Here is a 64,950-nt window from a genome sequence, read left to right on the forward strand (position 1 = left end):
CCTCCATCCAATCAACTTGCATCCACGATCCAAAATTTGCACCCAAAATCCACTCACCTCACTATGGCCTTTTGGAGGCCAAAAATGAATACACCTTTGAAAATAGCATTTGAAAGGATTGACTTCTTTCTGTTCAAGACTTTTGAGGCTCTTTTGAGAGACACATGTCAAGCACTTAGAATTGAACAACCTTCAGCCATATGGATACTACGGCCTTTAGCATGCCAAAAAATAGATGCACTTAATGAGTTTCCCTAAAGTATAGTCACCCGTATGCACTTACATTTCAATCGTATCAAGGGGAAAGCTTCCATGAAGCTAGTAGTCCTCTAAATACATATTGCTCCTTTCTTTGTATTAAGGGAAGGAAAGGGAAGTTAATTAACAAAAAACAACGAACGATTTTAAAGGCTTCCTTTTAGAAAGTGCAAAGGATTTTTAATCTTATTCTCTCTCTTTTGAAGTATTGTTCATGATATCTAACTAGGTGTTATGCTTTTTGTTGCTCTCTCCACCAAGCACTCTTGTTATTCTCATTAGGAATCTATTCTAATGAAATGCTCACTATGTTCATGCTGTTTTCCGCTACACACAAGGCCATTAAATGTTACAGATCCAAAGGGGGGGCCATCTACAAAAGAGCAATGTGCAACAATGGGCTTTAAAGACCCTAAGGTTCAGCCCATTAAGTTTCCAAAATGCTAAGGTTCCAAAATTCAAAGGTTGTGTCCAATGATCAAGCTTAGTAAAATTGGATGCTTAGAGAGTGTGCCAAAAGTCTTCAAGGCTCCTATGGAATAGGAGGGGGCGAGCACTGTAAATAGGAGATGAGAGAGAAATACACAGATACACACTCACACAGGATCCCTTTACACAAAGGGAATAAGGGACACATGTCAGGTCCCTTGGCCAATTGCCCACAAGGTGCACTCAAATCCTATTGGATGGCCATAGAGGTGGACTAATGAGAATTAGGCTAGAGTAAATCTAGTTTAATTCATTTAAAAACACTTGATAAAAGAACCAATAAGAATTAAGCTCTCTAGAAGACTATTGGATAGTCTCCCAAGGGATCCAATGAGCATTCAGCAGCCCAATGGCTTGCCTGATTCCTATCGGCCAGAAGACAAAGGGGTCCAATGAGAGTTTAGTTGCATTATTTAATTACCTAAAGCTCTCACAGAAGGGGAAAGGGGGACACATGTCACAAGGCTATCACTTATGCCTCTCAATTTTCATTGGCTAAGCTTGGAGAGGTCCAATGAGGTGCCAGCAAGAGGATTTAGTAAGAGGGAGTCGACCAAGAGAGAGAGGGGTATGATTTTTCAAAAGCATTATTCCACACACACTCACACTAGCTCATGTGTGAAGCAAGAAGACTCTCTCTCTCTTTCTCAAGCTTTAATGGAAAGCTCATCATCTACTCCAAGCTTGTGAGAAGGGAGGCTTACACCAACAACTCTTGGCTTTGTGATGCAAATCCAACCAAGAGCCAAGCTTCAATGCATGCTCATCTCCTCTACCATGCTAATTACTAAGCTATGCTAAGCTATTATGAGTGATATGTGAGGAGATGTACTTCTTTCTTGTAAGACTACTCCTTCTTCTTCTTCTCAATCCACTCTCATACCCCACTAGCTCTCACCATCTTTGAAGGTGTGAGAGGTCTTGGGTCTGAGACCGTGAGGGAATTGATGTTGTGTTTTATAAGTGTTTGCTTAGTGCTTGAAGCTTCCATCTCCATTGCACTAGCTAGTTATTGAAGGAACACAAAGAATTGTATTGTAAAATGTCTCCCTTGATCATGGGGGAAACCTATAATACAAAGCCTTTTGGAGGGGGGACCGGCTCCAACTAATTCCGGTCCTCAATTGTTGTCAATAGCTTAATTTCTCTCTCTTTTGAAGTATTGTTCATGCCTATTTAACTAGGCGTTATGCTTTTTGTTGCTCTCTCCACCCAAGCACTCTTGTTATGCTCATTAGGAATATCCCCTAATGAAATGCTCACTATGTTCATGCTATTTTCCGCTACACACAAGTTACTAGGCCATTAACTGTTACATTGGTATCAGAGCACAAGGTTTCTCTTTTCTTGCGCAAGAAGGGAGGTCCTCAAGCTAGCTATAGATGGTTGGTATTATTAATTGCAATTGAGTAAGTAGAATAGGGATTTTGCAGCCTTGTAGTGGCCTGCCTTCGTGCAAATAACGGCGCATCACCATCGAGAGCTATGGTCTTAATAGTGGAGTCCTACAAGGCTACCACTATTGAGCTATTAGAAGCTTGACAGGAGCCGATGCTGTTTTGGTGAGCAAATTTCCTTTCCCAATTTCATTTTCATATTGCTCACATTGCTCGCAAGCATAATCAAGTAGTCGATGCACTCTCAAGACGGCCGAGAGTGAATGCGGTGTCCATAGCAATTCACAATGATCTATCTTCTATGATATATGAGTATGCTATTGATCCCGATTTTAGAGATGTGATTTCAACCCTTGTACTAGGGAAGAAAGAGGAACCATTCACTTTACAAGATGGTTATCTTCTCTATGGCAATAGACTATGCGTTACTAACTCACTACGTGAGAAAGTATTGTATGAATCTCATGCTCCTCCTTATGTGGGGCATAGAGGGATTCAGTCTACCCTTTAAGGAATTGAAACATATTTATATTGGCCTACCATGAAAGCAAACATATAAGAGTATGTTTCTAAATGTGTGGTATGCCAAAAGAGGAAGTTTGATAGAGGGAAGCAACCTGGATTGCTTCAACCTTTGCAAATCCCTAATTCACCATGGGAGAGCATATCCATGGATTTATCTTTGGATTGCCTAAGTCTATCCATCGGAATACGGGAATATGGATGATAGTAGACAGGTTTAGTAAACAAGCTCAATTTATACCTGTCAAAAAGACTATCAAAGCCCGTCAAATGGCAACCCTCTTCATTTCACAAATCTTCAAGTACCATGGCTTGCCAATGTCAATAGTGTTGGATAGAGATCCTAGAATGACCAGTAATTTCTGGAAGGGTCTCTTTGAGAATTTAGAGACAAGGCTAAACTTCTCTTCGGCCTATCACCCACAAACGGATGGCCAAAGTGAAATAGCTAACCTAACAATTCTTGATCTACTAAAAGCCTACGTAACGGAAGTAGATCAAAGGTCCCAATCGGAGAAGTACTTACCCTTAGTGGAGTATGCCTACAATAACACTGTACATACTTCCGCGGGAAAAGCACATTTCGAGGTAATTGAGGAAAGACCAAAAAGTCCCGTGCTACTTAATGTACACGGGAAGATCTTTGTTGCAGATGAGTATAGCCGAGACCTACAAGAATCTTAAATGATTGGGTCTTACTTAAATTTCCCAAGGCTCGATTAAGGCACACGACGGGCAAGAATCCTACGGGACACCAAAAGTACTATGCTAAGTTAGCAACAAGGTACTATGGTCCCTTCCATATTCTTAGACCAATCAATGAGATGGCCTATCAACTCAAGTTGCCCAAGCATTGGCTCATACACAATGCTTTTCATGTGAGCCTACTAAAGCCTTAAAAAGGAGAGCCACCTCAAGAACCAACTATTGAGACCCACCGGGGATCGAGGACCAAGAAGAGGTGTTGTAGCTCGAGTCCATTCTCCACATGAAGACAAGGTATTAAGAGGCGGTAAGATTATCCGACGGTATCTTATTAAGTTTAAAAATTATCCTTTTGAAGATGCTAGCTGGATGCAAGGCATACAATTAAAGGATAACCTAAACCTTGTCAATGCTTAAAATGCTTCCCTAGAGTAAGTAAATGTACAAATGTTTAAAATGAACAAAGTTTTTGTCTTATAAGACTCTCTTTTTCTTTATTGTGCACAAATGTGAAGTAGTATGCATGCTTAGAATCAAGTTTGCAGAGATGATATCTCCCAAACACCAAGTAGAGCTTGTCACTCTACTATGGAAGATTGATAGGACTAATGTCCAACATGCGGCAGCTTAGGCTCTCAAGCGCCAAATGGATTAGTCATCGATTCTCGAATGATGTCGTAGGGTAAGGTAGGGATCCTCTACCCGCTAGAAAAGGACTAATGAATAGGCTTTATCTTCTCTACCCCATAGTCGAGGACGACTATGATTTCAAGAGAGAGGTAATTTCATAATAACTAATACCTAATTCTCCTAAATGATTTTCTCATGTTAAACTGATCATTTAATATGGGAAAGTGCCAGGGGAGAAAAAGCTAGAATATTGGTTAAGCTGACAGACCGGCCACAGTAAGGATCCAAAGGAGGGAAAATAGGGATCCAAAGGGGGGGCCATCTGCAAAAGAGCAATGTGCAACAATGGGCTTTAAAGACCCTAAGGTTCAGCCCATTAAGACTTCCAAAATGTTAAGGTTCCAAAATTCAAAGGTTGTGTGATCCAATGGTCAAGCTTAGTAAAATTGGATGCTTAGTGAGTGTGCCAAAAAGTCTTCAAGGCTCCTACATAGGACGGGGCGAGCCCTATAAGTAGGAGATGAGAGAGAAACACACACACACACACACAAAGGGAATAAGGGACACATGTCAACTTCCTAAGCCAATTGCCCACAAGGTGCACTCAAATCCTATTTGATGGCCATAGAGGTGGACCATGAGAATTAGGCTAGAGTAAATCTAGTTTAATTCATTTAAAAACACTTGATAAAAGAACCAATAAGAATTAAGCTCTCTAGAAGACTATTGGACAATCTCCCAAGGGGTCCAATGAGCATTCAACAGCCCCAATGGCTTGCCTGATTCCTATTGGCCAGAAGACAAAGGGGTTCAATGAGAGTTTAGTTGCATTATTTAATTACCTAAAGCTCTCACAAAAAAAGAAAGAGGGACACATGCCACAAGGCTATCACTTATGCCTCTCTTTCATTGGCTAAGCTTAGAGAGATCCAATGAGGTGACAGCAAGAGGATTTAGCAAGAGGGGTCGACCAAGAGAGAGAGGGGTCTCATTTTTTAAAAGCATGATTCCATACACACTCACACTAGCTCATGTATGAAGCAAGAAGAATCTCTCTCTCCTTCTCAAGCTTTAATGGAAAGCTCATCATCTACTCCAAACTTGTGAGAAGGGAGGCTTACACAAACAACTCTTGGCTTTGTGATGAAAATCCAACCAAGAGCCAAGCTTCAATGCATGCTCATCTCCTCTACCATGCTAATTACTAAGCTATGCTAAGCTATTATGAGTGATTATGTGAGGAGATGTACTTCTTCCTCTCAATCTACTCTCAAACCCCGCTAGCTCTCACCATCTTCGAAGGTGTGTGAGGTCTTGGGTCTGAGACCGTGAGGGAATTGATGTTGTGTTTTATAAGTGTTGGCTTAGTGCTTGAAGCTTCCATCTTTATTGCACTAGCTAGTTATTGAAGGAACACAAAGAATTGTATTGTGAAATGTCTCCCTTGATCATGGGGGAAACCTATAATACAAAGCCTTTTGGAGGGGGGACCGGCTCCATGTAAGTCCGATCCTAAACTGTTGTCAATAGCTTAATTTCTCTCTCTTTTGAAGTATTGTTCATGCCTATTTAACTAGGTGTTATGCTTTTTGTTGCTCTCTGCACCCAAGCACTCTTGTTATGTTCATTAGGAATCTATTCTAATGAAATCCTCACTATGTTCATGCTATTTTCCGCTACACACAAGTTACTAGGCCATTAAATGTTACATAGGCCCTTGCGAGAGAGTGTTGACATTTGTGTACCTCTCTCTACGTTCTCTGATTGTGTAAGTCAATTGATATCTTGAGGTCATAAGGGCGAGCATGACATTGTGTTTTGTGTCACTGTCATGTGTGTCTTGAAAGGATCCGGATCCCCTCATCATAAATTGCAAGGAATGAATTTCGTTTCGAGCTTCCAACATTGGATTTGTTCTCTTGGAATACACTGATTTCAGGATGCACATAATATAGGGAGGATGAAGAGGCGTTTACCTACTTCAAACAAATGCAGCTCCATGGCTACAACCCAGATGGAGTAGCCTTTGCTTGTGTGTTGAAGGCCTGTGGCAGCAATGGAGCTACATTTCAGGGTCAAGAAACATGGTTGCCCACATGTGGTACGATGGTTTTTGGTACTGTGGTTTTAGTTATGTATGCCAAATGTGGCATGCCGGAAGAATCTTAGTATATGTTTGATAAGTTGCTTGTTTGGGATGTGGTTTCATGGAGTGCATTAATGGAAGGATATGCTATGATTGGAAAAGCACATCACACTTCCAATGAGCTTGTTCACCAGGATATAGTCTCCTGGAATGTGCTGATCGTAGGATACGCTGAACATGGTCTTGGTGAGGAAGCTCTTAACTCTTATGAACAAATGAAGCAAAGGGGCATTTCCCTAAATGCCATGATAGCTGCTTGCATCTTGAAAGCTTGTGGCAGTGTAGGAGCTCTAGGAAATTCATTCTCAGCTTGTGAAAGATTGCAGGCTGGAGAAGGATGCAATCATCTCTTGTGAGCTCATAGATAAGTATGCCAGCTGTGGTGCAGTTCAGAACGCACAAGGAGTGTTTGATAAGATTACCATCCGGGATATAGTCATGTGGAATGTGCTGATCAAAGGGCCTCGCTGTAGTGTCACAGGAAAGGTCTTCTTTTTGCTCTTCTTGGCTATAGCGATGTCGATCCACATGCTGTTGCCATGCGGTCGAGCGAAATGTTTTGCCCCACCCCACTTGATCTCATTTGTGGTATGAGAGAGAACATAATAAAAAATCTTTGGTAATAATCTTTGCTGCAGCCAGTCCACAAACAGCATCACCCAATGAAGCTGCACCAGGATATCCAGCATTTGCAAGGCTACATGTTCTCAAACCTGTAGAGTGTCTATGGACATCAAGAAGCCACTCTGCAAGGTCCTTGATCTGGGCATCTGTGGGAGTTGTTCCAGCTAACCAAAAATTCCTACCATAGTACAAGGCAACTTCATCACATTTCAGAAGGTCCATTATATTGGGTGTCAGATACTATTCCAATAGGTGCACCTTGAAGCAGCATGTCACATAAACGAGTGTGAGTGCGCAATATGTGTTTTCCCCTCATCTGAGCTACAAGCTCTAGCTCCAAGTTCAGCTGAAGACCAGACACCTACATCAAGAACTCGCAAGCTGACCTAATTGCTAATGGTACTGCTCTAGGTTTAGTATGGTGGCAAACAAAAAGTCCCCATAGGCTCCTCGTCTTTGGGTTGTTGAGACTGGTTAATCACATCTTCATCGTTATCATTGAGTCAATCCCCTGTTAGCAATGTACTGACTTTGACATCCATGAGGAGCCTGTATAGTAGATCCCGCTAAACTCAAAGGCTGCCTTAGCTCTTTGTCCTGAATAACTCTTACTGGAAGTTCCCAGCAATCATAAATCATCAAAACCCTGTTCTGCACGAAAAGATAATGCGATGCCTGTGGAATGTCAAATGCAAGATAGTGTAGAATCAAGAAAAAAGCCTGGGACAAGCCAAGACAAAAATGCCGACATGAACAGCAGAGGCGAAAAGTAGCAGCACAACCCTTGGTTCTGCACAAAATCGAGCAAAAGGGCACCCAATAGCAACTTCACACAAATGCTAGTTGCTACCCATGGAAGAATGAACATGAGTGTACTCTTCCCAGTCATCCAGTAGCCCTTTAGGATGAGAACAACTGACAAAGATAGAAATATCATGTGCCTTGCATTGAGACAAAACAAAATGCTCTCTTTCACTAGGCCAGTGCCGGAAAAGATGATCAACTGACTCCCTCTTTTCTAGCACCTGTTCTGTGGAGAGTAGTTTTGCAGGGTGTTCATGTGAAAGTTGCTGAGGAGAGCTGTTCGATTTCACGCTACAATCTGCTGAGAACTTTGCTATTGAGGAAGAATGCTGTCCGAATTTCGAGTTGATGAGAAGGCCATTCATTGTACTGTTAACATTTTGGGTGGCATTTTCAGAGATGACAACATGTGCTCATAAACTGTGAGTGCTACTTGAATTGAAGTATGACTATGAGTGGCCTCGTCCGCTCGTGAGCTCTTACCATCTGTGGTGCATTTTTCAACATCGCACAAAGGAGCATTTTCAAAAGGATCAATGGAGCAAATCTCCCTAGGCTTCAACAACGCTGGCCTGCATAGAGGATTGGAAATCCTGATTCCTATCCTGCACCTATCATCAACATCTTCTTCAACATCACTAAGTGCATTTGAGGGGCTGCCCACATCACATTTAACACGGCGGCGTGAAATTCAGATTTGCATGATGGAGAGTGCATCGGCGCTGACCACTTTGCTGCCGTAACAATGCGCACACTGTTGAGCTCAATTTTTTGAGGAAGTCAGGGTGGGGAGCCTTAACATGATCAATCACTAACATGGGTCGGTTGAGGATATTTGAGACCCACGGTCGAAAGGTGTCTCGGCATGTCGTAGAGCAGGAGGTGTAGTCATTTAGGAGGAGGGAGGGTAAAATTGCGCAGGAACGCCTCTTCTTTCTTCTTGATTTACATGCTGAGGCCACAAATTTAGCCATCTACTTGACCCACAACATGGTCCTCTGCTCTACCATGTGCACTTAGCAAGAAGCTCCTACCAACCAACAGAGAGACACACAGCTCAGAGATGCGAGCACAGAAAGTCGGCGACGAGCAAGAAGCGCACGAGTATTATACACACATGTACGTGCAGAAAACAGGACGCAAAAACGCAGAGAATAGGAGGATTATGACATTAAATGCTAAAAGGTCAGCTCCAATGGCATGGGAACGTCATGACAAAACACACAAGCAAGGCCTGCGCAGTGATTTTTGGGAAAATGCGATGCACCAAGGTGACCCAACTGTGACCCCAACTTGCAAATATCGCTAGTAAGGCTGGGTTCAGACGGGCTGGCGGAAATGCAATTGCTTTTTGCTGCCTCCGCGCGCCTTGTTCACATAGGGCGGAAGTAGTACTGGATCTTTAAAATGGCGCGAAAGCTCAGCATCTCACCAGCAGTAGCCTGGCAGTTTCGCCATTGGCTGCGAGGACTCCGTTCTGAGCTCAAGCTGCACTGCCCGCCTTTTGCGCTGAAAAAGGTAGCGGCAGTTTTTGTCTTCCGAGGGGGGGGGTCGCCCGACTTTGGGTGGGTCCGGAAATGGAATACCTTTTTGTTGCCCAATGTGCGCACGCCAGCAGGGACCCTCACACCTGCCCCTCTCTCTTCCATCGCCCCGTCTGAACCCAGCCTAATTCGTTGTGTGGGGTGTGCGGCATTGTGCGCGAGAGAGAGAGAGAGAGAGAGACTTTACTGTCCTCATCGTGAATTCTCTTGCCCATTGCAATGTCTTGCACAATGCAACGGGGCCCATTTTGGTAGTGTTCACAAAAAACCTGTAAATAGTTACAATGCACGTCCTAGCTTTTGGCTTCTACTTGTAAAATAAAAATTTACAATTTGAAAAAACTGTAAGATTTTTCCTAGTTTAGTTATAATCTTTAGAAAACCTTGCAAAATTTTGGAAAGAAACCCGTAAGTTTCAAAAGGCCAATTTTTTAGAAAAATGTTCTTCGGGAACACTGCCAGAGCTTTGTTGCCACCGCCAAGTTGGGCATAGATTGCAATTAACACATTCCCAAAGATGACTTCCTGGCCTACTTTGTGATGCGCCCCTTGGACTCCTACGCATGTTCTTGATGCATCATCTCATCTGCACGTCAACCACGCACCCCTTGTCTTTGTTCTTCCCTTGGCCGAAAGAGCCACCCCCATGATACTCCTCATATGACCATGATCAGATCTTACTACAAGCCCTACACACGTGCCTGTAAAGTGTTCATCACGCTGTCAGCCAACCCCCATGACCTACTCTAGCCTTTGATCTCAGACAGCCCCTCTTGTCGCACTGAACCTATCTTCTTTTTTTTGTCATAACGATGGGGTAAAACACCAAGCTTGGAGCGTGCAAGAAGAGCAAGTATTTGATACTCTGAAGCCTGGGGTGTGTAAGGAACTAGGCAACTAGGCTCTGATAGATCCTCCTCCCAACCTCCCTTTATAGGAGGGGCTCCTAGCCCCTTGCCCTAGACGGATCCCCTGTCCACACTGCCTAGCACGGCCCGTGGCCGTAGTCCTTGTGCCTAGCCTAGTTCTTAGGGTACAGGACCTGTGTCATGACATTACTTCCCCCTTAAGGAAGAGTTTTCGTCCTCGAAAACACAAGTAGTAACATCTTCTTAAGAATACTGGTGTTCTCTTTATTGACGTCCCATAAGTGAGCCAGTTGTCTGTATGACCGATAATTGGTGCAGTGAGGAGGTTCAATGAAACAAGATGAATATCTTGATTTTCAACATTGTTGTCCGTTTGCAACCACTTGGGTCTAAATGGTAACTCCATTTATAACTCATTTGAGTGCTGTAAAGGAGTAACCACAACTAAGAGTCACTTGGGTTTAAATGGTGACTCCATTTATAACTCACTTGAGTAATGTAAAGGAGTAACCACAACTAAGAGTTGTCCAAAGGCATAACCAGTTTTCAGATCGTCTGAAGGTACTGGAATAATGCAAGGAAACCTTGGCGTAACTTTCCATGCAATTGTGAGCCAGATTTCCTACTGCCTGAGTATCTTGAACAGTCCGTTACATGTTCATCCCTAATGAAGGTTACTTGCCAACATGCTTTGTCAGCACACCTAGTAAGTCCTTGACGTATGAAAGTATTGACACAATCTCCAACCCCACCACAAGAGGTGTTCAAAGTCGAAAATCGTACTTAAGCAAATTCTAGAATAGGGAGAAACTCATCTATTTAGAAATGTGTTGTGTTAACGTATGCTCTTAGCAGATCCTTTAGCACAAGCTTACTCTTTGTAATCTTTGTAATCTTTGTAATCCCCTTGGATAACTGACAGTACTGAGGTGTGTTTTCCTCACGGTTTACAGACAGTCGTCACGAATGACTAGTGAACGGGAAATCACAGTAGTGTTTGTAGTGTTTAACATTGGTGAAGAATCAACAATGTCTGAAATAACCATCGTGGTTAACTTGAAAAAATCCACAAACGCCCAAACCGAGCCATGACCTCTATTGGTGATTTATAGACTCAAATGTAATCTCATAGAGATAGTGCACATAAAGTGCAAAATGCTTCATAAGCAACAACTTGAGGAATATGCATGCCGTTACAAATCAGCCTATGCTAAACACTAGGGCCCATAACACCTAGTGTGCATGCATTTAGCAAAAAACAGATCCGAACCTGTATTCCCATGGTAATTCTTGCCAATACTTATGGCAAATGTGATACGCCTAGCACACATTAACAAGAATGTAAATAGTTCTGAAAAGAAACTAAATACTTTCATTTGCAATCTTTTGCAAGCTTTGCTTAAACATAATAGAAGGTGAAACAGTGATCACTTCTAGATACAAACAATGAAACTTTTTCATTTGCTATATGTATAAACAACCATCTTTAATGTTGTTTAGCAATACTTGTACCTTAACAAGTCATTCTAAGTATCCGACAATTTCTGGCCACGAAATTGCTCATGATACATCGTGCTAAAAATGGTCTAGAAAACAGATGTGACCAGCACTTAGGGACTTTGTCGTGACACATATTTGAAATAGGGGCGCCAATGTCAGTCCTAGAGACTCATATTTGCCACATGTTGAATATGTCTCAACTAAGGATGTCTGAAAAAGAACATCCTACAAGTACAAGATGTACTTGTGTGTGGAGGTAGCTCTAAACACTTTACGACAAGAGTGAGAGGGACCCTCATTCATTGCTCCACACTCGCTAAACCGAACTCTTTGAGTTCCTAGACCATGTTGTATCCCATGTGACAACATGTGCCAAATTAAACCCTACAAGTAGGTTCGTAACAGTATAAGGCAGAAAGATAGATTGGATACTTGGCCAAAAATACCTTGTGTCGACATGCCCTTGGCAGGACTCTGTAACATTCAAGCGTATTTATACGTCTTGAAAAACCAAGCAGAGCATACTGAAAATGGTATAACACCAAATGAATAGATGCATACCTGGAGATTTGAACGTAATGTTCACTTAACCGTATTCAAATGGAGAGGAGCACATCCCCTACCTAAAAAAACAAACAGCATTGCACTGGGAAGCCTGGGTGTTGCCTTTGCAATCCAAGCCCTTGGATTAGAATCTACGTAGTCAAACCCCTTGATAAGACTCTTTGTAGAAACTGCTCAACTAGCAGATAATGGTAACCAACATAGTCAACCGTGTACAGATTGAGTAGAAAAAGTGTGCTCGTTTGCTACCGCGTGGTAGATTGCGAAATTCTTTCCTTGAAAGTATAACTGGGAGAGATCAATTGTGATCCTCAATGCAGATCAAACTGTGATCCTTAATGCCTATGTAGCAATCACCTGCCGGGTCTTACCCCAAAACACTATGTCCATAGACACTCTGTAGTGCTACAGAGAGTAGGAGACCCGCACAAGTGAACTACTGATCTTGTATGGACAGCCATGCTGTCAAAAATGATTGTTTCGTCTATACTCCGTGGTAGAGAGCAGCTGGTGTGAGTTTAAGATTAGCAAAAACTCAACTTGAGTGTCGCACTGAAAACATGTAGTGCAAAAATGACACCCTAAACATCCGTAATGACAAGACTCTTTCTTGTTCATTAACGTCAATGTGTACTCTCCTGGGTAGATCTGTTCGAGCTGGAGAACCATCTCCCAAGGAATACCAATAGCTGGGTCTTACCCAAGATCTGACAATGACTCTTAGCCAGTGTGTGTGGCTCCTAGCCCTTATGCAAAATAGTGTTCAATCGACGAACCGATGAAGACTGATTTGAGTCGCAGCTTAGCCACGTGCTAGCTGTGAGTTAGAGCACCTTGGCTCATGCAGACTTACCAGCAGAATATGTATCAAAAGCTTCTTAGAAGAGTTTCGTTATTCTTGAAAGAAATAAGAAAAATAGAGAAAAGAAGAGCATGGTAGGCTAAGGAACTTTCCTTAAATTTGTAGAGTGTGTGCCCAGAATGTGTGCTCTTAGACATCTTATGCCTGAATTGCAGCTTATCCTATAAGCATTCCACAATCTGTTTGTATGACGCTCTCATCGAGAGAGGCAACAGAAAACACAAGCTGAATCGTGACCATCTATCGTGACTGTATGGGGGTGACTTGAAAAGGGGCACCTTGCCGGTGAATCGATACGAAATTGGAGGTTCTTTTTAGTATTGTTGAGTGTTGATAGCAACCAACAATCCATCCGTACTCTGTCCTTAACAGAGTTGCGAGTGTGGTAGCGGAAGCGTAATGCATGAAGCCACAGAATTGAAGTCACGTCACTAGCATGCCTTGCATAAAGAATGGTAAGCCCTTGCGTAGAGTGATGGCCTCAACCGTGAGAACCAAAACCGTAAGTACCTTGTACAGTTTAGACTAGTAGGGATTCTATGAGCTGAGTCCCCCTATTTTGCCAGTTCCGTGAAGCCGGGCTTCCTATAAAACTGCCAAAGCACTTTGCTTTGCACAATGACAGTAATTACCAAGTAAAGTGAAAACAAGAAAGAACAAAAAAAACTTAAACTTGGCTAACCTAGTCGTTGTTGCTGCAACCAGTTGTCATGAAATTTGGAAGGAAAAACTCATTCCAAAAGGGCTTATAGCCGTATCTGCACTGTTGGAATTAGGGTTGCAGAGAAACACACACAGCTTGGAGAAGATGAAGGAAGCTCAAGGCACACAATAGAGAGTGTGTTACTTAGTGTGCAATGGAAATATAGATAGCCCTAGAGTGATGGGCGTATATACAATGCACGGGGGAAAAAACCTCCTAAAGAGGGAAAAAATGCCCCGGCGGTCCTAGTGTGTTCACACACATCACTACCACATGTATATGGTAACAAATCCCCCCTGGAGTGGTGCGGTGAACGAGAGCTGGCACATGAGTAAAGGGAAGTGCCATGCCTTGAGGACAGGATCAGTCCACAAAGGGGAGTAAGCCCAAAGCTTTGCGGAAAGCTTCAAGCTTCTCACGAGACAATGCCTTTGGGAAAAGATCTGCAAGGTTGTCCTGTGTTGGCAGATAAGCCAAGCTGATCTCTCCTGCTGAGAGCCTCTCCCTAACATAGTGGTAATGCACCTCAATGTGCTTTGTGCGAGCATGAAAAACTGGGTTCCTCGCAACTACCAATGCGCTCTGACTGTCAGTGTAGATAGTGTTGGCAGTGTCCTGTCCAACACCCAAATCAGCCATAAGGCGTCTGAGCCATACACACTCAATCGTAGCTGTGAAGACTGCCCTGTACTCAACCTCACAACTCGAAGTGGCCACAGTAGGTTGCTTCTTGCTCAACCATGATATACATGAACTGCCAAGTATGAAACAAAAACCACTTGTGGACACTCGCGTGTCAAAACAACCAGCCCAATCTGAGTCCGAAAAAGCATGTAAGTATGGCGGCAATGATCCCCCCTTGGGATAAAACAAGCCAAGATGTAAAGTGCCACTAAGGTAGCGGAAAATCCTCTTGACAGCCTGCCAATGCTTAGACCCTGGGCTATGCATAAATCTGCTGACCTGTGAGACTGCAAACTGGATATCCGGCCTCGTGTTGCATACATAAATGAGGCAGCCAACAGCAGTTTGGTAAAGAGTGACATCAGCAGGATCACCAGCATCATGTAGACTCAACGTCAAACCTGTTTCCATGGGAGTGGCAATAGGTTTGCAATCCTCAAGTCCAAACTTACATAGCAATGTCTCTATGTAACTTTTCTGACACAAGGCAATACCACCATCACACTGCTTAAACTGTATACCCAAAGAATGATGCAACAACCCCAAATATTTCATCTTGAAAGTCGCATTCAAATCAGCCTTAAATTCAGCAATATGTCTTTCATTTGGTCCAGTGATCAGCAAATCATCAACATAAAGAACCACAATGAGAAGTACATCACCCTCACGCTTTACATACAATGTGCTTTCTGTTGGACTGTTACGAAAGCCTTGTTTGACCAAATGAGTGTCAGCTTTCTCATACCAAGCACGAGGAGATTGCTTCAACCCATACAAAGCCTTGTTACATTTGCACACTTTGTCCTCTTGTCCTTTCATGACAAAACCGCGAGGCTGCGTTACATAAACTTCCTCAAATATGTCACCATTCAAGAAAGCAGTAACAATGTCTGATTGATGTACATCCCAACCAAAATGAGCTGCCAATGCACATAGAAAACGCACAGTAGTCATACGACAAGTGGGAGCAAAAGTCTCTTCATAATCTATGCCTTTTTGCTGTGCATAACCCTTTGCAACAAGTCGAGCCTTATGGCGATCAATCTCACCATCCGGCTTGCGTTTCAACTTGTAAACCCACTTCGTACCAATGGCCTTTTTGCCAAGAGGCAAATCACATAAAGTCCATGTGTCATTTTCTATAAGTGCATCATATTCTGATTGCATGGCAGCCATCCAATTTTCCGAATTTTGTGCTTCATCAAAAGTCAGGGGCTCCTCAACATCATGTAAGCTAGACACAGCCAAAGCATAACAATCTGATGCATAAGATGCATGGCAAGAGCCTGAACGAGTACGACTAGACAAAGGTGCATCCAATTTATTGTCACACAAAGTGTGCACCAACCATTTTGGCATACCTCTAGCCTGCTCATTTTTAGCCCTTTCCTCATCAAGTACATCATGTACATCTGCATCAGTAATAGGCTGATCTAAAACATTTTCAGAAACCCCCATAGGCTGTACATTTGCCTCATTGGAACTTACATTCGTATTTCCACCACTGAAAAGAGGCAACAAAGTGTCATAAATGTCCTGTGAGCTTACATTACTGTCTCTAGTACATGACAGCAAGGGCTGAACAGAATCTTCCACAAACAGTACATCCCGAGATACCAGAATACGCTTTGTTTGCGGATGATACAACCTGTAACCTTTGCTTTCAACACTATAACCAACAAAAATACATTTGACAGCCTTATCATCCAATTTTCTGCGCTGCACTTGTGGCACCAAAGCATATGCCAAACAGCCAAAAACACGCATGTGCTCAATAGAAGGTTTTCTATCATGCCATGATTCATATGGAGTAATAGACTGCAAAGCTTTCGTAGGACACCTGTTAAGTACATAAGTGGCACACATGATGGCCTCAAGCCAAAAAGAATGCGATAAAGCTTGACTTTTGACCATACATCGTGCCATTTTCGTCAGTGACCTGTTTTTCCTCTCAGCAACACCATTTTGCTGAGGTGTATAAGGCACTGTACATTGGTGTTTTATCCCACGACTAGCCAGAAATGCATTAAATTCACGAGACATATACTCCCCCCCTCGATCGGAACGGAGGGTGCCCATAGTACATTTCGAGACATTTTCAGCCATAGCCAGAAATTGTTTGAAGCACATAAAAACTTCGGACTTCGCTTTAAGCGGAAATACCCATGCATGCCTAGAGTAATCATCAATGAAAGTCACGAAGTACAGGTAATTGCCCAAGGACGAAGTTTGCATGGGCCCACAAACATCACTATGCACAAGCTGCAACCTGCATGTGGCCCGAACTGGAACCATCCTTTGGAAACTTAGAACGCTGCATCTTACCCAAAATACAGCCTTCACAAACATGTTTGACAGGTGCTTCAAGAGGCGGCAAAGAAGCAACCATATTAGATTTCTGCAAATGCAACAAACTGGCAAAATTCAGATGACCAAAACGTGCATGCCAAAGTTTTGCATCTGAAATAGCCCTTGAATCTGCAACAGCATTTGCAAAATTTTTTCCACACTTGTCATACAAAGTGAGCTTATACAGCCCACAGCACAAAAGGCCAGATGCAACAATTTCATCACCAAAACTGAGATCATGAACTGTATATCTGTCATCCACAAATTTGACTACAAGTCCAAGTCTAGCAAGTGCGGATACAGACAAGAGATTCTTCTTGATCCCAGGTACATAAAGTGCATCAACAAGTGTGAAGGAACTGCCATTAGCAGCAGTGAGCACAATCTTTCCAACTCCCTGAACTGGATAAGAGGCGTTGTTGGCACAAGTGACTGAATTCCCATGAGGGACAGACTCGAGAGAGGTAAACAATTCACAATGTGAGGTAATGTGCTTTGTAGCACCACTGTCGAAATACCACACATGTGAATCTGCAACAACTGACAAGCATGCATCATGGACAACAGGATTGTAAGTGCACTATGCGGTAAAAGCCCATTCTGCATCAACATCAGTATTACAGTCTCCTTTCACAGAAGACTCAACAATGGCTGCATTTGTAGTGGAACCAGCATTTGCAGTGGAACCACCCTCTTTCTTCTTAGCTTCTTTGGCCTTCAACTTAGGACACGACTTGATCAAGTGATCATTGGCTTTACAATAATGGAAATGCATCTTCTTTTTGCCCTTATCACCAGAATTGCCAGATGAAGTGCTGCCAGCAGAAGCATTAGGAACATAATTTTTGCGACTCGCAATAGAACCATAAGAAGTGGCTGCATTACTGTTACCACCCTTTCTTTGAGAAGCAATAAAAGCCTGTTCAACCGCACGCTGCCTAGTCCTGTTTTTTCTAGAAAGTGACTCTTGCAACAGCAATGTGCATAATGCATCAAACTTGACAACTTCGGGATTTCCTTGGGTCATAAGTCTCCAAGTACTAGCAAAAGTCTGGTAGGAATCTGGTAAGGCATCAAGAACAGTCTGCACAAGGAAACTGTCTGAAATGACTTCACCTGTAGAAATAAGCTGTTCATTGATATCCTTGACAGTAGCAAGGAAAGTGTCCATATCATCTTCCTCATGCATAATCTTCGACTCCAGATCTTTACGCAGCAAAGCAATTTTAGCCTCATTGCGGCTTGCATAAAGACCTGCTAAAATATCCCAAGCCTGTTTTGCAGATTTTGCTGAACGGATTTGAGGAACAATGGTGCGCTTCACAGACAACGCAATCAATGCATGAGCTTGCGCATCCTTAACATCCCAATGAGCTTGTTCTGCCGTAGGAAAAACAACTCTAACAGCTACAATCCTTGCAGCAAGACCTGCAACATCCTCAATATCGCCTACATCCTCAGAACCAGGACGTACATCAATGCCCTGCACAATGTTCCAGACACCCTTTGACACAAGAACATGTTGCATCATATAAGCCCACATAGGGTAGTTGTCCCCATCCAACCTGTCCTCAATAGCAAACATCTTGAACACATCTGTGTTGTTGTCGTCAGCCATGGTAAATGTTGCACCCGATGTGAAAACTGCCCGAAAATAGGAGAAACAGAGCGGGAACAACCTGTGCTATATAGCACAAACCGTAGAAGACTATAAGGCACCTGTTATGCAGAAAACGGCACTGACAGAAATTCTGCACAAAATGACGAAATAGCCTGTGCAGTACTGCCTGTAGTGGAAACGGAGGCCGAAATGAGCCCAAATCAAAATTCACTGAAATCGGAGAAAGTGAGCAGGCGTGTGCTGGAGCAACTGGCGACTAAGCCCGGGAGGGCGTGACCTGCTCTGATACCAATTGTTGGAATTAGGGTTGCAGAGAAACACACACAGCTTGGAGAAGACGAAGGAAGCTCAAGGCACACAATAGAGAGTGTGTTACTTAGTGTGCAATGGAAAGATAGATAGCCCTAGAGTGATGGGCGTATATACAATGCACGGGGGAAAAAACCTCCTAAAGAGGGAAAAAATGCCCCGGCGGTCCTAGTGTGTTCACACACATCACTACCACATGTATATGGTAACATGCACAGACGCCGTCGTATATCCTATACACCCGCCTGGTACATAATGAAATAACCTGCAATATGAATTAACCTACAAACACATTGCCTATGTCTTCGCAAGTTTGTATGCTCATAGCATATGCCAAACGCGCGAAGTCGCCACATTCCCAAGCTTCACACATGAACCAACTCTCCAACATAAGGAGTAAGAGACATAGCGCCTAGCCTAGTCTCATCCAACGTAAGGAGTAAGAGACATAGCACCGAGCCTAGTCTCACATTGGACAAGCCTTATGTGTCTAACCTTACTCATGCCCTGCACAAGTAGGTAGCACAATCTAGTGTCCTTGCATCGTACATGCCATTACCATGCCATGCATGTGACGCATGCTTGGATGCCTTGCATACCTCAAGCGTTGCTTGATAACTGCCTTTGAGACATGTATGTATGCCCTGCACACCTTCATGATGTCCTAGACATGCTTACTGCCGCTTAGGCAAACATGGTGCCTGCTAGGCACACTTTTTCTGCCTCCGAGACATAGGGGTTACCTCGAGGATGGCCCTATCACCGGTTAGGCTTAAGGGTACCTCTTAGGCTTACCCTAGCGCTTCCCAGGCATAAGGGTTACAACTTGCCTTAAGCAAGTCAACAACATGCTCTACCGATATGACACATGCATTGATCGAGTAGACTAGAGTATATGCAACTACAAAGTACATCCCTGCATCATGCTACCAAAGCCATACCCTATCAAGCACACATGGTTATGCCCCCTTCTCGAGAGCCATGTCCATGTCGTACATGTAGGGTAGAAGCCGTGACACACATGCAGTGTATTCCGAAGTAATTTGACACACACAGCCATCTACTATGACTCGACCAAATGTTCCACTGTAAGCATACCATATCAAGCATACCATATCGGGAAAGAAGAAAACATAACGTTAAAAAGCTACCTTGGTTCCAGTCCCTCAACTTCGGGTGTCCTCCAGCAAGCAAGCATGTCAGAGCGTGTGCATATGAGTTGACCCAAGCCTAACTAGGCATGTGCCACCTTTGGATACTGCCATTGCCCCATGCATGCATCTATGCATGGCAATATCCTTGACGTTCCATCTTCGCATGCAACATCTTTGCATGTGAGTTCATCCCTCAATGCAAACAGGCCCACCTCCCGGCCCCGCTCCCCGAGCCGGCGAGGCCTCCCAGACGCCCTCTAACTATAACCAAGAGAGCTCTGGACTGTCCGGCTCGTTTGTATGCAGTCCGACTGTGGGATCAACCTCTTGTGTGGGGAGGGTGCCCAAGTAGAGGCGCCCATTGGTATGTAAAGGAAAAAAAGAACAAAAAAAACTTCTGTTGCTGCAGCGATGGCAGAAAACGCAGGGCTGTCATCGAAAGGCGCTCGCGCTGCTCCAAACATGCCCCTACAGGGCTCCGTGCTGTGACGAACCTTGTTTATTGTTAGGAAATAAGACGTAGCTAAATAGATAATTGAGTAGATTACTTAATGGAGAGAGACAAATTTCACACACACGAGATTATAGAGTAGAGAGAGAGAGAGAGAGTACACACGATATACGTGGTTCACCCAATGTGGGCTACGTCCACGGGAAAGCATCCACTCAATGGCTTTAGTACTTCAAAACAAGAAGTAGTTTACAAAGGGATTATACCCTTAATGGAGCTCCCGCCTTGCTTCACTCTCACCACCTCACACTCACCTTGTTGCATCAACTTCACACTATGAAACGTGTGTAGAAATGGCCTCCTTTTATAGGCCAAAAGGGCTGCCCTCTCTTATGAGAGGCAGCCATGTGTAGCTGCCCTTGTGCGAATAAGTCCAAATCGGACCCTCCAATCCGCCCATGTGTGGCCGCCCTTGAGAAGACAAGTCCGCTTTTGAATTCGGCCACCGGCCATTAACTACCGGCCACCGGCCAACCGACGGTTATTTTTCGACCACTTTTCAGCCGCCGTCCGGCCATACTATTCCGGCAAAAAGGAATATTCCGACGAGGGAAAAAAAAGTCTCGGGGGATTCCGCCCCCGAGGCCCCTAAAGTTGCCCCTGATTCTTGGCCGTGAAAATTTTGGTTTCCGGTGAGTGATTTTCCTTCACGCACGATGGCTTCTCCTCATAATGGGGGCCTTACAAATGTGCGCTTTTACCACAGAAAATTACAAGGGTAAATCAGGCTCCATACTTAACATTTATCTTGTCGACGCGCACCCTTTTGGTGCCAGGCTCGCCCGAAACGGTGCACATCGATCATCCTCTCCCCCTCCCGCAAGCGGCCCTTCCCGCGAGCTTCCACGAAGGTCTTGCTCGGCTCTGCAGGGGCCGTTTCCTGCGGCGGCCGGGAGAGACAAAGAGACCGAGAGAGGAAGAGAACTTGCAACCATGACCATACCTTGCCATGCAAGGCCATGCAACCACGTCCCCTCCATAGCTCGTGAGAGAGAGAGATTCCGGGAGAGAGGGAGAGAGAGAGAGAGTACATGCCTTGAGAATAAAACCATGCCTTCTTCCCCACCATGGCTCCACCCTCCTTCCTCTTCTCCACCTTGCTCTGATACCAGTATAAGGAACTAGGCAACTAGGCTCTGATTGATCCTCCTCAATACCTCCCTTTATAGGAGGGGCTCCTTGCCCTAGACGGATCCCCTGTCCACACTGCCTAGCCCGGCCCGTGGCCGTAGTCCTTGTGCCTAGCCTAGTTCTTAGGGTACAGGACCCGTGTCCTGACAGGGTGCGTCAGGCTCTTGCATTTGGTCCCATCTAAAAGCGATTTTCTCTCATCCATTGATGTCAATGATTGTACGGTTCAAAAAATAAAAAAGTAAAGTAATTGCATCTAGAGAAGGTCCCCTCTTGTTGCATCCAGCAAAAACAGCCCAGAGTATTATTGCCAGTGCCACTTATCATAAACTACAATCAACGCACTACAAGAAAAACAACATATTGGGCAGGCAACTCATCCAGAATGTTTCACGCTGTCATGGCGGCCGCATATGTATCAACCAAAGAACCTCCAAGCACAACATGTTTCCCCAACAGCCCTTGATCAGCAACCTCCACGTGAATTATTTCACCCATGATGGAAACATCTTCCAAATTCCAAGACACCTTCAAGGTGTGTGCATAGGTGATTTCATTTGGAGAGGGCCCTTTTCGCTTCATATCTGGTGAAAACAGTCCGAAGCTTCCTTGCCACGGCCTTGTTGGGCATATCTTGTAATCAACCTATTACAAGAGACGACATCCCGGGAAGGGAGCTCATTGAGAAAGCTTGTGTGAGGGCCCCACATTTGGCATAGATATCGACCAAAGCGCCTCCAAGAACAACATATTTCTCCAGTAGCCTATGACTACCGACCTCATTGCAGATTCTCTCTGTCCACCCTACTGGAGATGGCAATGCTTGAGAGCTTTGGTGTTCATGCTCCAAAGCAACAGGCTCAATGCCAAAAAAAAAAAAGACCCCATCTGGAAGAATCCATGGAGGGAAAACATATTGCTTGTTAACCCATAACAATGTGTTGAGATTTTATTGGTGTGTTCCCACCCTTGCCCATGATGAGCATCGAGGAACTAGGGTCTAATGGTGCATTCGTAGTCTTGCCCATGATAAGCATCGATGAATTAGGGATTATCAAAATGGACATCTTTGTGGTAAAAGCTCATGAGGATGTTGCCTCTGCACTGGAATTTATGAAGGCTCCGTTTGTCGCATTGTATGGAGATGATGTTGTCCAATGTGTTGAGCACATGCCAAGTGCATTTAATTTGGTGGGGAACATATCATGCACTACCCTGCATGCAATCAACGCATTCGAAGAGGAGATCCGAGGAAGGGAGTTCATCTAGAAACCTTCAAGCATTTTTGAGGGCGCCACATTTGGCATACATAATGAGCGAAGCCTTTCCAAGCACAACATGTTTTTGTCCTCATCGTGAATTCTCTTGCCCATTGCAATGTCTTGCACAATGTGAAAGGCTTCAAGGTGTATGCATAGGTATTGCATCCAAAGAGGGACATGCTGCGTTGCATCTTGTGAAATTAGTCCAAATCTTTGTCACCGCCAAGATGGGCATAGCTTGCAATCAACACATTCGAAGTGATGAAGATGACGTATTGGCCTACTTTGTGATGCACCCCCAAATAAACTTGGACTCCCACGCATGTTCTATATGTTGTGCTCATTCAAGCTCTTCAACCCTTTTTCTTGATACTCTTGGTAGCACACACATTTCATACGCATATGAATTGAATGTGGATCTTGTTCAAAGAGGACCCTTTATGACAACCTCCTTCGGTCCCTAGCTACTCACTAGAAAGAAACTTGGGTGCAGATTGAATATGCAGCCTTAAGCGTAGCAAAAGAGTAAAACATAACAATGGAAAATTGGTGGGATGGTCTTGATTGTGGTGTGTCCCCTCTCAAAGGCTTGCAACCTTTGCTTGTTTATTTATACTGCCATGGACCTTGAAATTGTGACCCTCATCTCTTGTTCTTATTCTCTTTTTATTGCACATGTTTGTAGTGTTGCAAACAAAATTGCCGAGGAGAACCCTTGCATTGCATACTTGTGTAAATCAAATGGTTTGCTTCATTTTGACTATTGAGATAGCAATGCTTGGGAATGTCAATATGCACTCTTGTTTTCATATAACATGTGTACTACAATGTTTGTTTGCTATGGATACCTATGGCATGCCTTCACTAGATGTATGTCAAAACTTTGTGTACAAATTGAAATGAACTCTTTTATTCTTTATTCATAAGGAACTTACAATAATTGATGGTCCTTTTAAGGATGTGATACACGTCTTCAAACAAATTTGAATGATATGCACCAATGTGAATTTGCATATTCTCAACGCTTGGTCTAAACTTATGCTCATGCTTATAGCTTTTTGGTGTTTACCTTAGTTTGTAGCAACTTGATCTATTGCATACAAATATTCATTTCTTTGAGCTTGTCTAGGTAGTACTAGCCTTTCCTAGTACACGCCAAGGGCAAGTGCTAAATCCCTACCATGTTTTACAATGACTATCCAATCTTTGGCAGAAGATGATCTGGCTACTGCAACTAGTTTTAAGCTACCTCACCCCCTAGTTGGGAGCTAGTAGAAAGCATCATTGTCCTCAGAGCCTTCCATTCCAAAATTATATATGAGTGAAACTCTCCCAGTAGAACCATTGGGCATAGAGGAGCCTATCAAGGATCATCATCACAAGAAAATGAGGAGCCTATCAAGGATCATCATCATAAGAAAATGTCGCCTACAACAATTCTCTAATTAAGATATGGCAAACTCATACATAGATTCTTTACTTTTAATTAGAAACATCCCACGATCACAAAGGCCGTGCTACCTTTGAAAAGAGTTTGGTTGGTTATCAAAAAATAATTTTAAGATAGAGGAAGTGTTGCCCCATGGTTTTCCATGGCCAAGTGTTCAACACTTTTGGATGCATTTCAAAACATAGCAAAATTTCATGTACCAAGAGGGGTTGTCAAGGGCGTTCCGTGATGCTTTGTAAATACAAACCGATTTCTCTCTTTGCCCAATCCACAATCATACATAGAGCTTAATGATCCTAGGCTATAAGGCATCTAGAGTTCACTTTACTTTTGGTAAACAATCATCTCTATTGTAAATGCATTGGTTCATGTTTACGGTAGTATTAAGGTTGATGTAAATAAAAATAGTAATAAACATTACAATATCCAAGGCTTAGAGGGCTCCCCCATAGGCCCTTTAAAGGTGCAAATAGGGGGCCCTCTAAAGAAAATTTCCATGCCCATACTCCATTTAGAGTGGTATGTCAACTGCCTTTCGCGATTTAGGCGATGACTGCTACATTTTCGTTGGGGGGTGCCTCTACCACCCCCTACATTTGAGATCCACCATTTGCAACCGCCTACAATAGGTGAACCGGTAGCTCCCTGTGATGGACGCCCTGAAAACGGAAACTTTTCTTTATAATACACCATGCAAGACTGACGCGTTCCTGTTGCATCCCTCGCCTCTGTTCATATCGCACGTGAAGGGCCTTGCTCAACAATCAGTTGATAGTCAATTGCTGAGGTAGCGTACATTGCACATGCTGAGGCATCGTCTCCAAATAACAGAAAAACCAAAGGCTATCGTTCAAGGTATGCTTTCTGAGTACTTCCACCCCAAGCTTTTATACGGCATTTTGAAAAAAAGCTTTTTCTCTGCTTTCTATGTGCACCCTCTAATTAATTTAGTCTTCATTTCCAGTTTAGCGAGAATAGGATGAGCTGCACAAGAACAAAATAAAAGATGAGATTACCTAAAATGTGTGGGGCAATCGGAGAGCCACACGCCAAAATATTTAATATCAACTTATACTGAAACTTTAGGCCCTCAAAACTATATGCAAACATTAAAATTAAAGTGCTTTGGCATGCTGTGAACGTTGCAAGAATTGGAGCTAACTTTAATGGTTAAGAAAGAAACCTTTGCCATAAAATCAGAAATTAGGATGCTGTTTAATTGCAAAGGGTTCATAATGGAAGTAATATATCTGCAAGAACAGGTTCCCTATACATACCCCTGTGCTGCCAATCGACACTCCTTACAGATCAAAGGGCAACAAAAGTAGGAAGCATGAGCAACACTCAGGTCCCGTTATATATCCCTGCCAAGGTAGCAATTGTATGCAACTAGGGTCCCTTTCCCCTATGCTCCTCGTTGCATATAGGTTTCCTTTCCTCTAAGCTGCTAATTAGAGATTCATGGCTCTCCCAATTTCTGTTTTATGTACAGAAATCAACTTTCATGGCTGCCAATATGTGTTTGATTTAATTCTGGGCTGCTTGCTTGAGATGGGTTCAGCTTGAATTTCTACTTGCAGAGATCTTCAAACCTATCACTTGCTTCCGATGGCTAGCCATGGTGCACCTGCCGACCTCAACAATGGGTGGATGGAGGACACAGACATGGTGCCCTCTTTCGTCCCAGCAATGGATACGCAAATACATGAAGGAGTTGACCTTGAAGGAGTGGCGGCAATGCTGGGTATGCAAGACTCACCAGTTACCCCATTCTTCAACACTAGCGGGGCGGAGCGCCATGATCACATTACCCTTCCAAGACCCGGGACACAAACTAGCCCCTTCAATGTCTTTCCGGCAACAACTTGCACAACCAATCCAATGTTGCACTGCTTGACGCCGGCGCGCACAACGCCGCGTACAGCAAGGCCTCCGCCTACCCCTGCTATGCGTCCGCCCTTTCCCCCCACTACCTCTCAACCAAATCAACATAGGACTCCTCCCATAGCACCACCTCAACGGGGTGTCACTTGTGTTGTAATCTCAAGCGATGCAAGCCTGGCAATGGAAGGTGCTACTGCACCAAATCCTTCTCAGTCCACATCTCGTGTCAATTGGCGCCTACAAGAAGTCATGGTCCTACTCGAGGCAAGGAAGGACTTGGAAGTGAGACAAGAAGAGGGTGGTATTTACATACGCTCCTGTGATCGTTGGCATACGATTGCGGAAATGTGTCGTGTCCGTGGTGTTCATCGGTCTAAATCCCAATGCAAGAGTAAGTGGGAGCGTCTTCACACACTCTTCACTAGGGTACGAGATCACGAGAAGAAGATCCCTTCTAGCACCAATAGCTATTGGCAGATGGATTTTGCCGAAAGGCGACTAAAGGGACTACCTACTGAAGACTTCCCATTCGAGGTTTATGACAAGATGGATAACCTCTTTGGTGATCGGCGAAATGTTGATGTCAACGGCCTTTTGTATGATTCCCTTGATGACGATGTGACACCTTTAGCTGGTATGCTGTTGTTTCCCTGAAATTGTAAGAAGTGCATGTTTCCTTTAAAAATCAGTTTCTAAATTAACATGTGATTGGCATAGAAAGTGGTATGCTGTTGTTTCCCTGAAATTGTAAGAAGTGCATGTTTCCTGGAAAAAAACAGTTTCTAAAGTAACATGTGATTGGCAGGTGATGAGGGTGACAATCCCATTAGCAATGATCAGCCCACGACAGACCCGCAAACCCCTCCTCAACAGAATGTGACGGCGGCGGCAAGTAGTGAAGCCACAACCGATGCACAATCAGCAGGGATCACAAGGAAGAAGAGAGAGAGAGGACGAATGTCAGCAGCTTGAAGGACATTGCAAAGTCCACGAGAAAACTTGTCTCTCTCATGGACAATACAGAGGGGAGAAAAGATGCACGAGACGAAGCTAGGTGGGAAGCGGCTTGAGGAGATCGAAGTGGCACGAGGACAGATTTCGCGAGAGAACACACAATGAATATGCTCTTTTCTCGACAACTTGGCTGATTCGATTCGTTCGCTCGGTGGCCTTCAAGACAACCTTCGCGGTCAGCAGTGATCGGTTTTTTTAAGTTCGGTTCCCTACTACCTCTCTCTCCCTCTCTCTACCTAGTTGATATTGCAATCCAATTTGCTTCTAGCCAGTGGAAATATATAGGCACAACCTTATATTGGCCTTGTGAATTGCCCCTCTGCAAGCTATTTTTCACTACTGTCTGGTACCAGTTAAGTTTGTATTGGGACAATCATTCCAATATTCTTTTGTTTAAGCAATGATTACTTTTCTTGTGCACTTGGATGTGAATCACCATGATTTTAATTAGTCTAGTGTACTCATGATTTAATTTATTATATGGTGAGGCTACTTCAGTCATTATTGCGTGTTGATTGACTGAGTATATTGCTGTAATGATAATCATGCAAATGTACCTTGCTGTACTTTGAATGTCGGGCCTTTGTATCCAATCAGAGCAATTGCTCCAATCCCATTGTAGGATTCCATTTTATATATTCTACATGCTTCAAATCCAACGCCAAATGCCTTAATGGTGTATGTAAAATCTAATGAGCCAGGATCTTATTGAAGTTGATACCAGGAGCACATGTAAACAGCTTGGCTTTCTATAGAGAGCAACTTCGCCAACTAATATGTGATTGTGCCGTCCTATATGTAAACTCATTTATCCCATGGGATATACGTAACATGGATCTGATTGTAGTGGATACCAGGAGCACATGTAAACAGCTTGGCTTTCTACAGAGAGCAACTTCGCCAATTAATATGTGATCAGGCCGTCCTTTATGGAAACTCATTTATTCCATGGGATATACGTAACATGGATATGATTGTAGTGGATATAAGGAGCACATGTAAACAGCTTGGCTTTCTATAGAGAGCAACTTCGCCAACTAATATGTGATCAGACCGAACTATATGGAAACTCATTTTTCCCATGGGATATGATCTGTGATTGCATCAGTTAGAGATTGAGACTAGTAGAGTACTAGTAGAGGCCAGGATTTGCCAATCGTGTCAATCTATAGAGCTAGAGACAAAGTTACATCACATTTGTCATTCTCTTCATACTGTGTGGTACGAGGCCGCTTTTATTGTCTATTCAGAGAGGACTTTGGACTATTGGCTAGAGACATGAGATATCAGGATTAGAGATGCCAAACATGCCAAACATCTCTCTCTCTCTCTCTCTCTCACACACACACACACACACACACACACACACACACACACACACACACACACACACACACAACCAAGAGTATTATAATTTAGACCCAACATGAAGAAACCCTTATTATGGCATGGGAAGCACACAATCTCCAAACACACAACCATGTACAAAACATCAATCCATGTGACCTGCTTGCACGTATGAGAATAGGATTTCCTTAGTGTCATCTAGTATGGCCTCCTCTGCCCTTGGGACATGCATTGATTTCTCCTCGACTATCTCAGGCTCATCACTATCATACGTGACTCCTAATTGCAGCCAAATATTGTGTAGAATGCAACAAGTAGCAATTATCCTAGGCAGCAACTCTACATCTGGCTGTTTGATCCACTGATGTAGATAGCCCCACATTTGTTTGAGGCGACCAAAAGTTCTCTCCACTACAATCCTAGAGCTTGAGAGCTTGAAGTTGAACTTTTGTGTGTGCTCATCAATGTCAGGTCCAGGAAATGGCGTGACCAGCCAGGGCAAATTCAGGTAGCCCCCATCACCAAGTATATATTCCCGTATGCGACGTTGCCTCCCGTACGGAATGGAAGGCCCATTCAAGATAGCATTACTTTGTGCCCGCATGTACAAATTGGAGTTTCTTAGGATGCGTATGTCATTGCAGATGCCTGGCATGCCACACAAGATATCCAAGAATCGTATGTCACTATCCACCACAGCCTGCAATGTCATAGAGTAATTGTGATTTCTGTCATGCCAATGTGCTTGCACTTCTCCAGCAGGAAGTTCCATGTTAATGTGGGTGACGTCAATTGCACCACAACAATTGGGAAAACCTTGCTTTGCCTTGAAGCCTCGTTTCACCTCCTCAAACTCGACAAGGTTCCGTGGCCAATGTATGAAAGTAGACCTGTGTTTCAACATCGCTGTAATGAATTTGCGGAACACTCTACTGACCGTAGAGCGACCCAACCCATACATGCTGGCGACATTATGTATTGGTCCCCCAGTTCCTAGAAGATGTAAGGACATGGCCACCTTCCTCTCCACAATCAGAACTCGAGAAGGAACAACTTCCACAATTTGAGTTGGGATGGGTTTTTGTTGCAAGTCGGCTGCCACCAAGTTGCAGACGTAAGTGAAGCAAGCTCGAGGTATTCTCATATTCTCCTTGAAGCGGATTTCGTCTCCTTCAGTGTAACTGAGAAAGGTTAGCCAAAAGTGCCGACTCCGTGGCTTTACATACCAAACTCCCACGGCGGAGCACTTGCGAGCCCGTTGTGCAAGGGCACATGCATCCGCACATAGTTGAACCACCGAAAGAACCACGTCGACGACGTCCTCATCATCTTCACTGTATGCATCGAGCTCTACGAGCTGGGAGTCACACCGCAGGTAAGACATTGTTTCGAGCCAATGCATCAGCACTATTCCTATAGCCATGATACATGCGCCAATGGCTTACTCGATGATTAGCAGCACATCCATAAAACAATAGTTGGAAAGTAGCAGAATCTGTTTAGGAGCAAATTGATGCTCCTTGAAATGCTGCTTTATGAGATGAACGTAAGTTCTGTGTGTGTATGTGTGTGTGTGTGTGTGTGTGTGAGAGAGAGAGAGAGAGAGAGAGAGAGAGAGAGAGAGAGAGAGAGAGAGAGAGAGAGAGAGAGAGAGAGAGAGAGAGAGAGAGAGAGAGAGAGAGAGAGAGAGAGAGACGTGCTACAGTGCTTGCACGAGATCCTTCTTCTCAGGAATTGTGTGTGTGTGTGTGTGTGTGAGAGAGAGAGAGAGAGAGAGAGAGAGAGAGAGAGAGAGAGAGAGAGAGAGAGAGAGAGAGAGAGAGAGAGAGAGAGGGGTTGACAGTAAACGTACCGAGCACAGTGCAAGAGGGAAGAAGGGGTATGGTTATTCGTTGATGGTAGAACTGGTGTATTTAATTGAAGGTGTTGCATATCGGTATAAGGTGAGGTAATCGAGGCTTTGGCAGGTTTGGCGAGGGAGGTAGGAAGTATGACTTGAGTATAGTAGGCAAGGTAATGGAAGGTAGGTTGAAGGTTGAGCTGCAGTAGTTCCACGAGAAATAGTTGGTTCAAGGTGCTGGTGGTTGACTACCGGCTACGCCAACAGTATGGGGCGCTACCTTCCAGCTAAAGGGCCCTCAAATTCCCCAATGGCCATTTAAGCGGACCACCCTTTAAAGGGCCTATGGGGGAGCCCCAACCGGTTTGGACTACTAGGTGAGCCTTGTGCAATTTAAAATGTGAAGGTGTCGTAAAACATTCTCATATTCCCAACCTCGATGACCCAACAAAAATCGAGCAGAATAATATGAAGGTTCATTGTGTGTGCGCGCACGCGAGCTCATCCAACTCGCTCGCCCTGTGCGTGTGTAGAGTGGGGAGGTGGGTGAGGTGTAACTCGTGGGTGCAGTTGCTAGCTAAATTTCCCGAAGCAGATATCTGTTGATAGCGGGCAAGCTCGAGCTGAGCATATTTTGAGCTTTGCCTTCTGGCTAGCGAAGCAAGTGCTCCTTCTGTCTGTTTCTCTGGAACTACATCCTACTTGATTACGTTTGGATCCGTTCACACTGCACCTTCCGATTGTATGTACTCTACTTTCTGCATTACGTTTAAGTCTTTTCTAGCATTGTTCAGTTTGTCTGTGTGTGAGTACCCGAGTGTCTGTGCGCGCGCGTGGGACACATACTCGCACCCCCCCCCCCCCCCCCCCCCCCCCCCCCCCCCCCCCCCCCCCCCACACACACACACACACACACACTCTCACACACTAGCTGTACACGAATGATTAGATATTAGTGATCTTTAAAGTGGAAATTCGTGGCAGATATCAGCTTGGTTTGGCTTCTGTTTTGGATGGTTGCAATTCTATTGGAGACTTTTCAGCTTGTCAGAACAGAATCTGTTACAATACAAATAAATGAAAAAAGAGACAAAGTTTGTAAACAAGTGTAAGAATGAGTGTGTGCACAATGTGTGTGAAGATACATACGGGCTTGCGAATTAATACACACACTTCAAACTTATTTACATGTAAATTGCCTCCATATCTCCACACACGAACAAACACACACACACGCACTACATTCATGCACGTACAGCCATATACACGCATCACCAGTCTATGCACTTATTAGTATACATATATGCATGTGCATGCATTTGTGTTTTGCCTGTTATACATTATCACTAATTTGTTTGGGTCTATTTAATTTTAGGATACCTATGGAAGCTTTTTATATGAATGCTGCAACAAGTGTTGTGTCAGATTCGGACCTTTTTTGTATAATATGAATGATGTTTTCCCTGGAAACAAGCACTTTAACGATGAATTGAGGTTGAGGAAAGCAAAGGCTTAAGTTCAAATGTAGAGGAATGTGTTTGCTCGGGTGTTATAATAGAACTATGTGCGGTGTATCCTTCTATTTTGAAAGCAAAACTGCTGCTTTGTGAATATACATCAACAAGCAAAACTTTGGAAGTGACTTTGGTTTTTCATTTACTCGTTTTTCATCTACTCTTGATTGAGGTTAAATGTTTATTTTGTACAATCTTTCAATGATGCATTCATATTGCTGTTTAGTATCTGTCCACAGTTTATCTATGATCAATTGTCTTCAGCTCATGCATTGGCAAAATCTGAATGCCCTATAAATGATCTAAGCAAATCCTTACCCAAGAACTCTCGAGTTTATAAATGCATCGAAGGCCGCATGGAATTGACGTGGGATTTGCTCACAATCAAGACACCACCAACTTAGCCTACACTGCTTATGTCAATTCTCCAAATAATGGTTTGCATTCACTGTGTTGTTGGTACACAATGTGGCTACAGTTTTCTGGCCATCAGGATGTGTTTTTTGTTGGTTGTTCCATCGTGTCTCTTTGCTGGCTATTTGAATTCATAGCCTTCCCATACTTATCTACCTCATGGCAAGAGAAGTTGCCGCTAGGCATAAATGATGCGTCTCTACCGCATGTTATCTTTGCTTGCTTTTTCTTTGACATATTCTATGGCGTATCATAATATATCAACAAGTTCTTTCCTTGCTCACTGTGAGTGGATTTTGTGCAGATAAAGATCTATCGCTCGCCATGATTAGACTTATTTGTTGGATTCATCCTAAAAATCAGAATATTTGGGATTTTTTAGAGCCGTGTACTGTGTGCTGCAGTGAAGAATCTCCATTCTTGAGTGAATCACAAAGAAGTCGATGTAGCTATCAGTTTTACCACTGGGGACGACAACAGTAGTCAATGTTTTGGGATCAAACAAAGAGGATGTGAGTCCCTTGTGGTTTAAGCGTTAAATGACCGTCAAAGATAATGTATATACATGGAGAAGAGTGCTGCAATGTTTGAAAATTTAATAAGGCAATGTGAAAGATTCTCAGTGTAGTTGTGAAGTTTTTGAATGGGACAATGTGCTATGTGACTAAGAGGGTTTTGCGTCCACACAAGTATTGCTTAGTTCATATTCTTCTTGATTTCCAGAGAGGGAGCATGGTTTTGAAACGATTATGGCACTTTATTTCTCCTACACAATGGTAGGAATGCTGAGATGGAAAGGTCTTTTATGGATGGCTACTTTCATTTTTATCAGCATCTTCCTTTTGCTGTCTGTAACCTGGGATTTCAGCTCCAGCATCTCTAGACAAATGGGTTTCTTCCAGGAGACATTTCAGGGACCAGGATTTCTTGGTGATTCAGAGTTCTCTGATTTGAACGAGTCATCATTGGAAACAATTGAGAGATGTGACAGTCCTTTACGTGTATACATGTATGACATTCCTCGAAAGTTTAACCTGGGAATGATAAAGCAAGGTTCTAATGAAGAAAGGCCTTGGAGAGATGCAAAGGTTCCTTCTTGGCCAATGAATTCGGGATTGAAGAGGCAACATAGTGTTGAATATTGGATGATGCTGTCACTATTGAATCAGGAGGCAGGAAAGAGCTTGGAAAGAGTAGCACTGAGAGTCGCGGATCCACTTGAAGCTGATTTATTTTTCATGCCCTTCTTTTCCTCTTTGAGTTTCAACAAGCACGGTGTCAACATGCTTGATCCAGAGACAGAAAAGGATCGGTTACTACAGGTAAGTTTCATAAGTGATAAAGCAGAGATGTTTAATTTTCAGTTGTCTCTTGCTACATCTTGTTTTGGCAGTACTTAACTTGAGGTTGTCATTTAGAGCTGTTTGACAATGTTGTTTCATTACATCACATTAGCCACATGGTAACATTCTCAGCAAGAAAATAAGCATGTCCTCTGAAGCACAAACATGGCATGAAAATCAAGATGCCATACCTACTACTAGGAAAGCACCATAAGTTCCAACACTCGTTGGAAAATAGTAACTTGATAAAGCAATAATGTGAAAACAGTGGGTGGAGCTACCTATAGACAAGATGGCTTCCTTATCACTACTATGCATAGATGATAAAGAATTTGTGTTGGCCGGGCCATGTCCATCTGCTATGACCTTTACCCAACAACCTCCCACTTCATGGCCAAGGTGCCTTTAAGCAAGCTATGAACATATATAATAGGGTTATCATTTATTTAAATTTTAACAAGCTCCATACTCCGCTTCTGTGGTCGACTGAGACGTACAATCTTGCAAACAAGATTGCCATGAAATTGCACCAGACCTTTTGTTGACCACATGCCTTCAAATATTTTGTCACTAGATTCTGTTAAACACTAACCTTCCTTGCCTTGATTTTTATTTAACTTTTGGGACCCTCTTTTTGAAGTCACAAATGGCCGGATATTGTATGGCTAGTGTGAAACGGCTGATGGTCGAGAGTTTCACCCGCAACAGTGAAGTCCATGGAGCCATGAGTTGGTTGGGCCGATCGGCACCAAAATTTGAGTAATAAAAGGGTGGCTAGGCTCAATTAAAGTCATTTAGGTCTGTACCAGACTTGGACACCCCAAGTTGGAAATCTGGCACGACACACAAGAAATCACTTAAAATCACTTCACAAACTTTATTACAATTCAATAGAGAGGTGACACGGTCCGGCGTAGTTCCGAACCCAGAGGTATTGGCCCCAAAGTTTGGCACCCCTTTCGGTATTTATTTTTATATTAATGCTTGAGCAAAGTACAAAGTCCGAGGGTCCTCTCTACTCAGTGCTCCTAGGCAAATTTGAGAGGAGAAGAGAGGCCCCAGTTACATATTTAAAGACTTTGGGCCTTCTCAAAAGCAGTTACATGAAAAGCTTCAATTTCAAAAGCATATGGCCCAAAAGCCATCATTACCCAATAGCTAGCGCAATTTACGAAAAATCCGTACGCTGCCACATCAACAGTCAGTGTGATTCTGGGCCTGTTCGTACAACGCTTGCCACTTCAGCATTTCACGATTTCTTTTTTTGTTGTCTATGTGTGTCCCAAGGGCCCCATCGGACGGGTACCCTATAAGTTGGAATAGCTTATAATCTTTTAACTCTGTCAATTTCCGATGGACCTGCCACATCATCATTTTGTGACAAGGTCCCTCGCCGAGACTTCAAAAGCTGGTGGGTACTAGGAACTTAAACCAAATGGGCATAAGGGATACTTGGCCGCTCCAGAGCTAATCTACAAGATAACTCAGCAAGGGGGGACACCCAAAATGGATTTGGGTTAGAGAAGGGGCTGATTTGACCTCATTGTGAACTACTGTGTGTGTGAGTAGTGGGTGTAGGTGATCACACTGCACATAGCTTTAATGGAAAGATGTCCCTTTCCTCTGTCTAATGTAGCACGATGATTCCGTTCTTGTGCACCGCTCTCCCCCTTTTGAATACAAAATCGTGATGCCCAGCTCAAGGGCTATTCATTTGTATGTACAGTTTTGTAGTTTATGTGCGATTGCCGAGGCAAGAGCCTCTTTGCACAAGTACTAGATTAGCTAATTGCTAATCTTTAGGAGGTACAGGTTGATCTAACGAGATTTTGTGCGATAAATCTCGTTTAAATCGAAGGGCAAGTAGCCCTACAGTTGCAGGAACTCAAGGGCTGCCTATAGTTGTGTTTGGCACACAAAACGTAGCCCAAAACAGAGAATTACAGCTTGCTGTAATTTTTGTAGGTTTAGGGTTTTCAGCCTTTTTGATGCCTAAAGGTCCTAGGAGCTTTGGGGAAGCTTGAGGACTGTCAAACAGGTGCTCTGGTGCATTTTAGAGGCTAAAAACATAGAATTCAGCGTGCTGTATTTTCTCGCCAAGTTTGTAAAAGTGCTCTAATACGCGTGGAAAGTCACCTATTACATGGGGATTTGGTCTTCGAAGCCTTGTATTGTCGTTATGTTCCTGAAATTGGGCTAGAGTAGGCGATTTGCAGCCCGATAAAAGTGGGACAGCTCGTTGAAGTTTACATGTTTTCTCCAAGTATAATTGGAATAAAGAAATACCGAAAGGGGTGCCAACCTGTGGGGCCAACAGGGTGTCACTGTGTACTTGGGAGCACTCTAGCTACCAAGTCGTGATTTGTTTTGAAGCGTTGAATTCCAATTGGAATTCAATTATGACCGACAGATGACACTAGAGAAGAGGGTTCCTCTTTACAGGACAAACATGCTGTTCCTCGAGTGTTTTGAGGATGGTGAGAGTTCATGGCCATCACCGTTTGTACCTTTTATTGATGTGAATGCCCCACAAGTTCAAGGGTTAATAACTAGGCAGCGAGACAAGATGAATGACACGAGAGAAGAGGATTCCTCTTTACAAGACAAACAGGATGTTCCTCGAGTGTTTGAGGCTGTTCCTCGAGTGTTGTTGGTCTCTTTATATTGCTTCAACATAGTACAAGTGCTTTGGCTCTTGCTTTGCTTTTGCTCCCGCTAGAATGCCAGGGAAGAGACCCACAATGTGTATTTAAAGGTCCATGGCCATTCAAAAGCAGTTACATGAAAAGGCACAAGTCTAAAAGCTTCTGGGTTCGAAAATCATGTGCCTCGTGGGCTGTTCGTACAACGTGCCACGTCAGCAATTGTCAGCGCAAAATGTGACGCATATCGCGGTTTGTCCATACAGAGGGCTGCCACGTCATCAGTTGGTTACACAGGTCTTAGGGAAGTGGATCCTGCTTTATTTTATGTTTTGGGCCCCATCAGACGGGGTCCTATATGTTGGGAGGTGTTAGGATTTAAAGTTTTAACCTTTAGTCCACTCAGTCAAACTTTAATAAGTTGACAAGTCTCCAATGTTTTCTTCTTTTGTTGCTTCCCTTAGGGTTTAGGTCCCTCGATCGGGATATGCAGGTTGGCTAGGGTTAGGCTCGGGGAGTCCTAACCCGTTGGGTGTTCAATGGCTTGACACGTCAGCAGTGTGTGACAGTAATGAAGGCCATTGACAGGATGAAGACGAGGAGAGCATAAGATCATGATGGCTTAGTAGATCATTTTATACATGCCAAAGATCTTGCAGGACTTCTAGCAGTGATGTTCAATTTTGCCATGTGTGAGGGCCTACTTGATACTTGGAGTTTGTCCGCTATTGTACCTATCTTTATGCCAGTGAATGCTATGTAGCTTGGGAGCTATCGTACTATCATGATTGGACATACATTGACTCGATTGCGCGCATTCATTCTTGAGCAACAATTGAGTAGATGTGTAACGGGAAGCACCATGTGCCAACGGAAAAGAACAGAATGAACGGACTTTAGACGCTTCAAAACAACCGAACTAAAAGAGAAACACGGCATACCGGACGGGGTAACCCTAAGTTGATTGGGGTTTAGGATTTTGATCCTAACCCTGTTGGAATTAGGGTTGCAGGAAAACACACAGCTTGGAGAAGACGAAGGAAGCTCAAGGCACACAATAGAGAGTGTGTTACTTAGTGTGCAATGGAAAGATAAGTTAGCCCTAGAGTGATGGGCTTATATACAATGCACGGGGGAAAAAACCTCCTAGTGAGGGAAAAAATGCCCCGACGGTCCTAAGCGTGTTCACACACATCACTACCACATGTATATGGTAACAAATCCCCCCTGGAGTGATGCGGTGAACGAGAGCTGGCACATAGAATAAAGGGAAAGTGCCATGCCCTGAGGACATGATCAATCCACAAAGGAGAGTAAGCCCAAAGCTGAGGAAAGCTTCTCACTTCTCATGAGACAATGCCTTTGTGAAAAGATCTGCAAGGTTGTCCAGCGTCGGCACATAAGCCAAGCCGATCTCTCTTGTTGAGAGTCTCTCCCTGACATAGTGGTAATGTACCTCAATGTGCTTTGTGCGAGCATGAAAAACTGGGTTTCTCACAACTACCAATTTGACTGTTAGTGTAGATAAACTGGGTTCCTCACACCTGCCAATCTGACTGTCAGTGTAGATAGTGTTGGTAGTGTCTTGTCCAACACCCAAATCAGCCATAAGGCGTCGGAGCCATACACACTCAACCGTAGCTGTGAAGAATGTCACAAACTGCTGACGTGTCAAAGCCTAAAGAATGGAGCCAACTTACAGATGCTGGCCGAGGGGCCTAAACCCTAAGAAGAGCAAGTAGTAGAAGAAGAAGAAGTCCTACCAACTTATGGGGAATCCATCCGATGGGGCCCCAGTGACATAAAGAGATTAAAAAAAAGCAGGATTCACACACTCACGCAAAGCTGATGACGTGGCAGCTGTATGGAATTTTCGGAAATTGCATTGGTTGATGACGTGGCAGGCTGTACGGATTTCCGCGCTTTGCGTTGGTTGATGACGTGGCAGGCTGTACGGATTTTCGTAAATTACGTTGGTAGCTTTTGGCATTGCTTTTGGGACCAGAAGCTTTTGAGTTTTGAAGGCTTTAACACTGTAATTGCTTTTTAGGCCAAGGGCCTTTAAATATGAGGTTAGGACTCATTCTCTGGCATGTTTCCTGGAGAAGGTGCAGAGTCTGGAGTACCGGCTTGTACTATGTTGATGCAATATAAAGAAATATCGAAAGGGGCGCCAAGGTTTGGGGCCAATACTCTTTGGGGTGGAATTCCGCCACTCCGTGTCGCATGTCAGTCTCTCTCTCTCAGTTCTGTTTTTATTGAAGTGCTAAAAGTTTGTTCAGTCTGTTCTTTTCTATTGGCACGTGGTGCTCGTCTTGTGACAGTGGTATCAGAGCATCAGGCGTGTGCTTTTCTGAAAACATACCGGTCCTACAAAAGAGCAGACAGAGCTATTGGAATTTTATTTGAGGTATCTTCGGCCTCCGACCTCGGACTTATTAGCCACTCCCACCCTTCATCGCGCATCGAGCGCGCTCCCGTCTTCATCGCTTTGTCTTACAGGGCATAAGCCATAAAGAACCCAAGACTTAATATTCATGGATTCAACAAAATATTTGCAATTTTTGCTCAACGAACTTCACGACATTCTTTTGCGGCATCCTCAGCAGAATCTTCCGATGCTGCAAAGTTTTCAACAATTTTTGAACTACATGCTACCCCCTTTGATGCCCCAGGTGGTACCTCCTCCTCTGGCTACAGAAAGTACGAGAGCTTATAACTACCATAATCCTCAAGACTCCAGTTGGAAGCTCTTGTACTTTCTGTTGCCAGAGGAGGAGGTACAGCCATCTGACCCTTATCCAGTGCAACCGCCTTTGCCACCGCCATTGCCCCCACCTCCACCACCACCACCGCCACTAGGCTATAATGGTTGGAGCCCAGATGGATACCCTTATTTATCCATACTCGAGATATGCGCCTAACCAACCCAAAGATTTCAAAGATGGCGGCACGACAGTCAAATTTTACACTTTTTCTGGAGCGAAAGATTGCAAGAAAGCATTGTAGCTCCTACAGCAATTCGACAACATCTATGCTTTAGGGAACTATACAGAAGAATTCAAGATTTCTCGAGCAGCAGGATTTCTTAAAGATAATGCTATGCAATGGTGGACCGCATGCTCCAAGGACCTGGCAAGCTTTCAACACAGTTTTTGCACGTAGTTACATGACTTCTATGTTTGAAGTCCGGATTTTGGCAGTGGGGCAACTTGAAAATGCTTGCCACCGAAACCATGGACGAATATAACCAAAGGTTTCTCGATGTGTACCTTCTGGTGTCCTTCTTTAGATCTATTCCCTTGGAGGCCCAGTGCGAGCGATACACCATTGGACTATCATCACCATTGCAGGAATATTGTCTATCCAAGCGAGTCTCTACCATGCAAGAACTTATGGACCATGCCGCGGTCCGCTACAAACTGATGAAGGAAAAGCTAGAGTTTACCACGACAACTCTCGGCAACAACGAACAAATTCTCGAGAGTCTTGGGAAAATCAACCGCAAAGGCCTCGTTTGACGCCTCAACAACGAGACACCTTACTACAAGAAGGCCAATGCTTTGGATGCTTTCAAACAGGGCATAATCATTCTAATTGTCCCAAACGCACTGATAGACCAGAGGAGCCGACGCCCGCACCAATGGTCGACTGAACCCAGCGCCACCTCCTGCTAAGAGAGCTAGACCCGCTATTGGACTAGTTCCTGATATTTATGGCATACGCCTTGAGAGTACAAATGAATTGTGTCGAGCATATGGCAAAGTCAATGGCTTCAAAGCCCTTGTTTTCTTTGACCCCGGAGCTACAAAGAACTTCATCTATCCAGAATTTTTAAAGTAGATGCACTTTGATTATGATGCAGAGGGTGGAGAAATTGAAGCTAAGCTAGCCACGGGGCAAACTCAGAAAGAAGTACCGCTCATTGGTGCTCTTCCAATGACTATTCAAGATTATCATGGAAAGCTGATTTCCACATCATGAAGTTGGGCAATTGCGACATTCTCTTGGGCATGCCTTGGCACGACAAGAATGATGCGACTCTCCAGGTTCGGAACCGAACCATCACCGTGATGCAGAAGGATAAGCCAGTCGTCCTCAAAGTTCTGTTGTCCGAACAAAACCTTGAATGAACTCTCTCTATTTGTTTTTCTTTATAGCTAGAAAGTATTGTTTAAAAATTTGTTTGAAATGGAAAGTATCTGTTTTGAACTTGTTTTGGTGCCGATTTGAGATGTTTGACTCTGGTTTTAATACTAGTTTCAATGGTTGGTGATTTTACTCTCGAGTGTAGTGAGAAATGATGATTGAATAAGTGTTGTTTTTGACTCTCGGCCCGGATCTGGATGGTTATGCCGGAGGAGTATTAAGAAGTCTGAGCAGTGGTTACTCTCAGCATCTCCAAACGACGCAGGCTGCGGTCTGGGGGGCGTTTGGTTGTAAAAGGCCTCTATATCTCCCGGCCCGGACCTTTTTAGGTTATGCGGGAGGAGTGATGAGGGAGTCGTTGAATATCTCCCGGCCCGGACCTTGTTAGGTTATGCGGAAGGAGTGTTCATCGGCGACTTTATGTTTCTATGTCTTGTAACATGCATATGTGAGCATTTGTTTTGCATTGTTATGTGCCAAGTTCCAACCATTGAATATTCCTAATTGGATGAGATTGCCTGGGTATGTAATTTTAGTACATCAAGACACCTGTGGAAGATCAGTACGGTCTGGGTGTGATCATTGATGGATAATTTTACTACGCCGGAATATTAAGAGTTCCGATCTGGACGAAAGGAGAAGCTAACTCCTTGATAAAAGCATCACAATATACTTCAAAAGACTTCTGCAAGTTCGGCAGAGTCAAAACTGGTCCTGTAGTCAATTTCTCTTTCAATGTCTGAAAGGCAGTCACCTCTGTGGGTCCCCACGAGAAAGGGACTCCTTTCTGTGTCAAGATATGCAAAGGGGAAGCAACCTTTGCAAACTTTCGAATAAACCGCCTGTAGTACGAACACAGTCCCAAGAAGCTTCTAACTTCATGGACATTCTTCAAATCGGGCCAATCATGAATAGTCTCTATCTTGGCCGGATCCATTTGCACTCCTGCTGGTGACACAATGTGTCTCAAAAAGTGTATCTCTGGTAGGAAAATTTTCTTTGCATTAATTACTAACTTGTGATCTCGTAATGCCTGAAAGACCTGAAGCAGATGATCTCTATGTTCTCCCTCATTCTTGGAGAAAACAATGATATCGTCAAAGAAAGTGCCAACAAATAGCCTGTACTCTCGAGAAATCCTGTCCATCATGCGGTTAAATGTCGCAGGAGCATTGTTTAAGCCAAAAGGCATCACCAAAAACTCAAATAACCCAAAAGTTGTCCGGAAAGTTTTGTTGTAGACGTCTCCCCGTGCGATTCTGATCTGATGATATCCACTCTTTAGATCAATTTTGCTAAAGCACGAGGATCCCTATAATTTGTCGAGTATATCATCAATCCTAGGAATCGGAAATCTGTTCTTGATGGTGATTTTGTTGAGAGCTCTAAAATTGATGCACATTCTCCAAGATCCGTCTTTCTTCAAAACCAACAACACTGGAGAGCAATACGGTGAAATACTAGGTTGGACAAGAGCCTTTTCCAAGAGGTCTTTCACTTGGTTCATAATCTCTTCATTCAGTGCTCGGCTTACACGGATAAGGTGGCCGGTCTGGTGGCGTGCTTCCAGGTATCAGATCAATGGTATGATCTGCAGGTCCTCTAAAAAGCAATCGGCATGAGTGTGGAGAAAAATCTTGGCGTTCTTTTGTTCAGGTCAAAACATATTCGACGTTTATCCATCGTTCAATTCTCTCCCAAAAGAATGAGTAAAGAAACTGAAGTTCATCAAGTGCAATCTCTCAGCTCTTCATTTGTCAAAGTCGCTTTCTCGGCCCGGTAGTCAACCACGGCGTAGTTCTTGTGTGGTACCAAGGGATTCCGAGTAGAACGTCATTCGCGTGTCCTGAACACCCCTGTCATTGGAAAGAAAGTTTGCCAATGCTCGGTGTAATGGCAACATCCCGTATCCGAGTGCGAGTCCAACTACCTCGGCCTGTGGCGTCAGTCTGTCGGGCGTAATTCCAAATCGAGCCGCCAATTTCAAGTGAAAAGAAGTTGGCCTTGGCTCCTTCAAAAGAGCTTCCTGATCCTTCACTTTGCCCTAAAGATGGCAAAGTTTGTACCTTAATTCATTTGATTCGGTGCAAGTCCCACGCCATGTGGTACCAGTTCTACTTTTTATCTGCCTTTTCGTCCATGTTCCTCAGCTGCTCTCGAACTCTCAGGCCGGTCGTCGTCCTTATCATTCTGTTCTTTCGGTGCCTTTTTAGGGCACTTTGCGGAGATATGTCCATGTTCCCCACATCCAAAGCACTTCCCCTCCCTGATGAAGTGAGCTCGCTCCTGAGGAGTAAGCTTGGGTCGTGCATCCTTCTTCTCTGGGTTGCTCTTTCTCTTTTTACTTTCATTCCGAGAAGTTTGTTCGGCTCATTGTGTCATGGTCTCATCGGTGGGGTAGGTCAGACTGCCAGAGCGAATGGCAAAGCCTGCTTCGCACGACTCATCAACTCCTGAATAGAAGCTGACTTTTGTTCCAAGCAGTGATCTCAGATCTCTGTAGGTAGACCCAAGGTGAACCGCTCAATCCGTTCTCTGAACAAGATCTTCTTGAATGAAGAGGCGGGTAGAAAAGAGCTCCAGAATCTCTCACAATAAGCAGTCACTGTATCTCTCTTGGTCATCCGAAGATGATTCCAAGCAGCTCGTATATCGCGTTCATATTCTTGCGTCAACCAAGACTGGCGCAATCTTGTTTAACAGAAGCATGGACCACCAAGTGCGAGCATTCCCTTTAAAGTAAGAGGCAGCTCTCTGAATCTTGGAGTGCTCTAAGTAGCGTCCTCCCGCGAAAGCGATGTCAAACTGTTGTATAAAAGACAAATCCTTCGAAGCATCTGAGTATCCTGAAAAAGTATCAAATTTGATCGAGTGGCCGCCTTCCTTAAACTCTCGGACTTTCTTGCTTTTATCTTCAAGAAAGTCATACTGGTTGGCTTTATAAAAATTCTTCTTGTTTGCATAAAAGTTTCCGTCATCGAAATCTGAGTTGTCTGTAGACAAGTCCTCAGTAGAACTGTCAGTCTCTGGGGGAGATTTAGCCCTCTTTGCCTTTTTCTTGCCCTTTCCGAAGAGTTGTCTCTTGCTTCGCTTTTTACCTTTTCTGTCTTCTTCGCTCGAATCTGAAGAGCTAGAAGAACTATCAGAAGAAGAAGAAGAAGAAGAACTGGGTACTCTTTCAAAGTTTCTTTGCTGACTGACGCTTTTTGCCGTGCTTTTTGGCTTTCCTTTGCGCGTCAAAAAGCTGAGCAATCCGTGCATCAACCACCTCTTCTAATTCCTTCTCTGAATATTTCTTGTGAGCAGAAGGTTTCTTGAGAGCGGGTTTCGGGGGTGGTGTAGTGGTTTTCTTCCACTGCTTATGCACTTCCTAAAAAGAAGTCTCGCTCATATACTTTGCAAATTTTGGGTCCTTTGCAAAATTGAGCATCATCTTCGTTGCCTCGCGAATCAACTGACGACACTTCATCTCTCTTTGCTCCGCTTGAGTAGGCCGAGGCGGGCCATACTCTCGGCCGGAATCTTCGTTGTGATCCCTGCCGGCATCTCCAGATGCAGAGGGAGTCGACTGATCCTTGCGTGAAGCCATAGGTGCCGCGAAAAAAAAAATTGGGGATCGGATTTCCCGTAGAAGAGAAATCAGCCGTGCTCTGATACCACTGTAACAGACTTGGACACTCCAAGTCAAGAATCAATCACCACAGCACCAAATAACCACTTCAAAACAATTCACAGATCACAATAGATTTGCATTTGCCCGACGGAGTTCCGTGCCTAGAGATATTGGCCCCAAAGATTGGCTCCCCTTTCGGTATTTCTTTATGTATTAAATCAATGTCAAAGTACAAAGAGCGGTTAGGGTTTCACTCTCAGACTCTGTGTCCAGATGCTCTGAAGAGTGAGCCCTAAACCACTTATTTAAAGTTTACAAGGGATGCCCAAAAGCAGAGCCCCAAAAGCTTCAGTTCCAAAAGCAAAATCTCTTTCTCTCTCTCTCACACAAGAGAGCTTTCATAAAAATGAAGTAGATAATCTCTCTCTCTCTCTCTCCTCACTCAATTTGCGTGGACAAAAGCAGCAAATTGCGTTGCTCAAAAAGTTGCAATCAGCCCATAAAATCTGGAAATCCGTATTGCTTGCCACGTGGCATTTCAGCCGCCAGTTTTAGGGTTTGAGCCAGTAGTTAGGGTTAGGGTTTCCAGAAATTAGGGTTTTTGCAGAAATTAGGGTTTGCAGGTTATAGGGTTTCTGGCAGAAATTAGGATTTGCAGGCTTTAGGGTTTTTGGCAGAAGTTAGGGTTTCTGCTCTCGGTAGCCACGTCAACACTTTGTGACACGACAAGTGGGAGCAAAAGTCTCTTCATAATCTATGCCTTTTTGCTATGCATAACCATTTGCAACAAGTCAAGTCTTATAGCGATCAATCTCACCATCCGGCTTGCATTTCAACTTGTAAACCCACTTCGTACCAATGGCCTTTTTGCGAGGAGGCAAATCACATGAAGTCCATGTGTCATTTTCTAAAAGTGCACATATTCTGATTGCATGGCAGCCATCCAATTTTTTGAATTCTTTGCTTCATCAAAAGACAGAGGTTCCTCAACATCATGTAAGCTAGACACAGCCAAAGCATAACAATCTGATGCATAAGATGCATGGCGAGAACCTGAACGAGTATGACTAGACAAAGGTGCATCCAATTTACTATCCCGCAAAGTATGCACCAGTCATTTTGGCATACCTCTAGCCTGCTCATTTTCAGCCCTTTCCTCATCAAGTACATCATGTAGATCTGCATCAGTAATAGGTTGATCTGTAACATTTTCAGAAAACACCATAGGTTGTATATTTGCCTCATTGGAATTTACATTCGAACTTCCACCACTGAAAAGAGGCAACAAAGTGTCATAAATGTCTTGTGAGGTTACATTACTGTCTCTAGTACAGGACAACAAGGACTGAGCAGAATCTTCCACAAACACAACATCCCGTGAAATCAGAATACTCTTTGTTTGTGGATGATACAATCTGTAACCTTTGCTTTCATCACTATAACCAACAAAAATACATTTGACAGCCTTATCATTTATTTTTCTGCGATGTGTTTGTGGCACCACAGCATATGCCAAACAACCAAAAACACGCATGTGCTCAATAGAAGCTTTCTATCATGCCATGCTTCATATGGAGTAATAGAATGCAAAGCTTTCGTACACTTGTTTAGTACATAAGTGGCACACATGATGGCCTCAAGCCAAAACGAATGCGGCAAAGCTTAACTTTTCACCATACATCGTGCCATTTTCGGAAGTGACATGTTTTTCCTCTCATTAACACCATTTTCTTGAGGCATATAAGGCACTGTACATTGGTGTTTTATCCCATGACTAGTCAAAAATGCATTAAATTCATGAGACATATACTCCCCTCCTCGATCGGAATAGAGGGTGCCTAGTACATTTCGAGACATTTTCAGCCATAGCCAGAAATTGTTTGAAGCACATAAATACTTCGGACTTCGCTTTAAGCGGATATACCCATGCATGCCTGGAGTAATCATCAATAAAAGTCACGAAGTAAAGGTAATTGCCCAAGGACGGAGTTTGCATGGGCCCACAAACATCACTATGCACAAGCTGCAACTTGCATGTGGTCCTAACTGAACCATTCTTTGGAAACTTAGAACGCTGCATCTTACCCAAAATAGAGCCTTCACAAACATGTTTGACAGGTGCTTCAGGAGGCGGCAAAGAAGCAAGCATATCAGATTTTGCAAACGCAGCAAGCTGGCAAAAGTCAGATGTCCAAAACGTGCATCCAAAGTTTTGCATCTGAAATAGCCTTTGAATCCACAACTGCATTTGCAAAATTTTGCCGACACTTGTCATACAAAGTGAGCTTATACAACCCACGGCATAAATACAGCAGTAAGTACAATCTTTCCAACTCCCTTGAACTGAATAAGAGGCATTGTTGGCACAAGTAACTGAATTCCTATGAGGAACACTCAAGAGAGGTGAACAAACCACGATGTGAGGTAATGTGCTTTGTAGCACCACTGTCAAACTACCACACATGTGAATTTGTAGCAAGTGACATGCATGCATCATGGACAATAGGATTATAGATGCATTGCACTAAAAGCCCATTCTGCATCAACATCAACATCAGTCTCCTTTCACAGAAGACTCAACAATAGCTGCATTTGTAGTGTAACTAGCCTCTTTCTTCTTAGCCTCTTTGGCCTTCAACTTAGGACACTGCTTGATCAAGTGATCATTTGCTTTACAATAATGGCAACGCATCTTCTTTTTTCCCTTATCACGAGAATTTCCAGACAAATTGCTGCAAGCAGAAGCATTAAGAATAGGTGATTTTTCACTCGCAAAAGAACCATGAGAAGTGGCTGTATTATTGTTACCACCTTTTCTTTGAGCAGCAATAAAGGCCTGTTCAATTAAACGCAGTCTAGTCCTGTTTTTTCTGGAAAGCGACTCTTGCAACAACAATGTGCATAATGCATCAATCTTGACAACTTCATGATTTCCTTGGGTCATAAGTCTCCAAGTACTAGCAAAAGTTTGGTAAGAATCTGGCAAGGCATCAAGAACAGTCTGCATAAGGGAACTGTCTGAAATGACTTCACTTGCAAAAATAAGTTGCTCATTGCTATCCTTGACACTAGCAAGGAAAGTGTCCATATTATCTTCCTCATACATAATCTTCGACTCTAGCTCTTACACGGTAACGCAATTTTTACTCATTGCGACTTGCAGAAAGACCGTCCAGAATATCCCAAGCATATTTTGCAGATTTCGTTGAACAAATGTGAGTAATAGTGTGCTTCACAGACAACGCAATCAATATATGAGCTTGCACTTCTTTTACATCCCAACGAGCTTGTTCTGTCGTAGGGAAAACAACTCTAACAGCAATAATCCTTGCGGCAAGACCACTAACATTCTCAACATCGTCTACATCCTCAAAACTAGGACGTACATCAATGCCCTGCACAATAGTCCAGACACCCTTTGACACAAGAACATGTTGCATCATGTAAGCCCACATAGGGTAATTGTCCCCTGTCACGTGACACATCCAACCCTATGTGTCCGTGGACAAGCTACAACACGACAAGGGTTCAATCAATCTAGTCAATCCAGATTGCTTGGGGTTTAGGATTTTGATCCTAACCCTTCTTTAATAATTCGGCCACTCGGCGAGGATCTGTAAGCTAGTAAAGACTTCTTCCTTCTTTTGCTTTTGCTAGGGTTTAGGCCCCTTGGACGGGATGTGCAGGTTGGCTAGGGCTAGGCTCGAGGAGCCCTAACTTGTTAAGTCTTTAGTCGCTTGACATGGCAGAGCGAGCAAGTATACGAGCAATGGGGGGTTTCTCTACACTTGATCACATTCTGACACTGAGAGCCATTATCGAGGAGGACAAATTGCATGGGAGGCGGATCTATTGTAGCTTTGTGGATTTCCGCAAAGCAGGCCTATAGCCAAACTGATGTGCAGATTACGGGAGATGGGGGTACCCTCAGAGTTGATTTGGGGGATCATGGCTTTATGCAGGTTAGTAGTGGGACATGTATGCACTCTAGAGGGAATATCTGCTTTGATTCACTCCACTATCGAAGTGAAACATGGCTGCCTACTACTGCCTACGCTATTTGGTATCTATGTGGATGAGGTTTCTGACTACATTGAGAGGGATGGTTATAGAAGAGCACAATTGGCAGGGACATGGATCCCATTATTGTTATATGCTGATGATATTGTGTTGATCTCTGACTCTTCAGCGGGGATGCAGCGTCACTTAGATGCTTTACGTGCATTTGCCCATGGTAGTGGATTGTCCGTTAATCTTGGCAAAACCAAGATTATGGTGTTTAACACCACACCGAAGTGAGTCAGGAGGTCAGCACCCACATTTACCTATGGTCATGAGCTAGTGGAGTACAGTTGCAGACACCTACCTTAGGGTAGTCTTCAGGGGGCCAGTGTTTTCATTGAGGAAAGCAGCAAAGACTAGTATGACCAGAGCTTATGCTGGAGAGGATGTGTTCGCAGGTTCAGTTTCAGGAACCTCGAACAAAGCTTTGGCTTCAGCTATGCAATTCAGATATGGGGACCCTCAATGGATCATCATGGCAGATTTGTTAGCACTTATGAAGGGAGAGGCCTTTGGTTTCTATGATCCCTGGGATGATTAGGGCATTACAACATGAGGTTGTTCGGCTGCACGTCCCTTGGTGATCGAGGCACTTACTCGATCAGTCTCCTTTATACACAATTTATGGGACCTTCCGAGAAACAGATATGCCCGGCTAGCCCTCGAGTCCTCCCAACAGCTAGCGCAGCGGGAGGATACAACTTGCTGGTAAGGACACATGACATCATGGTTTCATTTACATGGTTTTAGCATAGAGGCCTTCCTGTACTCTCTGGATGCACCCTCTTTGTCTCTCACAGGGACTAAGATCACTAGACTCATCCGTTAGGACTTGATTCAGCTAGATAGCAGGAGGACATGGATACAACCGACATGGGAGCTGGGCACGAAGATGGCTTTCTATAGAGAGCATCTTCTCCAATTCATGGAGGATGGCTTTGTGACTAGGCCCAATGTCACAAGACGAGCACCACATGCCAATAGAAAAGAACAGACTGAACAGACTTTTAGCACTTCAATAACAATTGAACTGAGAGAGAGAGAGACGACACGCGACACGGAGTTGTGGAATTCCACCCCAGAGAGTAGCCCCAAACCTTGGCGCCCCTTCCGATATTTCTTTATATTGCATCAACATAGTACAAGCCGGTACTCCAGACTTTGCACCTTCTCCAAGAAGCATGCCAGAGAATGAGCCCATGGCCTCATATTTAAAGGCCCGAGGCCCAAAAGCAGTTTACATGAAAAGCCTTTAAACTCAAAAGCATCTGGAAGCAATGCCCAAAAGCTGCCAACATAATTTACGGAAATCCGTACAACTGCCATGTTAGCAACGCAAATTGCAGAAATCCGTACAGGCTGCCACGTCAGCATGTCAGCGCAATTGCCGGAGCGTCTGTACTGCTGCCACGTCATCAGCTGCGCAAGTCTTTGTGTGTGTGTGTGTGTGTGTGTGGGTCCTGCTTTATTTTAATCTCTTTATGTCACTTGGGCCCCATCGAACGGGGTCCCATAAGTTGGTAGGACTTCTTCTTGTGCTGTTGCTTGTTCTTCTTAGGTTTTAGGCCCCTCGGCCGTGATTTGAAGGTTGGCTCTGCTCTTCAGTGATTTGACACGTCAGCAGTTTGTGACACCCAAATACATGGATACACACTTACCTCATGGGATACGGTGTGCTATTGGTCAGAAACGCACACCTTCGCATCAGCTTCAGGTTGAAACTGGTAGATTTGGAGGGGGAGTATCAATAGAGGCCAAGATTTGTCACTTATGCCATTTGGAGCCAGAGACAGAAGAGCTGTACCATATATGTCATTGCCTAGTATACTATGAGATACGTGGCCGCTTTCATTGCCTGTTCAGAGAGGGTTTTGGACCACTTTCTAGAGTCATGAGATACCAAGACTAGAGATGTCTTGGACTGTTTTTAGTAGAGTTGTGCAAACACAGAGAGAGCGTGTTGAGGAGATCAGTGGAGAGTCAGTCTCAGAGGTAGATTACAGATATCTTTAGACCGGCCATTGGGAAGCTTGAGGAGCAGCTCTCACAGAAGAGCTCAGTTCTCACTCGCACTGGAGGCACGTTGATTGATCAAGCGGCTGAACTGGGGAGATCCAGATGCCCACGATTGCGAGGAGCTTACAACATCGACGGAGGTTGCAGCAGAGGATCTAGACCATTCTAGCTCGACATTCGAGACGTCCAGTCAAAGTATTGACCATGGAGGATATTAATGAGATCAGCCAGCGACGGATGATGGATATCCTATGACTTGATGGTCACACATTATACACTCACCTCCATTGAGATTGTATCAATCATTGTATCAGCCCTTCACTCATTGTATCTTAAACCCTACACAGTTCTAGTTAGTTTCTCAGCTCACATTCTTAGCTCACATCCAGCAATTTGGGATGTTACAGTATCTTTTTCTGTACCATTTAGTCTTTTCTTTCCGGTACTCTTTATCAGATTCACCACTTTGTAATAATTTGGTCTCATAGGTCACTTTGGCCTTTTGAAGACGCTCATATATCATTTCATTTTTTTCCGTTTCATCTCTCTCTCTCTCTCTCTCTCTCTCTCTCTCTCTCTTCTGCACTTGCGTGTTCTCACAAAAAGCCCCACGTTTGCTCAAAAACAAGGGCGTACAATACCAGAAAATTCTTGTTGTGTGTAAAAAAGTTTTGAAGCTTTATTTGGTCTGGTGGTGTGTTTTGGAAAGTGTATAATCGCCTGGTTTTGTACTTACCGCTACGTGACATTATATCAGTTTTTGTGAATGTGGATGCACAGGTTGAAGTGGAACAGTTTCTAAAAACTTCACGATGGTGGCTAAGATCAGGAGGTCGAGATCATATATTAGTGATGCACCACCCAAATGCTTTTAGGTTTTTCCGAGAAGTACTGAATGCTTCTATTTTTGTTGTTGCTGATTTTGGGCGTTACCCTCCAGCTGTTGCCTGGCTAGGAAAGGACATCGTAGCTCCTTACAACCATATGGTCGAGACATTTGTGAATGATAACTCGAGTGATCCCTTCAAAGTTCGAAGCACTTTACTTTTTTTCAGAGGCCAAACACGACGAAAGGATGTATGCTTATTATGTGCATGGCCCTTTTCAGTTCCTAGGTTTGACATTTATGTTCATGCTTAAATGATGAAAATCTTTCTTTTTAGCAAGGAAAGGTGAGAATGAAGTTGGCGAACCTACTACAGAACCATTCCATGGTAGTTTATGAAGAAAGTACAGCAAAGAATGGAGGAGTAGAACTGGTAAGGAGGCTCCATTATTATCATGCACCTCAGCAGTAATGTAAATGACTGATGTTTTTTTGGGTTTTTACTATGAAACCAGTCTACAGAAGGCATGCGGTCGTCACGGTTTTGCCTTCATCCAGCAGGGGATACACCTTCGTCCTGCCGACTTTTTGATGCGATAGTCAGCCATTGTGTTCCGGTTATAGTCAGTGATAGAATTGAATTGCCATTTGAAGACGAGCTCAATTACCGAGAGTTCTGTTTGTTTTTCTCCACAGAAGAAGCTCTTAGACCAGGTTACATGCTTAGCGTTTTGGAGAGATTTCCAAAGCGAAGATGGATGAAGATGTGGCGTAAACTGAAGCTTGTCTCTCACCACTTTGAATACCAATACCCAGTTAAGAAGGATGATGCTGTGAGCATGATATGGAAGCAAGCCCGGAGAAAGCTACCGTCAGTTCGCTTAGCCATCCATAGATCTCAGAGATTGAAGGTCTCTGACTGGTGGCATTGGTGAAGTCTTATAAATCAGGCTGATGACTCCCATTGCTTGTAATCGGTATGCAGACAAAAAGAAGTGAATTGAAGATTTTGCTTCTGTTTTCGAGAACATTGTGCAAGAAGGCCGCCCCCTCATGCGCTTCTTGCTTATATGCTGGTGCTTGCTCTTGGTAATATGTTTGGCCCAATTTTTTTTTTCATCGCAAGGACTTGGTTTGTCGCAGGCAATCTCTGGCTCAACATGTGTGCTGCAAGCTGGGAAGATTTTCATCTACAATGGAACAAGCTTCTTCTGTATGGGGGCTATGTACATGCACCTATATGTATGCACTTGACACTTTCATCAAATAGAGTGTGTAACAAAACGGACCTCGTCGCCTTCTCTGGGAGAGTACAAATCCAAGCTTAGATTTTAATATCCAGTGCTTTTCAATCGAGCTGAAGTTGATTCAGTTGTTTTCACGAAGAAAGAAGACCTACAGTAATGCACAATAGTGATCCACCTGTTTTCTTGCAATATAACTTGCGTGCTTTAATGTACTTCAAATTAATGCTTGCGGCGTGATTCTGGTTGTCATTAAATGCCAATGTGCCATCTAGTGTTTGTTATGTCTACCATCAATATATTGCTACCTTTAAGGAAGAATAGCATATAAATAAATAAATAAATAAATATATGGGTTGGAAGTAGCTTGTATGAAGAATGGAGTTGAACCTGGGCCTATTTGCAGCCAAACTCACTAGGCCATGACCCCTAGCCTCGCTAAAAATGCCCTAAAGTAAAAGCAGGATCACTGATATCCACCATGCCTCCCCTCATGACTAAATATCACAAAGCATTGAATGAGGGGTATCGAGGGGATCAGAAAAGCATGGAGCTCTCTTGGGAATGCGCGACACTATAGATAAATTGAAATCCACATGGTGCACAAACATCAAATAGCATGGCATTCCTATTTCCTTTGAGAGAGAGGTGAGTAGATGCTACCAAGTATGCAAGAAGGGTCCAACCCTTGCACATCAACTGCCGTTGCCATGAAAGGTCACTGAGACGACCAATGCCAATGAGAATTTTAATAGATAGATGCCACCTGAATGATGTGTTGTGAGGTATTATGATCACGCACAAAGTGTAGCTTGTCAAGGTAAGATCATCCAAGCAAGAGGATATGTATGTTTGTCGTCGTGGTGGCTCTAGAAGGCACTATGGAGATAACAAGCGCAATGAGAGGAAAATAGAAAAGTGTGGTGGTCCTTTCAACGCACGAGTCCAACTCAACAATGGAGTAGAGGAAGCACAATAGAGAGACGGGAGTAGCTATTGTGCTCCATGCTGTGCATGAGGGTCACGTTCTTGGCTCTCGGGTTGATTTGTATTTTCTCCTCGTTCATTCACGAGTGCTTCAATGTTGTACATAGGACTACTTGATATTGGTACATCTTGTCAGGTTGCCAAAATGTCAATTTCAAAACTAAACTTTCATTGGAACAAGCATCACCACTAGACCGCATTACTTATTGATTCTTCATGATCTCAAAAGAGGTTCGACAATTGGCATACAGCTTGCGACATCAAGGTAAGAGGGTTATGTGCTTAACGATGAGTCGGCCACATTGGACTTGATTGTTTTTTTAAATTTTAGGACATGCATCTGTTGATAATGATTGGTGGGCCATGTATGTAGAGGCTCTGAAGTTACAAGCTAATGGGAAGGTGGACTCTTTGACTGGCCTTCTTCCATTTCTAGCTATGTACTCAATCATTACGCCTTACGTTGGTGTTTGCTATCTTTGAAAGGTTCTACATGTCCAACCATACAATCCAAACACTGAGCGGGACATTGACAAACCATTTGTTGTAATCATTCAAGATAATCGGATGCTTGAAATGTGTGTTCGTTTCTCACGGCATAATGCATGGTTGGTGAACAATACAATGAAGACAAATGTATATGGATTTCCATTGTATGCTACAGTTCTACCAAATCAATCTGGGATCAAACTTCTTGTGTGGTTGACGTTGTGCACAAGTGACGCATGGACAAGTCAAGAAAAGTAGCACCCTCGAATTACCGCAATAGTGGTAGGCAAGTGTCCCCAGGAGCCGAATGCCATCTTGAGAGCCATCAATGATGATTTTGCTTGCTGGGATCAGCCCAGTGGAAGCCAAAGAGTGTAGGTTGCATGCCTTGTCCTACTTTGCTGGTTTCATACAAAAAAGGGTTGGATCGAGAATTTGTTGCCATAGCAAGAATGTATATTCTTCAATGTGCAATCTTATGCACTCAAAGTCGGAGGATGACTTTAACACTCTTTTTGAGTGCCTTCTCTTGGACTGCTATAAGCATGTGAAGATTCAACATTTGGTCTCTAATGGATGGTGCTCGAAGTATGTGTTTGATGCGAGCGTTGGCCAAAGTTTGGGCACCTATTCCCTCATGGCAATGTCTATACTGCAAATTCGGTGGAGAGATTGTGGCAATATGTGTAGTATATTTTGCTAGATGCCAAGATAAATAGGTCACAGCCTGACTTGTTGCATGCACTTGTCGGTGATGCAACAAGTGGGAGCTGGATGAGGAGACTTCTTTTGGAGTTCTTTAAGCAAAAGCAAGAGCTAGGTGAGCAATTTCAAGCGATTTTCATGGCATCACAAGTATCTACCATTACTAAATAAGGTGATTGTGCGTATCTTTACAGTGGACTTTGGACGTTTTGCTACCTATGGCTCAAGCAAAAGTATGACTAGAGCACTTGCTGGTGGGGAGAAGCTACTTTAGTGATACACAACCAATTCATCTAATCTTCAGGTGGTCAATGAATCTACAGTGCTATTCAAGATTCAAAGCATGGCAACAGACTCTTTAGTATCATGTGAGCATGCAATTCTATTGGTATGTTGGAACTAGGGTTGTAGGAAAATACACACAGCTTGGAGAAGATGAAGGAAGCTCAAGGCACATAATAGAGAGTGTATTACTTAGTGTGCAATGGAAAGAAAGGTTAGCCCTAGAGTGATGGGTATATATACAATGCATGGGGAAAAAAACCTCCTAGAGAGGGAAAAACTCCCCCGGCGGTCCTAAGTGTGTTCACACACATCACTACCACATGTATATGGTAACAAATCCCCCCTGGAGTGATGCGGTGAACAAGAGCTGGCACATAAAGTAAAGGGAAGTGCCATGCCCTGAGACATGATCAATCCACAAAGGGGACTAAGCCCAAAGCTTTACGAAAAGCTTCTAACTTCTCATGAGACAGTGCCTTTGTGAAAAGGTTTGCAAGGTTGTCCTGTGTTGGCACATAAGCCAAGCTGATCTCTCCTGCTGAGAGCCTCTCCCTGACATAGTGGTAATGCGCCTCAATGTGCTTTGTGCGAGCATGAAAAACTGGGTTCCTCGCAACTGCCAATGCGCTCTGCCTATCAGTGTAGATAGTGTTGCCAGCCTAGCACCCAAATCATCCATAAGGCATCGGAGCCATATACACTCAACCATAGCTGTGAAGACTGTCTTGTACTCAGCCTCACAGTTGGAAGTGGCCACAATAGGTTTCTTCTTGCTCAACCATGATATGCATGAGCTGCCAAGCATGAAACAAAAACCACTTGTGGACACTCGTGTGTCAAAACAACCAGCCCAATATGAGCCCAAAAAAGCATGTGAGTCTCGTGGCAATGATCCCCCCTTGTGATAAAACCCTGGGCTATGCATAAATCTATTGACCCGTGAGACTACAAACTGAATATCTGGCCTCATGTTGCATACATAAATGAGGCATCCACCAGCAATTTGGTAAAGAGTGAAATCTGCAGAATCACCACCATCATGAAGACTCAATTTCAAACCTGTTTCCATGGGTGTGGCAATAGGTTTGCAATCCTCAAGTCCAAACTTACATAGCAATGTCTCTATGTAACTTTTCTGACACAAGGCAATACCACCATCACACTGCTTAAACAAGTAATGATGCAATATCCCCAAATATTTTATCTTAAAAGTAGCATTCAAATCAGTCTTAAATTTAGCAATATGTCTCTCATTTTGTCCAGTGATCAGCAAATCATCCACATGTAGAACCACAATGAGAAGTACATCACCCTCATGCTTTACATACAACGTGCGTTCTATTGGATTGTTACGAAAGCCTCGTTTGACCAAATGAGTGTCAGCCTTCTCATACCAAGCACAAGGAGATTGCTTCAACCCATACAAAGCTTTGTTACAATTGTACACCTTACATCCCAACCTAAATGAGCTACCAATGCACATAGAAAACGCACAGTAGTCGTACGACAAGTGGGAGCAAAAGTCTCTTCATAATCTATGCCGTTTTGCTGTGCATAATCCTTTGCAACAAGTCGAGCCTTATAGCGATCAATCTCACCATCCGGCTTTGTTTCAACTTGTAAACCTTCTTTGTACCAATGGCCTTTTTGCCAAGAGGCAAATCACATGAAGTCCACGTGTCATTTTCTATAAGTGCATCATATTCTGATTGCATGGCAGCCATCTAATTTTTTGAATTCTCTGCTTCATCAAAAGACAGAGGTTTCTTAACATCATGTAAGCTAGACACAGCCAAAGCATAACAATGTGATGCATAAGATGAATGAGGAGAACCTGAACGAGTACGGCTAGACAAAGGTGCATCCAATTTACCGTCACGCACAGTATGCACCAACCATTTTGGCATACCTCTAACCTGCTCATTTTCAACCCTTTCCTCATCAAGTACATCATGTACATCTGCATCAATAATAGGTTGATCTGTAACATTTTCAAAAACCCCCATTGTCTGTACATTTGCCTCATTGGAATTTACATTCGAACTTCCACCATTGAAAAGAGGCAACAAAGTGTCATAAATGTCTTGTGAGCTTACATTACTGTCTCTAGTACATGACAACAAGGGATGAGCAGAATCTTCCACTATACAACATCCCGTGAAACTAGAATACGCTTTGTTTGTGGATGATACAACCTGTAACCTTTGCTTTCATCACTATAACCAACAAAAATACATTTGATAGCCTTATCATTTATTTTTCTGCGCTGTGTTTGTGGCACCAAAGCATATGCCAAACATCCAAAAAAACGCATGTGCTCAATAGAAGGCTTTCTATCATGCCATGCTTTAGATGGAGTAATGGACTGCAAAGCTTTTGTAAGACACCTGTTTAGTACATAACTGACACACATGATGGTCTCAAGCCAAAACAAATGCGGCAAAGCTTGACTTTTGACCATACATTGTGCCATTTTTGAAAGTGACATGTTTTTCCTCTCATTAACATCATTTTTCTGAGGTGTATAAGGCACTGTACATTGGTGTTTTGTCCCACGACTAGCCAAGAATGCATTAAGTTCATGAGACATATACTCCCCCCCTCGATCGGAACGGAGGGTGCCCATAGTACATTCCGAGACATTTTTAGTCATAGCGAGAAATTGTTTGAAGCACATAAATACTTTAGACTTCGCTTTAAGCGGATATACCCATGCATGCAGAGTAATCATCAATAAAAGTCACGAAGTAAAGGTAATTGCACAAGGATAGATTTTGCATGGACCCACAAACGTCACTATGCACAAGCTGCAACCTGCATGTGGCCCTGTTTGAACCATCCTTTGGAAACTTAGAACGTTGTATCTTACCCAAAATACAGTCTTCAAAGACATGTTTGACAGGTGCTTCAAGAGGTGGCAAAGAAGCAACCATATCAGATTTCTGCAAATGCACCAAACTGGCAAAAGTCAGATGACCAAAACGTGCATGTCAAAGTTTTGCATATGAAATAGCCTTTGAATCCACAACTGCATTTGCAAAATTCTGTCCACACTTGTCACAAAGTGAGCTTATACAACCCACGACATAAAATGCCAGATGCAACAGTTTCATCACCAAAACTAAGATATCTATTGTACATCTGTCATCCACAAATTTGACTACAAGACCAAGTCTAGCAAGTGCAGATACAGATTATTCTTGATTCAAGGTACATAAAGTGCATCAACAAGTGTGAAAGAACTGCCATTTGCAACAATAAGCACAATCTTCCCAACTCCTTGAACCAAATAAGAGGCATTGTTGCCACAAGTAACTGAATTCCCATGAGGGACAGACTCAAGAGAGGTGAACAAATCACGATGTGAGTGCTTTGTAGAACCACTGTCAAAATACTACACATGTGAATCTGCAGCAATTGACATGCATGCATCATGGACAATAGGATTATCAGTACTGCACTATAAACCCATTATGCATCAACATCAGCATCATAGTCTCCTTTCACAGAAGACTCAACAATAGCTGCATTTGTAGTGGAACCAACATTAATAGTGGAACTAGCCTCTTTCTTCTTAGCCTCTTTGGCCTTCAACTTAGGACATTGCTTGATCAAATGATCATTAGCTTTACAATAGTGGCAACGCATCTTCTTTTTGCCCTTATCACCAGAATTTCCAGACGAATTGCTGTCAACAAAAGCATTAGGAACAGGTGATTTTCCACTCGTAGAAGAACCATGAGAAGTGGCTGCATTACTGTTACCACCTTTTCTTTGAGTAGCCATAAAGGCCTTTTCAACTGCACGCTATCTAGTCCTGTTTTTTTTGAAAAGCGACTCTTAATGTGCATAATGCATCAACCTTGAACACTTCAGGATTATCTTGGGTCATAAGTCTCCAAGTACTAGCAAAAGTCTAGTAAGAATCTGGCAAGGTAACAAGAACAATCTGCACAAGGGAACTGTTTGAAATGACTTCACCTACAGAAATAAGTTTCTCATTGATATCCTTGACACCAGCAAGGAAAGTGTCCATATCATCTTCCTCATGCGTAATCTTTGATTCCAACTCTTTACGGATCAATGCAATTTTTGCCTCATTGCGACTTGCATAAAGACCAACTAGAATATCCCAAGCCTATTTTGTAGATTTTATTGAACGAATGTGGTTAGTAATAGTGCACTTCACAGACGATGCAATCAATGCATGAGTCTGCGTATCTTTTATATCCCAACGAGATTGCTCAGTTGTAGGCAAAACAACTCTAACAACATCAATCCTTGCAGCAAGACCTACAACATCCCCAACATTGCCTACATCCTCAGAACTAGGACACACATCAATGCCCTACACAATATTTCAGACGCCCTTTGACACAAGAACATATTGCATCATATAAGCCCACATAGGGTAATTGTCCCCATCCAATTTGTCCTCAGTAGCAAACATCTTGAACACATCTGTGTTGTTGTCAGCCATGGTAAATGTTGCACCTGATACGAAAAGTACCCAAAAGGAGGAGAAACGAAGTGGGAACAACACGTGCTATATAGCACAAATCGTAGAACCTGGTCGTCCCAATGTAATTACATGTATTGGATTCGAAAGCTATTGTCCAATGCTACATGTAGTTTTGCCTATTGTGGATAGCATACATGCAATGGTTGAAATTCCAACAAGAAATACCATGCAACAATATGTCCAAGCTGTGGAAATATGAAGTGGTTGTGATGATGAAGCAATGGTTGGTGACTTTGTATAGCAATGTACATGCATTCAACATAGAGATAGCTTCTTGTATTGATGTCTTCAAAGAACTATTTCAGAAGCTCCTAGGTGATTTATGCAGATGGACAATGGAGCAAAAGGAGACAACTCACACCCAATTAAGGATCTCACTAGAGAACTTGAAAAATTTGCATGAGTCCAAGGAGGTCAACCTGCCAAGGAGAGACAACATCCAACAAATTGAGGCCAATGTCATGCAAACACGGTTGGACATGGTAGACTTCCAAGCATTGATGATTTGAATTACAATGAGGTTGAAGGGTGCTCCCAACCGAGCAGACATGTCATGGTTTCTTAAGGCGTAAACACCAGCGGGGACAAAATCACATGCACTTTGGAAAATGGCGATGTGTTTATTGGCCTCATTGCTATAGAAAAAACCTTCTGATTGATGAGGCTAGCACAATGTGTTTCCATAGGGTCAAGCATTACTGCCCTTATGTCATATGCATTTGTCTCCAACTTTGACCTCCTAGAGCATTAATCATTTGGTCCAGCTATGGGATGGTGATAACCAAGCCCTTGGTTCTATCATAGCATGTGGGAGTCTGGACTTGCACTATACCAGTAGTGAATGACATTTTAGTATAAGGCTTGATGATGGGAGAATTTGTGAAAAGGTCTATGCATCACAAATATGACTTAACTCTATTGTGAAAAGGTCTATGCATCACAAATATGACTTAACTCTATTGTGATACACACATAGCGTGTTCTTATTCTCAAATGTATGTTTTGGAGGATGTGACTGTGTATAAATACAAGTGTTCTAATCCTACCTAAGATGCATATTTGGGTTTTAGCAAATGCATTGAGTTGTGACGTATAGGTTGATGTATCAGAGTTTATGCATGAGATCTTGATAGTTTTTTTTGGATTCTGGTTTATGAGCAAGAAGGTTTCTCCGGGCAGGTTTGTCCTCTTGATTATGAGTATGAGTTTATGCTTAAAGTGAGTTTTGGTATTTATGGCTTCTTTTAGTAGGTTTTGGTTCCGCGTTTAGCCAAGCATTGTATGCTAGGGTTAGGGTTATGGCTATGGCTTTCATATTTACGTCATGTTTATATCAACTTTATATGCCAGCTTTGTGGCAAACATATTTATGCCAATGTTGTATGCCACATTTATGGAAAACATATTCAAACCCATTTTGTATGTCAGACTTATGGAAGATATTGTGACAGTTGTGTATGCCAAGTTTATGGTGGCTGACATATTGGTTTGTATTGGCTAATGGCAATTACATCTTTTTATTACTTGCAGTTGCATGCGATGAGGTTAGAAATATATAGAGTCTAATATATTTTACAAATGCCACTAACGTGGAACTTGTTAAAAGCTTCAACTAACGCATAGGAAATCGTTCATTGTTGTGCTGCCGTGGTAGTCGAAGGAGGCTACAACACAACACAATATGCGCGTGCACACGAGAGAGAGAGAGAGAGAGAGAGAGAGAGAGAGAGAGAGAGAGAGAGAGAGAGAGAGAGAGAGAGAGGTCGCTCCTCCTTTTGAGCCTCTTGCGTGACGCTCCCAACTCCCCCAGATTTTCCACATGCACGTGCTTTTTCTTGGACTTGAAAAAGTTGTTGCTTTACTTCCCATCTTCTTCTCTTCTTGTGAATCAATGCCTTGTATGTATGCAAATGGATGTGATATTTGTCTGTCCATAGTTGCATCAAGATTTATCAAGGACTTTTGAGCATCTTGACATTCTTTATCAAACCACCTTTTGGGTGATCTATCTTTGTTGATACCATGGAGATGCTTTATGGCAAAGCATTATTCGACACAAATAGCTTTTTTGAAAGCTTCCCATTTAGTTTCCAATGGTGCGTCATATTGAAGCTTTGTCATCCTGTAACTTTGGCTCAACCATTTCAATGTACATTGGTGCCTGTTTGAAATCCATACATAGTGACAAATTCTTTTCCCTTTGGATAAGATTATCATGCATAACTACTTCTTCACATGCAAGGTCAATACATAAGGTCGGATGGTCTGATTTCGCGGTCCATCGGCCAAACATTAAACTCTTTATGCGATACATGATGGCTTTGGAGAGGAGGATATAGTCAATCACACTATCCCCATTATGTTTTCTATATAAAGTGTGAGCTTTGTCCTAAAGTGTGAGTCAAGGAGAGAAGAGTGGAATTATCCCACATGCTTTGGAGCAAAGCTATAGAGCTACTTAAAGCTCATTTCATGAATGAAAAAACACAGCTCTATTTTGCACTACATGCTTGTCTATAGTGAGCATGTGCTAAGCTAAGTTAATACTCAAGATTGTGTTTATGAGTCCAAGCTAATTCTATCTTGGAACCTAATTCACATAGAATGACAATCTTGCTTACACACACACTCACACACTTGCATTGTGTTTCTCTTTCATCCACCCTAGCTAGCACGATCCCATACTCAACAAGTGGTATCAGAGCAGCAACGGTTATGCTAGCTAGGTTTGCTATTATGCATTTACATGTTTGAACAATTAGCATTCATTAATCATCATTAGCTAGATCCATTAGGTTTGCTCTTCTATTGCATATCTCATGCCTAATTAGTATTCTATTGGCTAGCATGAGCATGTTCTTGAGCTAAAGACTCTTGGGCCACTGACTGACTAGCTAATTGTAGGATTAATTAGCATTAGAATTCATTAATTTGCCATTGGAAACTTGCATTTTGCATTCAATAGTTGCTCCTTATTTTTGCACAATTAGCATTTGCAATTGATGTGTGTGTGTGTAGCTTGTCCCAAGAGCTCTCATTTGAGCCTATGCATGCTAAATTTGAGTTACGTCTCAAGAAGCAATACCTAGATTAAGTTTTGTTTAATCGAACTTGCAATTTGGAATCTCTGTTGCAGAACCTTCAAATTGTGTGCGTGTGCGTGTGCGTGTGTATGTGCCTAAGGGAAGCATTCAAGACTCACCAACTCTTGTGGAAAGAAGGTCTTTAAATAAATCAAGGTGTTGGCCCCACTTTGGTGGGAACCCTTGGCTTTTGAGGAGGAAGTCAACCCCTTTTAAGGGGGTCACACACAAGGCGGCCAAGCCTTCATTGACTGCGGGCTCCCACTGGGCGGAACTCAAAAAAATGTGCCAAAACGGATTGAAATCCTCGCTTTGGGTCCAAGATGTCGGAAATCGGCCGCTGTTTGATCGTCTGACGGCTAAGGCAGTGCAATCTACCGACCGCGTCCCTAACACCCCTTGAGCGTCCGGACGCAACCTGCCTGAAGGCTGCCCGCTACCTGACGCCATGTCCGCGCATGCTCGTCCTGCCTCGCTTGACCCCGCCTGCCCGTCTTGCCTTGCTGCCCAATCCAACTTGGCCCTTGATCCCGCAGGTCTGAAGCTCCAAGCACTACCCATTGGCAACACCTCAAGCTCCGAGGGCTACCTTAAGTCATAAGGGAATGCTCTCACGAGCTCAATAAGCATTGAAAGTAAAAGAACCAAAGCTCTTCAAGAGCTTCTCTCAAACTTCAAAGGAATCAACAAAAGCGGAAAATTCCAAGAGTTTCAATAAGCAAAGCATCGAGCATCAAAGCAAAGGGTCATTTCCCCTATCTGTGAGGAGGAGCTTCACTTTGGTGAAGAGGGGCTTCACAAAGGGAAGTTCTCTCTCTCTCTCGCTCTCTCTCTCTCTCTCTCTCTCTCTCTCTCTGTCTCTCTCTCTCTCTCTCAATTAAAAACTTCAAAAATATTGCAGCCAAGCACAATAACTTGCCAATAAATTTTTCATTGTGTAAGGACTATTTGTGCTCGTGTAAAGAGGTAGACACTCGCTAGGAGAGTCTCCTAAGCTAAGACCCCTCTATTAGCACAAATGGGAGAGAAGGGAATAAAAAAATTCAACGGGGAGGGGTTTCACACCTGGCAAATGAAATTAAGAGGATACCTTATGAAAAAATATTTATGGTCTGTCATCAGCATTGCCTTAAAGCAACAAGCCGAACCCGATGGAGTGCACACTAGGGCATCTACACTTATAGCAAGTGCACAAATTTGGCCAAAGACAAACAAGCGTTAGGAATCATAATCACCTCCTTGCATGACAACTATGTGCATTTCATAGATGAATGTAAGGATGCACATGATGCCTAGCATGTCCTAGAAAGTAATTTTGGAGCCAAGGTCAAAAGAAGTAAAGTTAGTCTCAAAAGACAACTTTACAAGATTGCTATGATTGAAGGTGAGGACATTGCTAGCCTAATAAATAGGCTTAAGAGCATTGTCATGCAGCTAACTTACATCTAGGTCGAAGTACCAGAATATGACAAAGTGGCCGTACTATTAAGTGCACTTCCACCTTCATATGACCACCTAGTCACAATTCTTGAAGAAAAAGAACCGGCTCCACCTTTCTAAGATATCATCAACTCAATCCAAGCAGAAGAAAGAAAGTAAAAAGGTTCATTAACATCATCAGGAGGGTCTTATGTCACGACATCCTCAAGGGCAAGATATTCGCCATTGACATCATCAACTGGAAGAAAGTGTTACGAATGTGGACGAATGGGATACGTAGCGAAAGCCTGCTACACAAAAAATCCTTGCAACAAATGCGGTAATCTGTGCTAAGCTAAGTCAATACTCAAGATTGTGTTTATGATTCCAAGCTAATTCTATCTTGGAACCTAATTCACTTGAATATACACACACTCACACACTTGCACTATGTTTCTCTTTCATCCACCCTAGCTAGCACAATTCCATACTCAACACTCTACATGTAAATCCATTAGTGTGAGAGAGAGAGCCCTCCTCATCCTTCAGGTTTCATGCGATGTGTAGCTTCTAGGGAGAGAGAGAGAATCGTGAGGCGCATCCGAAAGCATTTTTCTTGCAGACTCATCAAACATTCTATTTCTAAACAAAATGAATGTTTGCTATCCTTTCAATTTGAAAATTGAAAGAAGAGAATATGGTTATCGTAAAACCATTAAGCAACATGTGGGTGCTCTATTCATGCCAGGTTTTGTGCCAATTTTGTATGCAAGGTTTATGGCAGATATATTTATACTAGCTTTGTATGCCAACTTTATGCAATCTTGTAGAAACCTTGTATGCCAAGTTTATGAGCGACATATTTATGGCCATGTTTCAAGGTGATTCCAAACGTACCTTACACGGAGGATCTATACGTATTGTACATTGTTCCGTATAGAAAATATTTTTATGTACATAAAAATACACACTCTTGTAAGAAAACCTCAATTTATCACACTTTCTAGGACATTTCCAATTAAAAACAAGATTAAGTGCATTAGCTTTTAAAGACATTTGAAGACATATCTGTTTATGTGGCTAAAAGTGTACAGAATGGCTTGAAAACCCTCACAAAATCACTCAATGGCCTTATCTCCCAAAATAAATCAAGTTTTTTGACATGTACTGATTGATTTGTAATGCATGGATTATACAATACGACTGTACAATACGAAATAAATCCGTACATACGTTTTGAAACAGCCTTCCCATGTTCAGGTTTATGGTGAGGTCCCTTGTGTTTATGACAAGTTCAACTTGATTTGTGGTTTCATGGTGAGGTCAGTTTATGGGGAAGTCATTTTTTATTGACATTTTGGATGTGTTTATAACAAGTTTTAGTTTTTATATTCATGCATATTGATGAGTTTAGGGCCACGTCTAATTTATGGTCAATATTGAGTTTCTGGCAAGGTCCAACGG

General features: G+C 43.2%; 1 protein-coding gene and 1 pseudogene across 4 annotated transcripts; one reads left to right on the forward strand and one right to left on the reverse strand.

Moving 5' to 3' along the window:
- Positions 1–6,536: 6,536 nt before the first annotated feature.
- Positions 6,537–7,940, reverse strand: LOC147463064 (phytochrome 2 pseudogene; annotated as a pseudogene).
- Positions 7,941–30,593: 22,653 nt separating this feature from the next.
- On the forward strand, positions 30,594–52,211 carry LOC147463065 (putative arabinosyltransferase ARAD1). Of its 4 annotated transcripts, none has more exons than XM_086486998.1 (7): positions 30,594–30,915; positions 32,406–32,613; positions 32,825–33,423; positions 50,707–50,758; positions 50,867–51,003; positions 51,090–51,185; positions 51,268–52,211. In XM_086486998.1, the coding sequence occupies exons 3-7, from the start codon at positions 32,851–32,853 to the stop codon at positions 51,685–51,687; spliced, it is 1,278 nt and encodes a 425-aa protein (XP_086343124.1). In that variant the 5' UTR covers positions 30,594–30,915; positions 32,406–32,613; positions 32,825–32,850; the 3' UTR covers positions 51,688–52,211. The 4 variants fall into 4 exon arrangements, with proteins under 4 accessions (XP_086343124.1, XP_086343128.1, XP_086343111.1 ...); XM_086487002.1 differs by having other exon boundaries at positions 50,882–51,003; XM_086486985.1 differs by having other exon boundaries at positions 50,707–51,003.
- Positions 52,212–64,950: the final 12,739 nt, after the last annotated feature.

This window comes from Adiantum capillus-veneris, chromosome 2 (genome assembly GCF_014529385.1).
Source record: "Adiantum capillus-veneris isolate H3 chromosome 2, ASM1452938v2, whole genome shotgun sequence".
In the NCBI taxonomy this organism is placed as follows: Eukaryota; Viridiplantae; Streptophyta; class Polypodiopsida; order Polypodiales; family Pteridaceae; genus Adiantum; species Adiantum capillus-veneris.

Excerpts from the sequence above, each read along its gene's own strand:
- LOC147463065 (XM_086486985.1), top strand. The coding sequence starts at position 32,851 with ATGGCACTTTATTTCTCCTACACAATGGTAGGAATGCTGAGATGGAAA. Across the intron at positions 51,004-51,089 it reads GCCAAACACGACGAAAGGAT|CAAGGAAAGGTGAGAATGAA; the intron begins GTATGCTTATTA and ends CTTTCTTTTTAG. Across the intron at positions 51,186-51,267 it reads AGAATGGAGGAGTAGAACTG|TCTACAGAAGGCATGCGGTC; the intron begins GTAAGGAGGCTC and ends CTATGAAACCAG.